Here is a 60,948-nt window from a genome sequence, read left to right as displayed (position 1 = left end):
ATTTGATCGCTGTAATCACTGAATTATACCTAAATCAGAGAAGCGAGATTGCGGTTTATCCCTCTTTTCTTGGGTTCTGAATGCAATGTGACAAAATATTTGAGGGAGCAAGGAGAGAAAGTAGAGGGGATAAGAGGGTAAATCCTTCCAAGGAGAAGGGTTCACAGTGGGACAAGAGATCACAGCTGTCAGGGATGAAGGAAGGGGTTTGGATGAATAAATCAGATAATATCATTTTGTATGTCATGTGGGTTAAAAGAGGGGAATATTCCAAGATGGCAGGCAAAAGAGTACGAAGGCAAAGAGCAGATAAAAAGTTGATATAGAATCTCTCACAACCAGACAAATCAAACTTGTAGTAGTCAAATTAAATGGAGAGGTGAGAGATCACATGACTTACAGAGCTGCTGCGATCAGATTATCCATGACCTCCATACGTGGTCTTGAAGGACCCCCACATGAGAAGAAAATGAAAGGGACACAGATTTTTGTATGAGGCACAGCACAAGGAAAGTGACGATCATTAATACCAAGAGTACTGCCTCTGTGTGCGTGTGTGGGTGTGGGTTTGTGTGTACGTGGGGATTCTGCAGAAATACAATCGATCCACTTGTCCTTTGGATCAATCTTACGTCCTACTATTCTGAAGTACTCTGGTTTAAAATAAAGCAAAAAAAAATATGTATACTATATCGTCTCTCTGTTCTTCCTATGACACCTCCCTAGCCTAATTTTTTGATTCCAAATTATTTAAGAAACGTTAAGATTTTTAATCAACCCATGGAATAAAAGATGGATTCTCTAGCTCATATGACAATCAGATCATGGGATAGAACAAAATAACAAGCTCTCTCCTTCTACAATGGCAGTTAAGAACATCACAACTCTATCAGGGTGACCTCGATCAACAAGAACCAGTTTAGAGAAACCAACACAATGTTGCACCTACATACATCACAGCTTCGACCAGAGACTCAAGGAAAAAAGAATTGAAGAGCACTGGAACACGCTCGACTACAAAGAAGGATTTACAAACACATACAGCCATGTTTTTTTTTTCTCTCTCTCTCTCTCTCCCTTTGTCCTGTGAGATACAATGCCTTCTCAAACCTTCATTAGTTGGATTCCATGTTCGATGATGCATTCTCATTCAGTATATTATACTTTGACATTGCCTCTGTTCAAACCATACTGCAATACAATATGCAAGAATGCCTCATTTAGAAAAAGTCAGTAATATTTGTCTGGCAGTTAAAGTTGAAGATCCACAAGAAACAAAATATGAAAATGTTAACAAGCGTATAAAATGATTGATACTAAACGAATGACCTTTTAAATAATGCTCAAATTTCTCATGCCCTCAATTTTGACATAAACACAGAGAAATTTCACTATGAGAAAATTTACACTATTGATAACATTTCATGGATCCAAATGATTTGAAGGGATTAGGAATTCTCAAATGCTTACTAGTAGATCAGAAGGTTAATGATTCTTGCAAAGACAATCAACTTGCATTTGTTATTACTTAATGCCCAGTGGCTTGTGCCACTGATCCTCTTCTCTTTTTTTCCCCTTAATTTATATCCTATTTCTTATTCAACAGACATTAGGAAGACAAAAAGAAAAAAATTTATAGCCAATGCAAAGTAGGTTTTTTGTCTGAAACAATTTAAGGAGCCAAAAAGCAAGGAAGTAAATAACAAAAGCAAATACAAACATATAAAACCAGGACCACAAGCAAATAAAAAATAAATGAACATGCACCCACCACCCACACAAATAATTATAATAATACAGGACTAAATTATATTGATCTCAAACAACCTCAAAATTAAGCAGAAAATTTTATATAGTGGAAATTGAAAGTGGAAGCAAATAAATTTTCAAGAAGCCTATAAATGATCAAGGTCCAATTGATCTTGCTTTTACAAGTAAAGGAGGATATGCATTTGGTGAGTGTGCAACTGCCAAATATCAGCAAATAAGTTGGACCACCTAATTATTTACTGCCTTATACTCAATCACAATAAATTAGAACCTAGCATATTTGTATGACTTATCTTCTTTACCATAAAGCCTACTTCAAGGATCCAATTTTGAAGAGATTGCTTCTTCAATGACCAGATTTTGTTTGAGTCAGGCAAGAATCTAGTAGAAATAAAGCAAAAGATAAAAAGCCCCTATAGTTACTTTTACGAGCTAGAACTTCATTTCTTTTCAAAGAGGGAACTAGATCTTCAATCCTTCAAAGGGGAATTACATGAATGCCTAATTTTCATCTGTCAAATTTCCAAAGAAAATAGTTTATTTCTCAGAAATTAAAATGATAAACAACATCCTAACTGGATAAATATCAGCAAGCAAATTCCCATGGTTTCAATGCTCAAGTTTTCACATTTATATCAAAATAAAATACCTTCTCTCTCATCCGTGAGCTCCAGGTCTCCAAATAAGCCCCTTTGCCATCACCTTTTGATGACCCAGAAGTTTGGCTTGCTTGTGGGTTTAGGAGTGGCTCCCGATTCCTCCCAGCAGCAGTATAATCATCCTCAATGTCATAATCTGTTTTCTGAGTAGAAACCATGGCTCGCAGGATCATTGCTAGTAGTAAAGATAATGCCTGAAACAATATTAACATCAATTTCTTCCTTCAAACTCCATCTTTGTGTACTATCATTAAACATTGAGAGGCCATGTCCACAGTTAGTAATGACTTCATATGTTTCTTTTAATAAAAAATGTAAAACTCTACTTATTTACAACCAAAACCCCACTTAAACAAAGCCTTAAAAACCCAAAATATTGCACCCTTGTAGATCAGCTCATCCTCCAGAGCATAGAAGAAGACAGTAGACCAGTTCATCCTCCAAAGCATAGAAGAAGACAGACTTTGGAAAGAGATATTTTTAAAAGATTTTGGAAACAGACTTTCTTCATCTCACTCCTTTCATTTTCCTGTTGATTCCTAATTTATGTTTAGGCTTTTACCTGAACAAGAATATTAATCATTGAACTGCAGCAATTCATACAAATACATGCACACACACACACACCTGCAGCACAAAACTTTACTTGGGCTCTTTATACCAAACATTTATATTTTCAGCCGATTTCAAAAGGAAATTTTTATACCTGGGAGCTATCAACAAAGAGTATCCAGTTCAAAATCAAGGTATAAAAGAAATTTTTATACCTGGGCTCTTTATACCAAACATTTAAGTTGATTGCCCAAAATCAAGGTCTATTATGAAACCTTTTTTTGTTTTTGTTTTTTTTTTTTTTTTGATAGATAAGAAGAAAAATATATTAAAAAAGGCCACTACAAAAGCAACCCATGGTATATAAAACATTTACATCCACCACCAAAGGCCAAAGCTACAAAACAAGAAAGGCTTAAGCAACACCACCCTCGACAAGATCCCAATCAATTGAAAAAATTGAAAAGAGTTGAAGGAACATCATCTATAAACAACTTCATTTCTGACCAAAGAAGACAAACAAAAGAACTTTTTAGACTTTGGATTGAAAGTTGATTCCCATCAAAGGCAATTTTATTCCTTGCCTTCCAAATTGTCCAAAATAAGCATAACGAACCAGCTCTCCAAACCTTCTTGTGCTTTTTGCCCACAAACGAACCATGCCAACCTATAAGTGTCAGTTTAAATGACGAGGGTAGCACCTAAGACACCCTGAAAAGGGGCAAATAGCAACTCCCACAAGACCCTTGTCTTTACACAATGGACAAGGAGATGGCTTGTGGATTCTTCCTCAATATGGCACAAAAAACATCTATTTGCCAAAGATCTTCCTCTTTTCTTAACTTGATCTAAAGTTAAAACTTTTCTCCACATTGCCTCCCAAGCAAAGAAACTGACTTTAGGTTGCATCCATGCCTTACATATGGTGCTCTATGGGAAAGAACTCGATATCCCCAACTCCAAAGCAGTATAGAGCAACTTCATTGTGAACTTGTCGTTCTTTGTCTCTATCCAAAACACCCTATCTTCCTCATCCCTATACACCCTCAACCCATGCAAGCGTGACAAAAACCTCTCCACACTTTCCATCTCCCAATCATTGAAAGATTTAGAGAAACAAGGGCTCCCCCCCCACACCTCTTTTTTTCTTGAATAGAAGAATCCCAAACATCCTCCACCCACACCTCCTTAGAAACTACTAAGGCAAATAAGGATGGGAAAGAGCTACCCAAAGAAGCAGTCTCAACACCACTTATCCTTCCAAAACTTGACCCTCCGCCCACTACCCACCAAGAAGGAGATCCTACTGCTGACAAGACCTTCCTTATGGCTTTCCAAAAACCAACACCAAACCCCTCCCTCACTTCCCTGGAATACCAGCCCTCCTCTTCTTCTCCATACTTCCCACTGATAACTTGATTCCACAGGGTCCCCTTTTCAATCACATAGTGCCAATTCCACTTGCTCAAAAGAGCCTTATTGAGTATGGAGAGAAGTTTCACACCCAAACCCCCTTTTCTTTTGTCTAGGCAAATAGTACCCCATCTCACTATATGTGGTTTATGCTCAAGAGCCCCACCAACCCAAAGGAAGTCTCTCTGGATCTACCAATTTACTTTATGTCTCTATTATGAAACTATTTCAAGAAAGATGAGGTTGAAAGCATTCATGACCATGTTTGAAGAACTAAAAGTTGGCACTGCCCATAGTTCAATGGAGTAGCACACATCACAGACTTCTTGCAAAAAATAGATTCCACTACGCAATATGCAGTATACATTTTTTTTTTTGATAAGTAAATGGTAATAGTATAAAAGCACCAAAAGGGATGCATCAAAGTACACATGGTGTATACAATGGTTGCCAAAGAGCGCCAAAAAGGATAAGGAAAACAAAAATACTCCATCCCTCAATCTGACCCCAACCAATCAATAGAATCGACTAAGGACATAGTTGTATTTTCTATAAACAGATTAGACCAAGATAACAAGTTGCACAAAAACAAGAATTTCAGCCTTTGAATAGAGAGTTCCACATTCTTAAAATATCTTCTACATCTTTCTTTCCATATTGTTCAAAAAGGACTTAAAAGCGCTACTTTCCAAACTTGTTTATGCTTTCTTCCAACAAAAGAATCATATCACCTTAAAAGGGTCTTAGTTAGAATGGATCATCCAATACACCCCAAACACGAAGAACAAGAGTGCCCACAACACTCTTGTCTTTCCACAATGCAAGAGGATATGATCAATTGACTCCTCATAAGCATCTTGGCTAAAGACTAACCCCTCCTTTGTAGTTGGTCTAAAGTCAAAATTTCCCTCATTTGATGCCTCCCAAGTAAATAAGCTTACCTTTGGAAGAACTCACACATTCCACACTACACTTGATGGGAAAGGCTTTACATTTCCCACCTCAAGGATAGAATAGAGGGACTTAACTGAAAAGGGTCCACTCTTTGCCACCACCTAATACTTCCTTGTCCTCCCTTTCCACATACACCACCTTATCTTGAAGCCTTGACAAAAAACACTCCACAGTCTCAATCTCCCAGTCATTGAGAGGTTTAGAGAAATTAGGAATCCAAACACTCCTCTCATTAGAGTGCATCAACAAGTCCGTCACCCAAGCCTCTTTAGAGATAGCAAGGGCAAATAAGAGGGGGAACGAGACACACACAAGCTCATCACCACACCATTTGTCTTTCCAAAACTTAATCCTTCTCCCATTGCCCACTATGAAGGAAATTCGACAAGAAACTAATTCCCACAAATTCCGTATAGCCTTCCATAACCCAGCACCATAGTTGCTCCTCACTTCCTTAGAGCACTAACCCCCTTCCATTTCCTCATATTTACCACAAATAATTTTTTTCCAGAAGACATCCCTTTCTATAGCAAAGCATCAATTCCACTTGCAAAGGAGGGCCTTATTTAGAGAGTGAAGGTGTCTAATTCCAAGACCTCCCTTTCTCTTGTCTGAACAAACAATAGCCCACTTCACTAAATGAGACTTACTCTCTAAAGACCCACCTCCCTAAACAAAATCCCTTTGAATTTTCTCCAACCTTAAACAAACTCTCCTCAACATCCGAAGCAAAGACATAAAGTAAATTGTCAAGCTAGCTAACATACTCCTGACCAACGTTAACTTCCCCCATTAAGAAATATATTGTCTTTTCCACATTGCCAATCTCTTTCGGAACTTTTCTTCAACCCCATCCCAAGCCACCACAGAATTATGAGCGACTCCTAGCGGGAGCCCAAAATAAGTGGTCGGGAGTACACCCACTTTGCAACCACCTTAAAAGCTAACTCCTCCACATTCAACACCCTTCCAACCAGAATGAGGTCACTCTTAGCTAAGTTAATTTTCAAACCTAAAATGGCCTTAAACCACATAATCAACCAATTCAAGTAAGTCATTTAGTTAGATGTGGCCTCATAAAACACCAAAGTATCATCGGCTAACAAAAGATGGGAAACCTCTAAACCCTCTCCATTTCTACCAAACACTTTGAAACCAAACAAATAACCACCCTCCCTTACCCTTCTAAGAAGGCAACTAAGCGCCTCCATGGCTACAAACAAATACGGTGAGAGGGGATCCCCTTGCCTTAATCCCCTAGAGCTCTAAAAAACCCCCAATGAAGTACCATTCACGAACATCGAGAACCTTGATGTTGAGATGAACCAACCAATCCAATTGATCCACCTTCACCAAAAGCCCATTTTTTCTAACACCTCAAGTAAAAAATTCCAATTGACATGGTCATAAGCCTTCTCAATATCAAGCTTGCACAAAAGCCCCGATCTATTGCTTCTCAGCATCATGTCAATTGCTTTATTTGCTATAAGCACCACATCAAGAATTTGTCTACCTTCCACAAACGCATTCTGTAATTTGGAGACCATTTTGCCCACCATTTTTTTTAACCTATTAGCCAACACTTAAGCCAACAACTTGTAAAGGCTGCCCACCAAACTTATTGGCTTGAAATCCTTCGAATCTTTAGCTCCTCCTTTCCTTGGCAACAATACCAAAAACGTAGCATTGAGGCTTTTCACAAAACAGCCCTGCTCATGAAATTCCTTAAAGAACCCAAAACCTCTTCCTTAACAAAATCCCAGCAACACTGCCAAAAAGTTATAAAGAATCCATTTGGCCCTGATGCTTTATTCCCATTAAACTATGACAAGGAATTGAACACCTCCTCTCAAAACGGTTCCTCTAGCTTTGTTCCTTTTTGTACAATTTACTTCTTCAATATCCAGTCAGTTGATTAACACATTATGATTTTTATGAGTCAAAATAATTCAATAATTATACAAAAGAATCAACCTGTACAAAAGCAGTCATGATTCCCTTTCAAAATTTACAAAAATATGACTCAAATCCACATACTTTTGAGCCCTAATTGGTGAAACCTCAAATTTGGATTAAGACTGATGAAATAGGATGATGTGTAAATGAGTAAAAGAGTAGGACTCCTAATGTCCTTTTGGAGGTACTACGGGGAGAAGGATAAATATAGTAACACATTTGGACTACAACGTACCTGAATTGAGACCACAGTTATGCCAACCCACTTACAAATATCAATATTGCCTTCAATGAAAGAACGAAAGTTTTCAAGTTCTCCAGTTGGGTCAAATGGAAGATCCTGAAGTCATGATAGGAACAAAGTTTATGAAAAACGATATGCACACAGGGTGAAAAGCGCCAAGCACTCATATGAAAGTAGATCTATTTATGATCTTCACAAATATAATCAGCTCACCTTTTCCCAATGATGATCGAAAGCAACAAATGCTATCAAACCCGCTTCCAGTAAAATGAGTAAAACTGTGAGCATAGTATACTAACGTTTTATAAGGTTAAGGAGAGATGCACAGAGAGATAGAATTGAATGCAGACAAAATTAATCGAAAAATAAAGTAATTAAACAAAATGTGCAAAATGGACAGAGTGGATGGATTACGAATTCAAGTGCCAATTATGATTCCTTTTTCTTTCTCTTCAATAGTTTTTTTTTTTTTTTCTGGTTTTTTGTTTTTGTTTTTTGTGGTTTGTTGGTTTCCAGTCTGTTACCAGTTGAGCAGCCCTTAAGGGCAGTTGGTTTAGGTTCTTTAGTTACAGGAGGTTAGTCACATAGACATTATATGACCAAAATTGAGGGACAGCAAAGTGGAGTAATAGGAAAGTAAGGGTTGAAGAGAACGACTAGTCTACTGAAAGGGTTCAAATGAAGAATTCTGAGGATAGGCTTCTGAAATGGAGTGCTGATTCTAGAAAATATCAATCATGTCAAATGATGATCTCTCAGGCCCATTTATAGGGTTTTTTGTTCTAGGCAAAAGTCAACCAGGGGAAAAAATTGTAGACCAGTGAGATGATTCCAGATAGCTTTTTAAAGGGACTCTAGAACAGGAATTATAGATCACCCAAGACTGCCATCAAATAATATCTAAGATAATTAGTTCAACATCCAGACATGGACTCCTAGCAATAACTCCACACAGTGATTCCAGTACAACTACAAGTAATGAATGCAGGCATCAGCTATAGGCAGTGATTGCAACTACATGTAGTGACAGTGGACAAAAATTGTAGGCAACAATTGCAGGCAGCAACTTCAAAGGATGTGATGATAATTCCCCCAAAGTGCCCACTTGTCCTATAAGGCTATAACATTATCATCAATGTTGGCAAGGTTGCGCCCTTTGATTATTAGCCAAACAACAGTTCGATGGCTGTCAACAATTTATAAGAGTTGTCAACAGAGGGGTTTGAACCAGAAATTTTAGCTCCCCTTAAAAAGATGATGGAGAAAAAGGAATCAAAGATCTGAACTAGTGAAAAGAGGAAGACGAAAAACTGTTCAAGATTTGAAAGAGAACCAAGGAGGTTGGAATGCTTTGTAAATTACAAGATACAAAAAGCTAAAGGGGGTGAGAATGGCAAGAAAGACTAAGAGCTGGCTACAGTTTGCTGATGAAGTTAAGAATAATTTCATGGAATGTGAGAGGAGAAACTGACAGTGAAAGAGGAAGGTCATAAAGTCCCTCATTTGATCACAAAGTATAGGCCTTATGTGTTTACAAGAAACAAAAATTCAGAATGTGTAGGTAGAGATATTGAGGAGCTTAAGATTGGGAAGATTTTTAGATTGGGAGGAGGGCTGGTCTTTTGGGACAAGAGGGTGTTGGAGCTTGATGGCATGAAGATGGGGGGATTTTCTATTTCATGCTGCTTCAAGTGTATTGAAGATGGCTTTGTTTGGATTTTCTCTAAGGTGTACGAGCCAACTTCAAAGAGGGAAAGGGAGGGTTTGTGGGCTAAGTTAGGGGCTATCAAGGGGTTATAGGAAGACTTGTATTGTGTCGGAAGTGATTTCAACAAAGTCAGGTTCTCATGGGAACGTAACGGCAAAATAGGTTGTCTAAATCCATGAGAAGATTTTTAAAGATTATTGAGGAGTTAGAGTTGCATGATCTTCCTTTGCAGGCGACCCTTTCACTTGGTGTGGAGGATTAAACAATTAGTCTATGTCAAGGTTGGGTCAATTTTTCGTATTAGAAGAACGGGAAGGTCATTTTAGTGGGTTGGCACAATGCCCTTTGTCAAGGCCAATATCAAATCACTCTCTACTTCTTCCAGATGATGGAGGGATTAGGGGAGGGAGTATACTATTCAGGATTGGAAATATAAGGTTGGCGGTTAAGGGATTCAAAGAATCACATAAGGGGTGGTGGGTGGGATATAATTTCAGAGGTTCAAATAGCTTGATTTTGGCCTCTAAGTTTAAAACATTAGAATCAGACTTGAAGGCTTGGAGTAAAGAGGATTTTTAGTAATGCATGCGTCAAGTCAAGAAGGAGATGACTCTTAATTAGGTAGACTTTTAGGATTCTTAGTAAAGGGAAGTAACTCTTTCTTTTGAGAAAGCCAAAGCTAGAAGAGTAACAAGGGAAGAGTATTGCAATTGGGCTTCTTTGGAAGAAAACTCTTGGAGATAGAAATTGAGAGAGATTAGTTAGAGGGAGACAAAAACACTAAATTTTTTTAGAAAATGGCTAATGAGAATAATAGAATGAATTGTTTGGCCAAAATCAAAATTAAATGGAGCTTTGCTACACAAGGAGCAAGAGATAGAGGAAGGGATGGTTCAGGCTTTCCACAATTTGTTGTCTAATGTGGGAAGTGGAAACCTAGTGTCATTGAAATGTCTTTTAAAACCTTAAAAATAGTCAAGTTGCTCAAGGATTAGAGGTGTCTATCAATGAGGAGGATGTGTTTAAGGCCTTGTCAGATTTGAATAGGGATAAGGCTCCAAGGTTGGATCACTTTCCTATGATGAACTGCCAATTCAAATGGAGCTTTGTGAAAGACAACATGATGGGGCTATTTAAGGAGTTCTATGACCGAGGTAAGTTTGAAAAAGGGTTGAATGTTATGTTTATGCTGTTACTTAAAAAAGAAAAAAAAAAGGATGTGAATGGCCTGAAAGACTTTAGACCTATTAGCCTAGTGGGTGGTTTATACAAGCTCCTTGCTAAAATGTTAGCTAATAGGTTGAAGGGGGTTGTGAGAAAGCTTGTTTCCGAGTTCCAAAATGTGTGTGTAGAGGGAAGGCAAATTCTTAATACAACACTTTATAGCTAATAAGGTAATTGATTATATGATGAAGAGTGACTCTAGTGGTATAATTTTTAAGTTTGACATTGAGAAAGCATATAACCATGTTAGTTGGGTTTTTTTTATTTATGGTTATCCATAAAAAGAAATAGGGTTTGGACCAAAATGGACTAAATGAATTAAGTGGTGCATCATGACAACAATGTTTTTTGTACTTGTTAGTGGCACTCCTTCAAGGTTTTTTCAAAACTATAGAGGATTGTGACTTTGAGACAAGGGAATCCTCTTTTTCCCGACTTTTTTTGTTTTGGCAATAGAGGTGTTCAATAGTCTTTCGGAGAAGGTTGGGGAGGGTGATTTTTTGTCAGGCTTTAGGGTGATCGTGAATCTATCCTATCTGTAGTCTATCAACAACATCCTAGTCTTTTGTGAGGCCACATAGAGTCAAATGATACATTTAAGCCAGGTACTAATGTGTTGCTGAAAATTAACCAAGAGAAAAGTAAATTGATACTAATAGTGATTGTGACTAATATGGAGGATTTGGCTCTAGAGTTGGTATGTAGAGTTAGGGAGCTTCCAACAACTTATTTAGGGCTTCCTTTAGGAGCTCCATTGTTCCCTTGGCACGTGCTTTTCCGAGCCTTTACTGCGTCTCCATTGGTGGTCATTGTTGCTCACATTTTCCCTATTTTCAAATCTCTTTTGAAGACATATCTTGAAGGGATTAGGTGGATCCTGATCATGATTTTAGTAGCCTTAAGTTTAGTTTAGAAGTAGTTTAGAAGTGGTTTTTTAAGTTTAGTTTAATTTAGGTTGAGTTTAGTTTAATTTAGTTTAGAAGTGTTTTTTGAATTTAGTTTGAGTTCAATTTAGTTTAAAAGTGGCTTAGAAGAGCTCTTTTAGTTCAGTTTAGTGTTTTTTGAGTTTAATTTAGTTTAGAAGTGGTTTAAAAGAACTTTTTGAGTTTAATTTAGTTTAGTTAGCAGTGTTTGAGTTTAGAAATAGTTTAGTTTAGTTTAGAAAGTGGTTTAGAAGAGTTCTTTGAGTTTAGTTTAGTTTAGTTTAGAAGTAGTTTAGATTAGTTCCTTGAGTTTGGTTTTAGTTTAGAAAGTAGGTTAGATTAGTTTAGTGAGTTTGGTTTAGCCTAGTGAGTCTTTGAATAAGTTAGGGAGCTTTGGTTAATGGCTTACATGAGTCTAGTGAGTTTGGTTTAGAATTAGATTAAGTATTAGTTTAATTAGAGAATTTTAGATAGAATTAGATTAAGTGTGAGTGAAGGTTAGGGAGAGTTGTGTGTAGGTTAGTGGGTTGAGTGAAGGTTAGGGAGAGTAGCGTGTAGGTTACTAGGATGAGTGTAGGATAGGGAGAGCTTAAAGAGCAAGTTAGGAATTCTCTAGAAGGTGAGTGTAGTGGTGTAGGATAGGGAAAGGTTGGAGAGCAAGTTAGGAATTCTCTAGAAGGTAGGTAAAGTGGTGTAGGTTAGTAGTGGCTTGGAGGACAAGAGAAAAAAAGGAAAAAGAGGAAAAAAAGTGGTCTCTAGAGAGGGAGAGCCTTGAGAGAAGACGTAAGAAGCTTAAGAGAGAATGTGAAGTCATTTTGGTGAGGGAGATCTTTGAGGGAAGAAAAGAGAGAATAGAGAGAAGAGAAGAGGGGGGAGTAGAGAAGCTTCATGGTTATGGTGGAGTCACCCATGAATGTATGAAGATCAAGAGAAGTGAAGCCCCATTTGTGATCGAAGTGAAGCTCCATTGGTGACTGAGGAGATGAATTTTCCAAGCACCAATTCGGTGCTGCATGTGCTGATCTTTAAGGTACTATTGCTGCATTCCAAGGCACCACCTCAATATTAAAGTTGCTGAAAATTGGCTCCACAATTGATGAATTTGAACCTACCTAGGTATGCAAAAATAACACCAAGACATAATCACACTTCAAAGATCACACCAAGGCATAATCACAATTCTAAAATGTCTATTTTGGCTCCACAAAGGAAAAATAACACCATGTCTTCAAAATGTCAATTTCAAAGGAAAAATAACACCAAGGCATAATCACACTTCTAACATATTTAAAATCAATTTAACATTCAGAATGACCAAAACAGAGCATGTGTACAAGGTACTTGAAGATAAAATTATATCTTATGCTAGGAAAATCCAAATTAAGTGATATAGCTGTCTAAAATTAAATTCAAAGGGTGTACTATCAGGGAAAAATTCAATCATGAATCAAACATGTCATCTTGTAATTTAAATTCACATATCAATCTCAAGAATACAAAACAAAGCATTGAAATAAGCTATTACTTCAAAAATAAGAATTTAAAACTTGAAAATGAATGTGTAGGGAATCGCCACTTCCTAATTTAATTTGAATGAAATTTTCCATGATTAAAGAACTCCTTAAGAAGCCATGTCCAAATTTCATTCCCATAAAAAATTACAATTCATTTTGAAAACAAATTTGAAATGCATACCAATTCAAAAAGGTAGCATCGATGTTTTTTGAAAACTCATTTTGAGCCTATGGGACTAAGAGGGCAAGAGGGCATTAGAAATGAGAATGGCCATTTTTGAAAACCTTAAAATCATTTTTGAAAGTCTTGAAAACAATTTTCACAAACACAACCAAACAAGGGAATCAAAATAAGTAAAGAATACGTATCCAAGCCAAATATGTGCATTAGTGTGTGTGAAATGTGAAGATCAACATGTAGCTGTATCTAGCTTTATTAGTAATCTAAACATGCATCAAAGATTAATTCAAAGACCCTAAACATGTTACTAAATCACCAAGAAATCAATGAAAAAAAAAATTCACAATTAAGCATAACACAAAATTAGTGTAGGCATGTGAAAGCGTTCTAAATAAAAAGGCACCAAGTGATATATCAAAGTGAAAATTAAAAAAAAAAAAAACAAAATCACAATTTCAAAATAGACTTTAAGTCAATTATCATTAACATATCAAATAACATTCTTAGGTAACATAAAAAATGATCTCAATCAATCAAAATTAAAAACATTTTTTTTTTTTTTTTAATTGGAAACGACAAAGGCATATATTGATAAAAAGGAAAGTACAAGAGAAGGATGAGGAATCCTCCCACCAAAGAAAAACAAGTCTACAATGAAACAAAAGCGAGAAAATACAAAGTAGATACAGGCAACTGCTATGAATTAGGCTACCCCAATGGAGTTGCACGCCGCTAACCAATCAAGGAGTATCACATTAAGGGGAATCCCCTTAAAAACCTTAGAACAAAAAGCCCATAAAGAAGCAAGGAAGTGAATCATGTCCCAAAGGTTCTCTGAATTCCTTGTTTTATCCTCAAAGATCCTTGCATTTCTTTCCCGCCACACCACCCATACTAAAGCGATGCACGCAGCTTGCCATAATACAATCCCTCTCTTAGAAGATCCAAACCCATTAAAATTGGTAGAAAGCATGTCTCGGATGCTCCTAGGAGGGACCCAATCTATCTTTGTTAACTGAAATAGTCTGTACCACAACCCCATCGTCAGAGGGCAATGAAGAAAAAGATGATCTACTGTTTCTCCCTGCTTCATGCACAACATACAAATGTCAGGACTAAGTGCTTTGTAGGGTCTTCTCAACTGTAGCATGTCATTAGTATTAACCTTCTTGTGAGCCACTAACCAGACAAAGGACTTAATTTTGAAGGGGACTTGAGAATTCCAGACTAATTTGGAAGGGAAATCTGAAGGCAAACCAGATCTTTGGGATAAGGCAAGAAAGAAAGATTTGATTGTGAAAAGTCCTGAAGAAGATAAAGACCAAGATCTCTTATCTGGAACCGAAGGAGATAAATGTAAAAGATCAAGAGACCGCATGAGACTCTCTAAATCTTCTATCTCGGAATCGGAAAGGTTACGGCGGAAGTTAAAGTTCCAAGAGAAGGGTCGAGTGGATCCGAGAATAGAAGAAATAGGAGTATTTTTATCCAATACTACTCTAAGTAGTCTTGGATAACGGACCCCCATAGGTTGATCCCCCCACCACAAGTCTTCCCAGAATCGAATTCTTTCCCCATCTCCTACCAGGAACCGAGTAAACTTGGAAAAATCTTGGAAAACTTGTGCAATAGCCTTCCAAGGACAACGATGTGACCATCTAACAACAGTGTTGGCGTCCCAACCATTAGAGTGTGATCCATAAATGCTTAAAATGACCTGATGCCACAGCGCTGAACCCTCCCTGGGATACCTCCACAACCATTTCCCTAAGAGAGCGGAATTCCGCAAGGAAATCCTTCCGAGACCCAAACCCCCTTTCGCCTTCGGATTACACACTACATCCCAACTGACTAGATGATCTCTTTTTCCTTCCCCAACCCCGGACCATAAAAAGTCTCTTTGCAACCTCTCAATTCTTACTGCCACGGAGGCGGGAATCTTAAACAATGAAAGGAAGTAACAAGGCATATGAGTGAGACAAGATTGAATGAGAGTTATCCTACCTCCAAACGATAAATATGCCTTTTGCCACCCATCTAATCTGCTCGAGATCCTCTCAATTACAGGATCCCAGAAACTACCCGACTTGGGATTCCCACCCAGAGGAAGACCTAGGTAGAGTATGGGCCACCCAGATGCCTTGCAATCAAGCAGCTCGGCCAACCTATGAAGATGATCCTGACCAAGGTTGATGCCATAAATATTACTTTTGTCAAGGTTAACCTTCAGCCCAGAAATATGCCCAAACACAAGCAAAACGCTCTTGAGAGTTAGCAAGTCCTCTTCTCGAGTACTAGAGAAGAAAATGGTGTCATCTGCAAATTGTAAATGGGACACCCTTGTTCTGTTCCTACCCACCCTGAAACCCTCTAGAGCATTTCTTTCCTCTGCTCTCAATAACATCCTGCTCAAAACATCTGCTACTATGGTGAACAAAAAAGGGGATAAAGGGTCTCCTTGTCTTAAACCTCTAGATGCCTTAACCCACCCTTTAGCGTTTCCATTCACTAGAATTGCAAAAGACACCGATGACAGACAACCTCTTATCCATTTCCTCCATCTAGGATTGAACCCTTTTTCCTCCATCACATGGTCCAAAAAATCCCAACTCACATGGTCATAAGCCTTTTCGAAGTCAATTTTAAAGACAACTCTTCCTCCCCTGATCGTTTTTTCTCATCCACTATCTCATTGGCTATGAGGACTGCGTCCAAAATTTGTCTCCCTTGAACAAAAGCTCCTTGAGTGGAATGGATGGTTTCATGAAGTATCCCTCTTAAACGCCCTGCTAACACTTTGGCTATAATCTTGTAAAGACTTGTGATCAAACTAATGGGTCTATAGTCTGATATCTTCTTTGCTATACTTTTTTTAGGTAGCAGAACTATGAAGGACGCATTAGTGCTCTGATTAATTACCCCGCTCCTGTGAAACTCATCAAACACTTTCACTAAGTCCTCCTTAATCACATCCCAACAATCTTGAAACACTGCAATAGTAAAACCATCAGGCCCCGGTGCTTTATCCCTATCCATCTGAAAAATGGCCTTATAGATCTCTTCTTCAGTAAAAGGGGATTCCAACCTGGACGCACTCTCTCTAGATATAGGAGACCAATCTAAGCCTTCAACTCTCCAAGATTCTCCAGAAGGACTAGCATAGAGCTTTTCAAAATACCTTAAGATCTCCTCTTTGATGCTCTCTGAATTATCCATCACCAAGCCTCTTTCATTCTCCAACACCTTGATAAATTTCCTATTTCTCCTACCATTAGCCACTTTATGGAAAAATTTTGAATTACAATCCCCTTCCTTGACCCATTTCACCCTAGCTTTTTGTCTCCAATGAATTTCTTCCCTCAAAATCAACTCCTCTAACTCCCCTTTCCTTACGGCTCTATGGATTAAAAGTTCAGGGGGAAGACCCCCTTCTTGCTCCATGTAGTCAAAGTTAGCTATATCTAACAAAATGCTTTTTTTCCTTTCAATTAGGTCACCAAAAGAATTCTTATTCCACTCTTTCAATTTGGCCTTAAGGAATTGGAGTTTCTTCATGAACTTGTGACCTTCCCACCCATCTCCTTGAAACTCCTTCCACCATCTTCCGAAACTCTCCTTAAAACTTGGATGATGTAACCACATATTCTCAAACCTGAATGGTGTTGGGCCCCACTTGAACGGGTTGGATTCCAAGACAATCGGCCAATGATCCGACGTCCATCTCGGAAGAACTTCTTGAAGATTTTGCGGGAATAATTGTTCCCACTCATTTGAGTAGAGAAAACAGTCTAATCTCTTGCAAACGGGATTCTCTTGCATGTTTGACCAAGTGAATGAAGCACTCCTTAAAGGAGGATCAATCAGCTCGTTTTCTCTTATAAAGTCATCCAAGTCCTTCATGCTTGGGGTCAATCTAGCGCCGCCCAATTTTTCTGAACATCTCCTTATGACATTGAAATCTCCACCCACACACCAACATGGGTACGAAAGTCCATAAATGTCTGAAAGCTCCACCCAAAAATCCTTCCTAAGAGCTGTGCTATTTGGGCCATAGACGGCTGATAACCAAAATTGTTCGCTTCCTTCCACAGCGAACTTGACTGAGACCGAAAAGGAACCTAATACCACCTCCTCGTTGTGCAACTTTTTAGAGTCCCACATAACCAAAATCCCCCCCGAAGCCCCACACGCCGGAAGGACTGCCCATTCCTTATTTCTGGATGTCCACACGCTACCCACAAACCTCCTGTCACACTCTGCCTTTTTTGTTTCCTGAATCATCACTATATCCGGTTTTTCTGATCTCAAAAAGTCTTTAACTACCCTTCTCTTTTTCCTTGAACCCAACCCCCTGGTATTCCAACTGATTATCTTCATGGATTAAACATACGGACCCTAATCCTCCAACCCAGCTCCAGCTCATCTCACAAACCTTTGGTACATCTGCTTTTCCTCCTGGAATATACTTTTATATCCAGAGTCTTTAAGACATCGCGCACTTTTGCCATTTTTCTAGGAGAAATTCCTTCTATTTGAAACTCACCTGATGGGGAACCCGCACAGACACCCGGACTGACCATAGCCTGATTGGGAGATGGATTTGTATTAGGCATCCCTGGGCTAACACTGTCGGTCACCTGGCAAGGATAATCAATCTGGTTCACCTCCAAACCGAGGTTAGGGAAACCAACACTAATTTGACCCACAGTACCATCGTCATCTTTTTTGAAAAGAAATTTTGAGTTCTCTCGGTTTTCCAAAGAATTCAGGGGCTGAATGTCTGAACTGGGAAGAGTGGGGGCAGCAGGACTCAAAAGGGGAAAAAAAGATCCAAAAGAAGGGGGGAAATGAGACGAGGGACACTGAAAAGTTGAAGACGGGGTTACCTCCAGATTTTCCGCAGCCATTAATCCACAATTCCCCAAAATTCTTAGCCCTTTACCTCTAATTTTTGGCGTAGAAGGCAACACCATGACTGTTGCGCCGCGAGGATCGGACCCCACTCGGCCCAAAAATCCTTCCTTTTGTTCGTCGGAGTGGAAATTGTGCATGACCGCTTCGTTTTCTGATGTCGAAGCCCCTTCCCCACAGCGGAGCTTCCAAATCTTTGAATAGCGGCGAGAGACGAGAGGACTCGCGCTAAATCCTCTTTCCGCCAAGTAATCGGCCCCTAAAGCCGCAACTTCTGGTTGCTCTTCGGTGCCGACCTTGTCCTTCTCACTCAAAATGGTCTCGCTGCGACATCGAAGACCTTGTCGGCGCTCAGAGCTTGGAGGGAGAAGGGTAGACCACAGCTTCTTTGAACCGATCGACGTTTTCTTCTTCGCGGGACTACTGGTCTGAGCCTCAAGACCATATCCAGAAACTTTTCTCCCCTTTCCCACTGCGGGTGAATCATCTCCATTTCCTGACGACGTCTCCACCTCCACTGTATCTTTTCCTCTTCGGCTCAGGCCCATCCCCGACGGGCCTTTATAACAGCAGTCCACTTTTTCAACTTTTGATCCAAACTTATATGGATTCTGGGCCTTCCTCTCATAGGCCCGGTTGTCCTCAACAGCAGAGGCCTCGTCCCCTCCGGCCCTTTCCTCGCCCCCTTCCATCTTCTCAATAGTCCCATCGTCCTTTTTGTTTGAATTCGAATTGGGCGACGACTGTGTCTGCTCTCCTTTACTATGTGTCCCCTCTGCAACAGCCACAGCCATACCCCTTTCTTCCCCCTTCCTCGTTCTATTGTCCTCCTCGACACGGCATCTATCTCCAGCCGTTGATCTGAATTTCTCCACCCACCTTCCTCCACCTGTCCCCGAGTTAGATGCATAGGCCTCCCGAGTCGACTCGCCCCTTGCGCTACCTCCTCGACAGTCTTCTTCTCTGACCACTACGACGACAACTGTAAACACCCAGTCGCCATCTGTCACCTCGAGTAGAGCTGGGAGGACTGACCTGTCTTTCATTGCTATTTTTACCCTCGCCTTGCTAAGATCGAACAATTTTAACGTGCGCCAATCAATTTCAGTCACTGTCCCCCATTGCTCCACTACTTTCTTCAGATGTATCTCAGTCCAGAGGTGAAATGGTAACCCCCGTAGTTCGATCCAGCCTCTTCTGAACTTCCCCTCAATTTCCGCATTTTCCTTTGGCGACCATCTTCTCATCTGTACTGAAATCCTTCCCTCAACCCGTAACTTCCTCAAGTCTTGGAGAAATATAGCTTCCTCTGTTGTTTCGACGAAGAAAACTCCTTTTCCGCTTGAGAATGGTACAATCGTGACTATGCCTTTCTTCCCTAATTTTCTCGCCACCACTCGGCCAACCTCAACCCAGTTGACCCTATCCTCATTGCACTCACACACCACTGCACGCGCCCATCTCCCGATAGAAATAAGGCCGCCTTCTCTTGTTCCTTCGCCACTGACCACTTTCGCAAAAGACCTTTGCAAGGGACCCACCTGATTTTGTGGGAAACCTTCTCCTCTGTGTTGCCTTCCTTTCTCAGCTGTTTTCGACGAGGGGACCACCAACATTGAAGACAGCGCACTTCTAATATTCTCCCACCCTCTGCCCTCCTTGCCCTCTGGAATAATCAAACAACAATATCTTCTCTTGGTAGCGAACTCCGATATCCTTATGAACCTTCCATGGTCGTTGAAGCCAACTTCCATCAAGTGGACACAACGTTTTCCTCTGATCTTTCTGTTAAAACCTAGATGACCCTCCCTTTCTATGGCATTCGTCAAATGTTTGATCATCCACCCCACTGCTTCCTTTTCAAAACCTAAGACGAAATCAGAGCCTCTACTGTGCTCTGTGATCGAACACCACGTTCCTTCTTGCTCGCCTTCATACTTAACCAAGAAGGTCTTCCTCTCCACGAAAACCTTCACCGACATCCTCCTTTTTCAAATAACAAAAGGAAGATATAGCCAATCACATAGAATGAGATAGCTTTTCAGGGACAAGGTTCTGGATCAAAATTAAAAACATAGAATCCACTAAACCATACAACAATTCAATATGATAACAATCAATCAATTTAACAAAAAAAAAAAATCAATAATCAATAGTGGTCTTTTCATCCCCCCAAATCTAAATCTAAACATGCCAAAAAAATTTCAAAACAAAAGAGAAATTGAAGAAATAGAAACATGTACATAAGAATCAAAACAAAGGAGATTAATGAGCATTCCTTGATGTCTTCAAATTCACCAATTGTAGAGCCAAATTTCAACAATTTTAATATCAAGATGGTGCCTTAGAATTCAACAATAATACCTTAAAGACCAGCACATGCAGCACCAAACTGGTGCTTGGAAAATTCAGCTCCTCCGTCACAAATGGGGCTTCACTTCTCTTGATCTTCATTCATCCATGGGTGAATCCACCATAACCATGAAACTTCTCTACTACCCTCTCTTCTCTTCCCTTCTTTCTCTCTTTTCTTCCCTCAAAGATCTCCCTCACCAAAATGACTTCACATTTTCTCTAAGCTTCTTACATCTTCTCTCAAGACTCTCCCTCTCTGGAGACCACTTTTTTCCTCTTTTTCCTTTTTTTCTCTTGCCCTCCAAGCCACTACTAACCTACACTTTACCCACCTTCTAGAAAATTCCTAACCTGTTCTCCAAGCTCTCCCTATCCTACACCACTTCACTCACCTTTTAGAGAATTTCTAACTTGCTCTGTAAGCTCTCCCTATCGTACACTACTTGACCCACCTTCTAGAGAATTCATAACTTGCTCTCCAAGTTCTTCCTATCCTACACTCATCCTACTAACCTACACACAACTCTTCCTAACCTTCACTCAACCCACTAACCTACACACAACTCTCCCTAACCTTCACTCACACTTAATCCAATTCTAACTAAAACTCTCTAATTAAACTAACACTTAATCTAATTCTAAACCAAACCCACTAGACTCATCTAAGCTCTCTAACTTATTCTAAGACTCACCAGGCTAAACCAAACTCACTAAACTAATTTAACCTACTTTCAAAACTAAAACCAAACTCAAAGAACTAATCTAAACTAAACTAAACTCAAAGAGCTCTTTTAAAACACTTTCAAACTAAACTAAACTAACACTTCTAAATGACTTCTAAACTAAACTAAAAGAATACTAAACCAAACTCAAAGAGCTCTTCTAAACCACTTCTAAACTAAACTCAAACTAAATTAAACTAAACTCAAAGAACTCTTCTAAACTACTTCTAAACTAAACTCAAAGAACACTTCGAAACTACCTAAACTAAACTAAACTCAAAGAACACTTCTAAACTAAACCTAAGGCCACTAAAATCATGATCGAGATCTACCTAATCCCTCCAAAATATATCTCTAAAAGAGATCCGAAAATAGTGAAAATGTGAGCAACAATGACCAACAATGAAGATGCAGTAAAGGCTTAGAAAAGCATGTGCCAATGGGACAAAATGGAGGGTCTACACCATTCAAAGCAAAGTCAATTTGGGATAGTGTGGTAGAAAGATTTTATAGAAGATTATCATCATGGAAAAGACAATATATTTTGAAAGAAGAAGACTTACCCTAATTCAAAGTACCTTGTCCAGTTTACCCATTTATTTCATGTCCATGTTTACATATCCAAAAAGGTCAAATTAAAGCTAAATAAAATTCAAAGAAACTTTCTTTGGGGAGGAGGGGCTTTCGAAAAACAAAAGATGCATTCGGTGAAATGGTCAATTGTTTGCAAGGAGAAGAGAAAGAGGGGCCTAGGAATTAGAAGCCTCTCTTTAGTTAATAGGGCTCTTATGGGAAAATGATGTTAGACTTATGCTTCAGAAGAACAAGCCTTATCAAAAAAATTCATTCCAGTAAAGTAAGGAGGGGAAGAGGGAGGTTGGTATTCATGCAAAGTACAGGAAGAGTATGAAGTTACGGTTTGTTAAAACAATAGGAAGAGATGGGACCTAGTTAGCTATTAAGTATCCTTTGAAGTGGGAAACAGGAGGAAGGTGAAGTTTTGGAAGGATAGATAATGGGACAAACTCTTATGTATGGCTTTTCCTTTCTTGTATGTCTTAACATTGTCGAAAAAGACTTAAGTAGTGGAGGTTTAAGATGATTTGGGGAAGGGTGGTCACTGGAATTCTTGCTTCACTAGACACTTGAATGACTAGGAGCTAGATAATATAGATGTTATTTCTCAAGACTTCAAGGAAAATCTATGAGGAGGGAAGAGAAGGATAGAGTGGTATGGATGAATTTTAGGAATGGGGTCTTTTCTAATAGATCTTTATATTCCATTCTAGAGCCAATGCATGTGATTCCTTCCTTGTGACCATTATTTGGAATTCACGAGTCCAATCAAAAGTGACATTTTTTTTTTCTACTTGGGTAGCGAGTTATGGAGTGTTGACCTAGGATCAACTTCAAAAGAGAGGGTGTTCAATGGCAAACAGATGTTTCCTTCACAAAAATGAAGTGGATTCAATAGATCACCCTCTCCTTCACTACGTGAAGGTAAGTGCACTATGATAGCTTTTTTTTTCTTTGTTTGACATTGTAGGGGTCCTTCCTTTTACGATCAAAGAGACTCTTTTAAGTTGACATGACTTCTTTGAGGGAAGGAAAAGTAAGAATGTATGGAGAGTCGCTCCACTATGCATTTTTTGAACAATTTGAAGGAAAGGAATCAAAGAGGAAAATAAGCAGCAATCGATTCAAGCGCTAAACTACTCTTTCCTTAGCAATCTTAGGTCATGGGTAGCTTATACATAGAAGAAGCCAATGTTGTCACAAGTAATAGATGATATCAAGGCGATAAGATTCCTTTTAACCTAAGACAAAAGTCGAAAAACAAAATGATAGCCTGATTATAGTAAGGCAATAAAACATATACATATATTTACCTACTCAATACTTAACCCATATAAGGCTCTTCTTCAAAAATCAATAGTATTAATTTTTTAATCCCTCATAATGTCTTATAAAATTAACAAAATAATAATAATCATTCAAAGGGTTAAATATTATACCCTACGTCATAAGAAACATCATATTGTTTACAGATATTCATCCTATTTAAATTCATATTCTGATTTTTCAGACATTTAAAACCAAAATAAAAAACAAAATAAGAGAATGAACATCCTACAGAAGCTTTGGGCATTATCATCATAGTTATTATTGAAATTAAAATTGTCATTACTTCCATCAAAACTAGATTGGTAGTCCTCCATCTCATTATCTCTATGATTGATAATATAATATTTCATCTTGTACTTTGTTTAATCCAATGTTGGATTGAATGAAATTATAATCTAAGTATGTTTAATCTTAACTCATGGTCAAAGGCAACCGCCTCTATGCCTTGCATCTATCTCAAGGCAATTACCGAGGTGTTGCCTCTTTGAAGCCACCTTGTTTGGCTCTTCAAGAAGGCAACTTTTATCTGCCCCACCTGGCTTGATGGCCTAGGAGGCCGCCTTTGATCTAGAAGGAGCCCCAATGCCTTTAATTGATTTTTTTAGCTTGAGTGGGATCTAGCGAAAGGAGGGAGTTTTTTTTGTGTTCTCTCTTTTTGGCGATGCCTTTTTGTACCTATTGTATAAGTCTCATGTACCTTGGCGTATAACTTCTTTTTTTATATTTATTACATTTTTTTGCTTATGAAAAAGAAATGTTTGTTTTCTATGGTTCCAACTAAACAAAAATCTAAGATTCAAAATAACTTTCCTTGTATCAACTATCAGCACCCTGACAAAGCATGAGTAAAAAAACACCATGGAATTACAACGTTAAGTTTCAAATATCAATAGAATAGTGTCATTCGTCCATTTTAAAAGTTATTTCACGAACAGCAGGATTCCTTGGCAAGTATAAGTTCTGCATGTGTGAATGTGCACACGAGTCTGTGTATGAGAGAGAGAGAGAGAGAGAGAGAGAGAGAGATGTAGGTAGGATACAAAACAGAGGCAGCAGCCATTAATTGCCTCAGCCGCAATGTGACCGATGCAAGTAATACAACATACCACAATTCCCACACCCATAAATGAGTAGATGAACCTGTCACCGAAAAAGAAGCCCCAAATTAACACTTATATGGGTCCTCAAAAGCTGCCTACAATTCTCACCAGAATTCCCATTCAAAATAAACAGAATCCCAATTGCATCGTGATAGCAAACAAGCGCAATCTTTATAGCATAATTCAAAATTTTAAAATTAATATATTCAATTACCAATTCAAACCCCAACTTCAATCAAAAGTAACACAGCTCCATTGAATTATGATATCACACAATCCTACAAGTGCAAATGGAACTTTAAATTTGAAGCATTTATAGCTAATTCATAAATACCTAATTCAGAACCCTAACTCCAACCAAATAAAATAAAATTACCAGCAAAACAACAATAAATTCCAATTTACAGGACAAAATTCAAAAAATTTAAAATACCATGGAGCGGGAAGCGTGATGAACTGGAGTACGAGCCCGTTGTCATCGGACCCAGAAACCATATCAGCGGCGAAAGCCAAGGGATTGGTCTTGTCTTCAGGAACCCTAGCCGTATCCGACATCAAGAAAGGAAATTGAGAAGAATCCGGCGACGGCGCCGGAGGTGAAGGAACCGGTATTTGGTGGTTCCACTGATTGAGCATCCATAAGGAGTAGAAAATGATGGAGATTCCAATGAAGGTCTGGAGGAAATTGAGGACTTTGAGGAGGAATGCGAGGGAAGAGTGGCACCGGTTACGCATTGGAACTGGGTGGTTTTCTCCTGTGATTGGAGCGTGTGAAATTGAAACCTTAACCCTAACCCTACACCTAATTCAGAGAAAGAATTGCATAGTTGTATCTCATCTCATTACAGAAATGATCACAAGAATTGAAACAAATCCAGAAAAGCTATACACTTTTTGCTTTTCCCTTTTGGTTTTTTGCTTTTTGTTTTGTTTTCTATTACTTTTTTTTTTCTTAATTTTTGAAATGAGATGGTGGGATGAAATTGAAAATATAATGTTGGATGTTTTTGCTAAATAATTCTCCCTCATTTTCATAACAAATTTTGACCAAGTATGAAGCAATCCTTTCCATTTTTTCTCCATCATGTGCAATACAAAACCTTCAAAGCTATTTCTCGTTCATTTTTAACACACTTTACAAAACAAAAACTAAAAAATAATTTAAATTTATTCATGAAAATCAATTTCTCTTTTATCAAATATGTTCTTAAAAATTAAAAATATGTTTGATAAAAGTTTTCGACAATAATTTTATTTTCTCTAAAATAAAAAATTAGGAAAACATATTTAATAACTAAAAACTGTTTTAACACGTTTGATAACTAAAAACTGTTTTTTATTTTTTGTCTTTATGGAAAAAAAAAATCATGTGTTTTTTTTTAAAAAAAATTAGTTGTTTTTCTGTCATTTTTTTAGAATCGTTTTAAAAAATAATTTTACAAATATATAAAATAATTAAAAAAAAATACTACACATAAAAATTATTTTTAAAATATATTTTAAAATATTAAAAATATGTCAAAAATATTTTAGATTTTTAAAATTTTATTTTACAAAATATAAAAAAAAATAAAAAATTATTGTCAAAAATTATTTTTTAGAATTGTTATAAAAAAGACCCTGGAACACTTCTTCTTATTCTAACTAACACAAACTATGTTGTTAAGCATTTCTTGAGCTAATCATTATTTTCTCTATTCTGTGTTTTTAATTTTTATTATTTTGATTTTGGGTTATCTCAAGACAGAAATATGATTTTGTGTCCAACGAAGATGAATATTTTGAAAGTTTCCTTTTTGTTCTTTAATGCTATGTTTAGTTTCCAAAAAATTTGAGGGAAAATACAAAAAGAAAATAAAGAGGAAAAGTTAAAAAAAGGAAAAAGATTTAAAATAAATAAACTATTTTACATGTTACCTTAAACTTATTTTACTTATTTTAACTTTTTCATATAAAGATTGAATAATTTGAAATTTTATAAGTTTCTAACTAATTTTAATTATATTTAATTTTTTTTATTTTATTTTTACATTCTGTACAACCAAACATGAGAAAAAAAATTTGTTAGCATTTTTTTCATAGTACTTTATGGAACCAAACATAATCCAAGAAAATTAATTGGCTAAGAGCCATTGATCATGTTATTTGTAATATTTTATATGAATTTAGGATTGATTGTTTGAATTTCTGGACAAGATTTTATAATTATATCATTTTTCAAATATCCAAAAGATAATTAGTTAAAATTGACATGTTTAAGAAAATTTATATTATTTGACTAGACAAAAAAAGTATAATCGAGTAACTAATGCATGATAAAAAGATAAAATTTTCATACAAAAATAAAATATGAACGATTTAAAAGATGGAATATGAAATTGTTAACAACATTTTGATAGATGCAAAAAATCCTCTATGAAAAACAAAATGTGTAATCAAAATAATAAATACCTCGAAAATTTGTCATTAAAACGATGATGAAATTTTAATCAAAACAATAAGTATCAATCATTTTTCTTGTGGCCTAACTATATTTGACATTTTCTTTGGTATTCACCTTAATTTCAATTGTGTATCATTCAATTAGGTTCTTAATAATAGAATAAACTCATTGTTTCATTGAGCACCCTAAAAAACTTTTGGATCCTATCCTACTATTTCTAGGCAATGAAACAAATTGGCAAACCCAATGAACAAATTTATCTTTTTTGTATTATAGAACTTTCATAGTAATAAGCTTGCTCTTCCAAAATTATGATCTTACCTTCAAATTAGATTTAAAATTAAATAAATAAAAATTTAAAAATTTAAAAAATTAAAAAATGAAGAAGAAGAAGAAGCATGTCAATTGTAGAGTTAATATTAAAAAATTATTTAAAAATTGATTGTATTAAAATATAAGACATATTAGTCAAAATATAATTGATAATTAAGAAATTAAAAAATAAATTTATGTTCATTCACTCTATCATGGATTTGGTGCAACTTTTTAATTGCTTGAAGTCATTTTTCAACTATTAAAAATGTCTCACAAATTAAAATGGTTTTAAAGGTAGAAGATGTTTGGGCTTTAGAAGCACTTTTTTGTAAATTTATAAAGGAAATGTTTTTATAAAGGATTTTATATATAGAAGCTTTCATGACAAATTTGGTCATTGCAATTGATAATTGGTTTATATATATAAAATGAATAATTAAAAATTGGAAATGGGCAAAAGATTTAGTTAAAAAGGTCATAATTGAAATTTAGTGAAGGTATCATTAAGAATTGTACCATTTGGGCATTCTAAGGTGAAACGAGTATAAGTCATGACTTTTTTGAAATGAAAAACAAAACCCACCAAAAAATTTCTCATAACTTTCATTCAAAGAAATAAAATAAAAACTTTCAAACACCTTCAAATTTCATTTATGAAAAATGAAGCAAAGATCATAGTGAAAGAAAAACCACATTATTATTATTATTATTTAAAAAAAAACATTCCTAAATCTTAGGCAAAAAAAAAAAAAAGACAAATTAAAACTATTAGAAAAAAAATCAAATTATTTTTTAAAAGAAGCACAATTCTAGCCAAAAGGAAAAACCTAAATCTCCGCAAAAGGCAAAAATGAAAGAGAGAAAAAATACTCCCAGATCATAGCAAAAGGCGAAGCTAAGACTAAAATAATGATAAAAGAAAACGTGGATTACCTTACCACTCCTCTCAAGGAAGAGTGACTCGTTTATCTTTCTTGATATGTAACTCAAGAAATAGCCAAAGAAAACTCATGAAAAATAAGAATTAAAGAACACATTAATTAAACCAAGCATATGATTGCAAACAACAAAATCATATTGAAAAAATTAAAAATAAAACAGGGGAAAAGACAAATCATGTCTTGATCTATGATTCAAGCACCATAAGAAAAAAAAATGAAAAAAAAAACATAAAATTAGGTTGAAGACCATACCTTTGGAGAAAAAAGTCATATCATCATCGAGAGGGGTAGGTTGAAGACCATACCCTTAAAGAAAGAAGCCATGAGAGAGATCAAGGAAAGAGAGCCACGAAAGACTGAAATCATGACTTTGAAGAGAAAAGCTATATGCTGAAGAGAGAAGTTGTGAGAGAGAAGAAAGGACTCATGAGAGACAAAAATCGATTATTATGATCTAACTAAATTGTAACATGTAAGTTGTATCATTGACACTTTAGTCTGATGATGAACTATTATTTCTCAAAATTTGTGTGAAAAGACATTTGTACCCATATCTTCACTTTTTATTTATCTTTTAACTTCTTGTAAATTATTATAATCTCTTAGTCTTAGAAGGGTAAATTATGAAACAACACCAAAATCCATGTCGAAATACTTTTATACCACATTCTTATCTTTATATCTAATTACATATGAAAGTTGTTTGATTATGGGAAATACCTAAAGGGGGTGAATAAGCGTTTGAACCTTTTTAACCCAAAAATTAATATTTTCAATTATTTAACTCTTTTATTAATTAAGGGAAGCCTAAAAACATTCAACATAAGAAAGACAAGATTTTTTTATGTGGAAAACCACCCACACAATGTGCGAAGGTAAAAAACCATGGGGTCAGAAACCTTAAATCACTAATCCACTATAAAAAAATGCAATATACAATTTTACCTTACGAAAGCTATTCCTAAGTCTTACTTTCCAACACCTACACTGCACTTTGCGTTGATGACTTGGCACCATGTGTGCTCCTAGTGGATCTATCCTTAACGTTTGAGGGGATGTAGATCTCCTTCAAGCCAGAGAATGCAAAGACAAACATTTTGACAGTTTTCAACTACAAGATGGCTAATTAGGTTTTTCCAATAGTCGCATCAAACTAAAAGCCTTCTTAAGCAAGGTATTTATAGGATACAAATACCTAGTGGACTAGGATTTTGAAACTAAATCCAATTACAATTATAGAATTAATCCAGTTATAATTGTAAATTAATCCAATTATACAAAATTGGAATTTTACCACAAACAATTGAGTAGCCTTACAAGTTTTTTTTTTTTTTTTTTTTTTTTTTTTTTTTTTTTTTTTTTTAACATTTTAAAAACATTTTGTCTCAATTTTAAAGAACCTCTAGTCCACTACAAAGCCTTATATAATTCCTATTAGTCCTTCGTAAACATTTCTATATTTACCTATATCTTTTTAGTTGATCAGACAACTATCTTAAGTCTTCAATGGAGAGTAAAATATTTAATATAAAAAAGTCCTTATGGACCCACATTTTTCACGTGTGTTCCAACTTGATGGCGAGACTCGTTTTTTTGGTGAAAAACTAATTTTTGTAAAAATTGGAATCACCACTTTTTTTTTAAAGAAAACAAAATAAGAAAGAAAACCTTAAAAATGACTCATCATTTTGGAAAGACAAGTATGAGAAAACCCAAATCTAAGTTTGAGAGTCAGGTTACCTATCGGGAAGGTATAGTGATAAGCTTTAGCAACCCTTTAAGCCGTAAGGTAGGTATCTAGCAATTAAGTCAATGTAATTATGACAATTGATTGATTAATCTATGGATACTAAGGATAAAGGAGTATATCAAAATGATAGTGAAAGCATAACCAAGAAATATTCAAACAAATCATACACATTCAATAATCAAAGAGAGTGAATAACGTACCTTATTAGCATATTAAGCGCTTCCATAAAACAAAAGAGTTAGTTCACAATCAACAATTTTATAATATACGCTTCACTAAATTAAGAGGCAAAGAAACAACATGATAGAAATAAAAATAAAAATAAAAATAAAAAGTAAGACAAATCAAATATGAGAATTAAACATATATCCTAATATAAACAAAAGAGATAAGGACAGGAAGTGTACCTTGATAGCGTATAATAGTGCTTTTATAGAGATGAGGTTAATTCATAAATAATGATAATAAACTAAAAAAAAAAAAAGAAAAAAAGAATCAAAGGCTAAACCCATATATGTATAACATGTCTCAAATTAAAGAAATGAAAGATGACAAGGAATAAATTCAAGTGCAAGGTGCACTAGTCATGTCTTCAAATTCAAAATTTACTAACACATATTTATTGATAAAAATCAATCCACATAAAATATCAAATGAATTATTTTAATCTAGAGAAAAGTTTAACTAATATGCATAATTAATTTATAATCTGAATCAATAATAAAAAAAGGCTCACAAGCATGTTCAAAAGTGATCAAATTATCAAAAACATATGAATTATTATTAATAGGGAAAAATAGTGATTTTCACAAAATAAATTCCAAATAAATACCAAGAAAGGTTATTTTATCAAAATAAAAATTAGGTAACATCTTTAACAAGTCTAGATTAATATCCAAAAGGCCAAATTAAATAATTATATTCCAATTAATATCAAATTTATTCACAATTAGGTTACTTTATAGAAAAATCGGCAAGTGATCAAAACAAAAGACTCTACAAAATAAATCTAAGAAAAAAATATCTAGAGGTTGAATTTTATCATGAAAAAATTTGGACGGCCTTTCCTATATGTTTAGATTACAACCTAAAAAGCCAACTTAACTAGTTATGCTTCAATTAGTACTAGATTTCATAAAAAAAAAAACAATTAGTCCAGAACAGAACAATTTTCCATAGCATGCAAAAATTAATTAATTTAATTAACTTAGAGACGCCCTTAAGTCCTACAAAAATTCACATAACTCATTTACTATGTCTATTTTTTTTAATGAAAAAGAATCACAGGACAAGATCACATACATAACATATTTAAAATTAAATTAACATATCTCAATTCTAGAGGAATACTTGTGCAGTGGGTGTAAAAAGAAAAAAAAAACATATATTTCATTTTAGGAATCATTTCTTAATATTTTATGTATAAAAAATTGAGGAAGTCTAGATTAAGGAAAACATATCAAAAGAAATTAAAGAGGTCGTTTAATAATTTAATTTTTCAAAACAAGATTGATTGTAAAAAACAAAGTGAAAAATGAACCTTCTGAAATATTGATTTATATATTCAAATTGGTTATTTTTTATTCAAACAAAATTCTAAAGTCAAATTCAAGAAATCTATAATACTATGGAATAATTAGAAAAATTTTAAAGAGTTTCTAATGGTCGGATTCCAATTTATAAGTTCAAAGGTATAATAATCAACAACGGCAATAGAAAAACAATTTTTTTTTTGAAAATTTCATATGTAGGGATTCTTCAAATTGATCATAAAGATAATTTCAATCATGTATCAAATAATATATAACACCAATCATTCACACGCTAATCATCAATAATTTTCAATCAAACTAATAATATATGATCATCAATGATTCTTTAAAACTAAAAAAAAAAAAAATGCATATATCAAAAGATCAATAAGCTAATAGTCATCAACATGCAATCTCCAAAAATTCCTTAAACTCCATCAACATGTAAACATCAATGAATTTGAAGCATTCAACCTCAAATTACTTTCACTAAATTCTCAAGATACAATATCAAATAATTACCAAAAAAATTCATGAACATTCACAATATATAAACATCAATGATTCTCAAACATTCAACATCAAGTGATCATAAAAAATCCAACACTCCGTGTGGCCTATACATCCACATCAAACCTAGTCTAATACATCCAAAATCATGAAAATGAGAAGTAAGAGAAGAAGAAGATATTAAAAATAAAATCAAGTTAGGAAATTAAATAATCTTATCTCAAGGTGTTTCCAAATCCGATTTTTGTCTTGATGTTCTTCAAGTTGGTGATGGTCTCTTAAGTTCTCTGTCTTTCTCAAGTTTTCCATAGCCATCCTTATTTCTTTCCAAGTTCTCTCAAAGTTCTCCTCAAATTCTCTTTCTCTAGAGAACCACTTATTTTCTTCATTTTCCCCCTTTCCTATCTTATCTCTCTCTTCTCTTCCAAGTCACTACTAACCTACACCACTTCACCCACCTTCTAGAGAAATCCTAACTTACTCTCTAAGCTCCCCCTATCTTACACTACTTCACCTTATTTCTAAAGAATTCCTAACTTGCTCTCCAAGCTCTCCTTATCCTACACTACTTCACCACCTTTCTAAAGAATTCTTAACTTACTCTCCAAACTCTCCCTATCCTACACTCAACCCACTAACCTACACACAACTCTCTCTAACCTTCACTCAACCCACTAACCTACACACAAATCTCCTTGACCTACACTCACACTCAATCTAATTCTAACTAAAACTCTCTCTAATCTTCACTCAACCCACTAACCTACACACAACTCTCCTTAACCCATTCTAAGACTCACTAGGCTAAACCAAACTCACTAAACTAATCTAACTTACTTTCTAATTAACTAAACCAAACTTGAGGAACTAATCTAAACTACTTCCAAACTAAACTAAACTCAAACTAAACTAAAAGAACTCTTCTAAACTACTTTTAAACTAAACCTAAACTTAAAGAGCTCTTCTAAACTCTTCTAAACTAAACTAAACTCAAAATAAACAACAAGATTTATTCTGAACTACTTCTAAACTTAACTAAACTAAACTCACATAACTTTTCTAAACTACTTTTAAATTAAACCAAAACCACTAAACTAAACTAAACTAAATTCAAAGAGCTCTTCTAAACTACTTTTAAAATAAACCAAACTCAAACTAAACTACAAGAGTTCTTCCAAGCTACTTCTAAACTAAACTAAACTAAACTACAAGAGCACTTCTAAGCTATTTTTAAACTAAACTAAGGGCCGCTAAAATCATGATCTGGATCCACCTAATCCCTTTAGAATATATTTCAAAGAAAGTAAAAAAATAGTGATTGAAATAGTCGCAATGGACCACTAATGTGAGCTCAAAAATAGCTCAAAAAGGATTGTAAGTGTACAATAGGGCAACAAAGGATGTAGGAAGGTAATCCTGGATGGAATGTGTCAAGATGACAAAATAGAGGGTCTGCAATAAGGCTAAATGTCAGGTTATAATCAATGCTCTTAAAGCTAAATGTTCTAGTGATGGGTACTTTGATAGTGGCTACTTTAGACACATGACAAGTGATAAAACTTATTTCACTTCCCTTGAAAACTATAATGGTGACATTGTTACCTTTGGAGATGGAAACCTAGCTCGCTTGGAAGGCAATAGTAGTATAACAATCCTTGGTTGTCCTAAACTAGATGAAGTTCTCTATGTTGAAGGACTCAAGGCAAACCTCCTAAGCATAGTCAAATGTGTGACAAAGACCATAAGGTGAATTTTTGCTAAGAATTATGTGAAATAGTCAATAAAGAGGGAAATATAGTCATCATAGGACATAGGACAATGAATAACTGTTATGTGTAAATCGTAACTCTAGCATAGAAGGCTAGGTCACATTAACTATAGGGACCTTGCGCACTTAGTGAATACTGAAAAAGTTAGAAGTATCCCTAAACTAAGTGGTGAACCTAAACCCATTTGTGGTGAGTGCATGAAAGGTAAACAAACTAAAAGGTCACACAAATAGGTTAAGGAGATAAGAACCACTAGACCTTTAGACCCTTTTCATATGGATCTTATGGTTTGATGTAGACTGAAAGTAAAAGCGGCAAGAGAGATGTCCTTGTAGCTGTGGATGATTTTTCAAGATACTCATTTGTGAGTTTTCTTAGGGAGAATCAAACGCCATAGAGCACTTGAAGTCTTTATTCAATAGAATACAAGTGGTGATAGGTCATCCAATTGTAAGGATTAGGAGTGATAAGGAACAAGAGTTTGATAATATGGATATTAACCTCTTTTGTGAATCTAAAGGAATTAAACATGAGTTTTCAGCCCTTAGAACTCCTTAATAGAATATAGTCGCTGAAAGAAATAATAGACTATTACAAGAAATGGCTAGGGTGATGATTCATATGCATAACACCCCTATGCAATTTTAGATAGAAGCCATAATGCAACCTATTATAATGTAAATAGTATTTTTCTTAAGACTGGAACAAAGAAGACATTTTATGAATTGTAGATTGGGAAAAACCTAATTTTAAATATTTTAAGACATTTGGCAGTGAGTGCTACATACTCAAGGATGGAGAGAACCTTGGAAAATTTGATGCTAAATTTGATGTAGATGTCTTCCTAGACCATTCTACTACTAGTAAAGCCTATAAGGTTTATAATCAAAATTCATTGATTATCTAGAAGTCTTCTAATGTGGTTATAAATGATACTAAGTATGATCAAAGATATAATTGAAAGTCAAATTTTAACAGAAGAGTCAATTGGAGATAACCTTAAAGATTTGGAGATCACAAAAGATAACCCTTAGGATATCCTAGAAAGAGACATTGAAGTTGTACTTCTAGATGACTCTCCCAAAGAAACAAGGAGTAAGCATAAATCTAGAGTACCTAAGAACCACTTAATCTCAAATGTTATAGGTAATGTGAATGAACATGTGGTTACTAAGAGACAATCAAGATTAAATGATATGGGTCTTGTATGTTATACCTCCCAGTTAGAGCCAAAAAATGTGGAGGAAGCTTTAAGCAATGAATCTTGGACTACTGCTGATTACTACTCAAAAACCACATATTTTAGATACTAACTTTCATGTGTTTTACACCTTTTTGAGTAGTAATTATGCCTAATTTGCCCAAGTAATACATTACTACCCCTACAAGTGATACTAATGGTTTTTGTTGAGTTTTGGAGATATTTTAAGGTGATTTTTGAAGCATGGAGTGACAAATAGAAAATGAATGGAGGAGGGTACATAATGTGGTCATGAGGAAGAGGAAATGCACTTGAACCAAGCTTTGAAGCTTAATTGAAGTGGTGGAGTGGATTAAACATGAAGAAATGAGAGAAGTTGTAAGAGGAGCCGGAATAGCATAATGTCGTTTCGCATGACCATGCGAAATTTTCGCACAGTCATGCGAAATGAGACAGAAGGGAGGTGGCTGCAGCATAAGAGGAAATTTTGAGGAAGTAATTTCGCATGACCATGCGAAATTTTCGCACAGTCATGCGAACGCTCCAGAAGAACGAAAAGGAAGCTGTTGCATTCTCCACTTCGCACCATCATGCGAGATTGCTAGGGCTCGTGCGAAAATTCATTTCTCCAGTTCCTTGATGAAGAAGCATCGGAAGACCTCTAGAATGTTGCCAAGTGTCATTTTTACCTTGCCTATAAATAGAAACGGGATTAACTCATTTAATGACTTTTGATACATTTTCTAATTGTAGAACTTTTAATTCTTTCTCTATATAATTCTCCATTTCCTTCAGTTTCTCTTATTTTCTCGGTAGCCAAACATGTCTTGTGAGATCAAATCTCCAAGCATGAGTGGCTAAATCTCGTTTTTCTCGGAGGAAGGAGATCTAAGGCAAGATCTATGGTGAATTAGAGAATTGAGCTTGATTGCAAAGGTAATTGATCCAATTGATTGATTAATTGAAATTTGGGGATTTTTCTCTTCAAATTGTCTTGGATGATTACTACAATGCAAGCTAGGTAGATTCATCAAATTCTTAATGCTAGATTTGATGAAATTGAATAGTTGCATTGTGTGAATCATTGAAGATAGTTTAAGATGAATTGAATTTATGATTCAAATTGATCTCTTGGATTAGATTACCTAATTTTAAGAGAAATTAGATCTAGATCTAAAGCTAAATCAAAAATCGGTTTAGATGAAAATTTAGGTTTTCAATCTAACTTGATGAAAATTAGATCTCAACACCTATTCACCATGGAAATTGCTCTCTAGAAAATCCTAACTCCGAGAATCTCACATCTTATTAATTTTCTTCTCTTTTACACTTCATTTTGATTCAATTTGAATACATTGCTATCTTGAGATTTCATCATGCAATTTCAAGTAAATTTCACTTGATCACCATCATTTCTTATCATCTCGTTCAAGCCTTAATTACCAAGAATAATCCATCCTTGTGGACGATACCTAAAAACCACTATACTACAGTAGTTTGTACTAAAACCACTTTTTGATCGGGTACAAATTGCTATAGAAGAGTGAATTAGGTTATAAATTTTGTTTTGATCCAATAAACGACAAAATCCGAGCGATCAAAAATGGCGCGTTGCCGGGGATGGTGCCAAGGTGATTGAGCATTTTCTTTGGTGAGGATTAACCCTTGTGATCCACATCACAAGATTGGTGAAGTTCTCTTTACCGATTCTCCGCTTTCATTTTATTTTTCTTCCAGATTTCATTTTTCTTTTTATTATTTTTTTTTTTCTTTTGTTCTTTTTGTTTTGTTTTGGTTTTTCTTAGCTTGTTTTGTAGGCTCTCCATTGCATGCTACATTGAGAATAAAACTCAAGGGAGAGATTGAAAAGGACTTACATTGCTAATCATATTTGGTTTGTGATCCAATTGTTGAGGAAATGGAAAATCAAGGGAAAATCAACAAACTCAACAAGGACCAAACAATGGCAATTCTCACATGTCTAGATCAATGAGAGAATATATGCATCCTCAAAGGATAGGCATGGGATCATGTATAGTTCTTCCTAATGAGCCTATTGTGATAAAAACTCACTTGGTACCCTTCTACCTCAATTTCATGGAATGGAGAATGAGAATCCTTATACTCACATCAAGGATTTTGAAGAAGTTTGTCATACTTTTCAAGAAGGGACTGCATCCATAGAGCTTATGAGATTGAAGCTTTTTCCATTCACATTGAAGGATAAGGCTAAGTTGTGGTTAAACTCATTGAGGCCCAAAGCATAAGGTCATGGTTGGAACTACAAACAACCTTCTTGAAGAAATTTTTCCCCATACATCGCACAAGTGGCTTGAAGAGGCAAATTACCAACTTTGTGGCATTGGACAATGAAAAATTTTATGCTTGTTGGGAAAGATATATGGAAGTATCAATGCTTGTCCTCATCATGGTTTTGACACATGGATGTTGGTGAGTTACTTCTATGAGGGCATGTCGCCAACTATGAAGCAATTGCTAGAAACCATGTGTGGAGGTGACTTTATGAGCAAAAGTCCCGATGAAGCTTTTGAATTTTTGAATTATGTGGCTGAAATATCAAGGTCATGGGATGAACCACATGAAAGGGATTTCCACAAGTCTAAGTCTCAAAGCAATTCAAAAGGGGGAATGTATATGTTGAATGAAGATGTTGATCTACAAGCTAAAATGATAGCTTTAACAAAAAGGCTAGAGGAACTTGAAGCTAAGGGATTTCATGAGGTGAATGCAATATATGATAATCCAATTTACATGGAGCAATGTTCTAGTTATCAATCTATAGAACATGAAGTGAGTGATTGTCCTACAATACCAGCCATGGGGGAAAGACTTGTTGAGAATCATCCGAACATGTCATGGAATTGTGAACAAGAGCAATTTTCTTCAAGGCAACACTCACAAAGCCAACAATTCATGGAAGACTCTCCACAACAAGTTTCTTTGGTTGAGCAAGCTATTGTAAACTTGAGTAAAATTTTGGAGATTTTATTGGTGATCAAAAGAATATCAATACTCAAGTAAATCAAAGGATAGACATATGGAGACATCTTTCAATCATAAATTTGATAGCTTGCAAACCAATCTCACACAAAAGATTGATAATATGCAGCTTGTTATTTCTAAACTCACAAGCATGCATACGGTGCAAGAAAAAGGAAAATTCTCTTCACAACCCCAACAAAGTCCAAGTGGAGTCCATGAAATTGGAGAGACAAGTGAAAGTTCTATTGAGAAGGATGAAGTCAAAGCAGTCATTACCTTAAGAGGTGGTAAGCAAGTTGATCAACCTATGCCAAAACCAAAAGAGAATGAAGGAGGAAAACAAAAGGAAAATGTGAAAGAACAAGAAAAAGGGAAAGAGGTGAATAAGGATGATAGATCAAAGGAATATGAGATTGTTAAAGAAGAGGTTAAGAAGAAAGATATGCTCTTAGCTCCACCTTTTCCCAAAGCTCTTCAATCTAAGAAAGTGGTAAATAATGCTCCAGAAATTTTTGAAGTTCTCAAGCAAGTCAAAGTCAATATACCACTCCTTGACATGATTAGACAAGTTCCAGCCTATGCCAAGTTTCTTAAGGATTTGTGTACCATAAAGAGAGGGATGCATTTGAAAAAGAAAGCTTTCTTGACTGAACAAGTTAGTGCAATCATCCAATGCAAGACTCCAATCAAGTATAAGGATCCGGGATGTCCAACTATCTCGGTGAATATTGGCAACACTTTTGTGAAAAGAGCACTTTTAGACTTGGGGGCAAGTGTGAATCTTCTTCCTTACTCAGTATATAAGCAATTGGGGCTTGGAGAACTAAAGTCTACTTCCATCACACTTTCATTGGCGGATAGATCGGTTAAGTTTCCAAGAGGAATTATTGAAGATGTGTTGATCCAAATCGATAACTTCTATTATCCGGTTGATTTTGTGGTGCTTGATACGGAACAAGGAACTAGTGGACTCAACCATGTTCCTATTATACTTGGTCGACCTTTCCTCGCCACAGCAAATGCATTGATTAATTGTCGAAGTGGGGTGATGCAACTTACCTTTGGTAACATGACAATTGAGCTGAACATTTTTCATTCATGTAAGAAGCATGGTACCAAAGAGGATGAGGAACTTAAGGAGGCTTATTTGATTGAATTTCCTATGGAAGAGCTAGTAAAAGAAAAGGTTGAAGATAATTTTTCAAAACTTGGTGAAGCAATTTCTAATGAACGGATTGAAGTTTGGAGGATCAATGAAGAAATTCAACCTTTGAAGTTAATGAAATGGTCTTTCAGCTTCAAGAAAGTGAAAACAATGAAGCATGGTGTGAAAAATAATCCAAAGACCATGAAAAAGAAGCTCAAGGAATGGCATGACCAACTTATTCAAAAGAACAAGTTCAAAGAAGGCTATTTCAGGCCACATATTTTTCCGGGAAAGCTTAAGTACCAAGGAGTTGGTCCATTCATTGTTTGCAAGCCATATCCAAATTGAGTATTGATGTAAAGGTTAATGGGCTTAGTCATGTCAATGGCTAGCTAGCCCAATGGTTTCTCATTTCTCTACTTTCCTTTGAATTTTGATTTTTTTTTTCTTTTAGTTTCCATTAAATAAATCCATCTCAATTCTTTGATTTGTGTTTTGGAGGACTTTCCGGATGGATGGAATGCATGAAGCAAAGGAAAAAGGAGTTTTAATGACCCATCACCATTTTGCACAGTCATGCCAAAATAGGGAGGTCATGCCAAAATAGCACAATCATGCCAAAACAGGGGAGTCATGCCAAAACAGGGGAGTTTTCATACCTTTGGAAATGTGCAAAACGAGTCTCTGTCCCAGTTGGCATGATCATGCGAAATTCTCGCATGATTGTGCGAAACTGATAAGGGTAGTGCAAAAAATTTTAACCATCTGGACCATTTCGCATGACCATGCGAACATTTCGCATGACTATGCGAAATCCATCTTAAAGACTGCAGTAAAATGAGCCATCTGGACCACTTCGCACACTCATGCGAAATTTTTGCATGACTGTGCGAAACTAATGTGGATGACCGCAGAAATTTCATGCATCTGGACCATTTCGCATCAGCATGCGAATTTTCGCATGACTATGTGAAAATTATGCTGAAGGCTATAATAAGATAAAACTCTCTTGACCAATTCGCATGTACATGCAAATTTCCGCATGATTGTGCCAAATTATTTCAAAAGAAGAAAGTGGTTGCAACACACTTCACCTTCTTGTCTAGTTTGCACATTTGTGTGAAATTTTCAAAAACTCCATGAGAATCATTGACTTATCATTGAAATCATGTTTTCTTTGGACATTGTCATCATCTATACCTTGATTTTACTCCATACATTGTGTCTCTAACATAGTTTTTTTTTTTAATAGATTTGTTTTCATATTTTCTTCTCTTATGTCATTCATATCCAACAATTCTCATGTGTGGTTTTATTTTTGTTTTAGCTATTGAAGCTGAAATTCATGAGAGATTGAGGTATCTTCCCTTCCTTTCTTTGTATATTTTCATTACACATTGAGGACAATGTACAAGTTAGGTTGGGGGGAGGGTTAAAAAGGAAGAGAAGGAAATATGTTATTAGTTTTATTAGTTTTTCTATAATTTTTTTTTTTCATAAATCACATTTGTGACTTATTTGGTGAGATTTTTTTGAGATGACTATAGCATTTGTGATTGATGAATGAGCAAACCTAACTTGAAAAAAGTTGATTTAGAGTACTAGCTTATTTGCTTGATCTTAGAAGATTTGTTATGTGAATTAAAGTTGATTTGACTTTGAAATCTTCATTTTCCAAAGGGTCATTTCTATTTGAGTCTTGACACATACTGTGCACTTTAGACCCCGGATATAAGATGAAAAACTAGTCTGACCTTAAGACTTGGACTTAATTGTTTGTAACATTGATTACTCTTGAATTGAGTTGAGACACCTTAAAAAGAGGCCAATGTGCCCAATTGAAAAAAAAAAAAAAAAAAAAAAAGTTGATGATTTGATGAATAAAAAGGTTGAGTTATGCTTGCCTTGAAACCTGAGCAAGGTCCGAGGGGTATATGGCCCAAAGGTCTTTAAAGCCTGGTGCCCTAAGCCATTTTGGTTGGGAGCCACCGACCTCAATGCTTGTTACATGGGTGGATAGGCGGGGTATGAACTCAATTGTAGGTGCTAAGGTATTGGATCCTGATTTGAGGAGTCCGGGGTGAAGTCCGAGGAGTTAGTGGCTAGTTAAATAGTCCTATAAACTTGGTGCCCTATGCCTTATGGTTGGGAGTCATCGATGAATCCCCGCTACATGGACCATATACTTGGAGATACCTTTAGCATTGCACTCCTACAATAAGTCCTTTGAAAAAAAATAATAATAAAATAAAGATAGGTGCGTTCTTGACCTATGAGAGAGTGATTTTTGTTGTTTGAGATAATTTGAGCTAGGTTGGGGGAGGATTAGTTTTGAGTACTATATTTGGGGGATAGCTTAATTACACTCAAGACTTGTTTGGAAAAATTGTTTGGGAAATGAAGATGGATATGTTTTTGATACCTTGACTTACATGATATTCTTTCTATTAGAGATAGTAAATAAGTTGGGATTTTGTTGATACCTATGGATAGTATGGTGTGCTTGTTTATCAACCATTTATGCTATGGAAATTTCAAATATATTTTTTCAAATGATTTGCTTATGTGACTTATGATTTCTTTTGTTTGGTATCGTTTTTCTTCCCTTTTGTTATACCATTGCTAAGGGACTAGCAATGTGTTGGTTGGGGGGAATGATTACTACTCAAAAACCACATATTTTAGATACTAACTTTCATGTGTTTTACACCTTTTGAGTAGTAATTATGCCTAATTTGCCCAAGTAATACATTACTACCCTTACAAGTGATACTAATGGTTCTTTGTGAGTTTTGGAGATATTTTAAGGTGATTTTTGAAGCATGGAGTGACAAATGGAAAATGAATGGAGGAGGGTACATAATGTGGTCATGAGGAAGAGGAAATGCACTTGAACCAAGCTTTGAAGCTTAATTGAAGGTGGTGGAGATGGATTAAACATGAAGAAATGAGAGAAGTTGTAAAGAGGAGCCGGAATAGCATAATTGTCGGTTTCGCATGACCATGCGAAATTTTCGCACAGTCATGCGAAATGAGACAGAAGGGAGGTGGCTGCAGCATAAGAGGAAATTTTGAGGAAGTAATTTCGCATGACCATGCGAAATTTTCGCACAGTCATGCGAAACGCTCCAGAAGAACGAAAAGGAAGCTGTTGCATTCTCCACTTCGCACCATCATGCGAGATTGCTAGGGCTCGTGCGAAAATTCATTTTCTCCAGCTTCCTTGATGAAGAAGCATCCGGAAGACCTCTAGAATGTTGCCAAGTGTCATTTTTACCTTGGCCTATAAATAGAAACGGGATTAACTCATTTAATGACTTTGATACATTTTCTAATTGTAGAACTTTTCATCTTCTTCTCTTATATAATTCTCCATTTTCCTTCAGTTTCTCTATTTTCTCGGTAGCCAAACATGTCTTGTGAGATCAAATCTCCAAGCATGAGTGGCTAAATCTCGTTTTTCTCGGAGGAGGGAGATCTAGAGGCAAGATCTATGGTGAATTAGAGAATTGAGCTTGAATTGCAAAGGTAATTTGATCCAATTGATTGATTAATTGAAATTTGGGGATTTTTCTCTTCAAATTGTCTTGGATGATTACTACAATGCAAGCTAGGTAGATTCATCAAATTCTTAATGCTAGATTTGATGAAATTGAATAGTTGCATTGTGTGAATCATTGGAAGATAGTTTAAGATGAATTGAATTATGATTCAAATTGATCTCTTGGATTAGATTACCTAATTTTAAGAGAAATTAGATCTAGATCTAAAGCTAAATCAAAAATCGGTTTAGATGAAAATTTAGGTTTTCAATCTAACTTGATGAAAATTAGATCTCAACACCTATTCACCATGGAAATTGCTCTCTAGAAAATCCTAACTCCGAGAATCTCACATCTTATTAATTTTCTTCTCTTTTACACTTCATTTTGATTTCAATTTGAATACATTGCTATCTTGAGATTTCATCATGCAATTTCAAGTAAATTTCACTTGATCACCATCATTTCTTATCATCTCGTTCAAGCCTTAATTACCAAGAATAATCCATCCTTGTGGACGATACCTAAAAACCACTATACTACAGTAGTTTGTACTAAAACCACTTTTTGATCGGGTACAAATTGCTATAGAAGAGTGAATTAGGTTATAAATTTTGTTTTGATCCAATAAACGACAAAATCCGAGCGATCAACTGCACTCCAAGAAGAATTAAATTAATTCACTAGGAATGATGTGGGGTACTTAGTCCTTAGGCCTAAAGATAAATGTGTCATAGGTATAAAATGAATTTTCAAGAAAGAACAAAATGAAAATAAGGTCATTGTGAGAAACAAAGCAAGACTAGTTGTCTAAGGATACTAATTGATAAAGGGGATTGATTATGAAAATACATTTCCACATGTAGCCATATTGGAATCAATTAGGATACTTTTGGCAATAGCATGCTCCTTGAGGATTAAACTTTATCAAATGGATGTCAATAGTGTTTTTCTAAATGAGATTTTGAGTGAAGAAGTTTATGTTAAGCAACCTAAGGGATTCAAGAATCTAAAATTCCCCAATCATGTCTATAGGTTAAAAAAAACTCTCTATCGATTAAAGCAAACCCCCAGAGCTTAGTATGAGAGGCTCACGACCTATCTTTTGGGGAAAAAGATTGAGAAAGGGGGAGTTAGTAGAACTTTGTTTATTAATAGATCCAATGATGAATTGTTAGTGACTCAAATTTATGTTGACTATATAGTTTTTAGAGCTGCCTCTAGTCTCTTAGTTTTGTTGAGGAAATGAAGATTGAATTCAAAATAAGTATGGTAGATGAACTAAACTTCTTTCTAGGATTGCAGATTAGACAATTAAAAAAAACGAATATTTCTTTCTCAATCCAAGTATGCTAGGGAATTAGTTAAGAAATTCGGTCTAGAATCCACCAAACACTCTAGGACACCTATGGGCACTACCACTAAGCTTAATAAGGCTGCATCTGGAAAAGATGTTGAGTAAGGCTTTATAAAAGTATGATAGGAAGCTTACCATACTTCACAGTGAGTCACCCTGACATATCCCTCAGTGTTGGAGCTTGTGTTAGATACTAAGCAAACCCCAAAGAGTCACACTTAACAATTGTTAAAAGAATTATTCGTTATATAAATGAGACTCTTGATTATGGCTTGTGGTATCCCTATGATTCTTCTCTTATGATTGTTGGATATTTTGATACTGATTGGGTCGAAAATCTCGAGGATAGAAAAAACACATCTGATGTTTTTTTATTTTATTTTATTAATGATTGTCTTATGGCTTGGCTTAGTAAGAAACAAAATTTTATATCTTTATTTACTGTCGAAGTTGAGTATATTGTTGTTGGAAGTTGTTGTACACAACTCCTATGGATGAAGAAATGCTAAAAGACTTGAAATTGAGCAAGTGACCATGAATATACACCGTGACAACTCTAATGCTAAAAATATCTTAAAGAATCCTATTCTTCATTCTCGTGCTAAACACATTGAAATTCGTCATCATTTTATTAGGGATTTTGTTGAAGAAAAGGTCATTTCTTTAAAGTTTATCCTCATTGAACATCAATTGACAAATATTCTTAGTAAACCCTTGGATTTTCTTAGGTTTGAATTCCTTAGAAATCCTTAGGCATATGCCTAATCGACTGATCTTCATGAGTTATAGGCCTTAAAGGTTTTGAGCATATTATCTATTTTCTATTTGTTACATATTTTTTTTAACATTAGCTTAAACATATGATTCTTGTTTATTTACTTGATATATTAGCATGATTTGTAATATTTCAAGTTTGTGAACAAGAGAAATATACTATATACACAAGACTTGTTGTAGATTGAATCATAGATATTTGTTAATCACTACTGACATATTTGATTCTTGATAACTAGATGTCTTTGTATATTGGAATTTTAACTTTAGTTACATCTTGTGCTTGATCAAGAAGGAAGCTTCTTAAGTTTAAATCATAACATAGACTTTGATTTCTTTGGAAGGATTTGGTGTCATGTTCAAATCGTATTATTCACATACCTTGTTTGACTATGATCATTATAATTGTTTCCTAAAGTGAGTCGGTGAAATAACTCTCATACTCTTTCTAGGATTCATGATCTCAAGTATAAACTGTTCACTTGCAACATTTGGAAACACCCCCAAAGTGGATACAAAGGTAACCATGAATGAAAACAAAATGAAAAACCAATATTGATCATGGTGTAGAATGTCTCCACTTTCAAAAGAAAAAGAAAAATGATATCAAAGTAAAGATGAGTCAAGTTGTGTTGTATGTATATCAACAAAGTCATGTTAAACAGAAATATGATGATCTTAGATCAAATTGATTGGATGTGTATTTTTATTTGACCAAAGACATGACCGAATCTCTTCTAAGTAATCAATTTTGAAATATAAAACTAGACAATAAGTCGTATTCCCTTGAAAATCAATAGTTATGTTTCTATATTGGCTCTCTAATACATTGATGGTATACATTGGGTTTCAAAACTAAGATTATGACTAACTTTGATATTTGAACTTGAAACCTCATTTTTGAAGGATTGATGTATAATATCTAAAGTAACTTAATTTATTACCAATTAAACTAATCTTGAAAGTTCTTGAACATGATGATCTACCTAATTTGTTTGTTGTTGTTGTGCTTCTTATGCCATCTTTCACATGTTTCAAATTAATTATACTTAGATTCCCAGTTCCCTTGGCTTGCTTGCTGCTTCTTCTTGAACTGGCTTAAAGGTTCAAGCTCTTAAGTGCTGTTCTCAGCGCTCAAGCGTTGTAAGTTGTATCCAATACTGCTTCAAGTGTTCATGATGCTCGAGGGTTAATTTGCATTTAATGGTCTTACATGTTATTTAAGCCATCCAATGCACTTTTTCATTTCAAACATTATCATTTCTCTCCGAGCACTCTGAATTGTCATTTCCTTGCCTTTTGAGGCCAATTCGCTTCATATTTTCCATTTTTGTTTGCATAGTATTATTTTATGTGTCGTGTTTAGTATTCCTAGTGGTTTAGTTTTCTTCCATAGTTTTTCTCATTTCTAGTGTCCTTTCATATTCTACCTTACTTATTGTAAGTCGTAGGCACCCACGAGAGGTGACCCTTCGTAGGTCACTTGAGCCCATTCAGGGCATTACACTTCAGGGTTCTTTCAACCTTACTTCTCTACTAGTATAGTGTTTCCACTATCAAGATTCTTGAGATCGTACTATGCATCTTTCCACTATCGGCACATCGAGGTCAAACAAGTCATCGATCCTTTAGCCTTCCAGGATACTCCTCTCCTTACCATTCTTTAAGAGAAAGGTTAGGAGTCTTTGTTTTCCTTTCAGGAGACCTACTACCCTCACCTTGTTCGCATGTTCTATGCAAACATTCATTTAGTTGCGGTTGGAGTCACCTTTTAAGTGACGATGTATGGTTAGTCATTCCTCGTCTCTTTTCATTTTATTAGGCGTGTACTCAACATGCCTAGATTGGATGTTTGTGTGTTTTAATTCTCTTTGGAGGTTCAGGCCCTCACTCAAGGAGAGCTTGCAACCATCTTAACTACCAAATTCGGTGCCCATCGAGTTATTCCTTCATTCATATCTATTGTTGACTTCTCCAAGCTAGTATGAATTGTCGCCACATGTTTCACTTATTTTTTCTACCTTTCTACCCATGTTATCGAGATCCGATGATCAACTGCTCATTGCATTTGTGTCATGATCACTAGCCAACAATTTGATATTGGTTAGGTCATTCTTGATACTACGACTCTGTACCGTGATCCTTCCACATCTTTAAGGATGTTGGTTATGAGATCGATGATGTCGAGAAGGTCCAGGCTTTTCATGCTCTATTAGATGAAAGTTCCTAGGCCAAACACTATAGCCATGTGTATAGTCCCATGGCTCCTTCTACTCCCTATGGCCCACGAGACGTAACATTAGCATAACAAGCAACTAAGGAGGCTATTATTGGGAGGAAGAGATTTGAGTGATGGAACAAGATGTTCCCGCTCCCGAGAATGACATCCCCAAGCTCGATCCAATGACTCACTCAAGTCATGGTCATGCCAAATATTCTAGAGCTTCTCACGGCACATCGATTTCTACCGACTCGAATCTTAGAAAGCTTATAGACTCCGTGGAGCACATTCACCAGAGGTTGGACTTATAGGATATTCAACTTCGTGAGATCCAAGGTAAGTTGACCTATATTATCTCTTGGATCCATTCATAGAGTGCCTTGAGTTTCTTCCCTCTTCCTCCTTCTCCTAATGCTTAAATTTTATGTGTTATATTTGTTTTGTATATTTGATCTAGATTTGTTTATTTTCTACATGTCTTATGTATCTAAAATCATTTTTTTATACACACACACACACCACACACACACACACACACACACACACATATATAATGCTCATATTTCTCTTTATCTCTTATATACTTTTCCATGTTTATGATTCATTTACTTTCCCATTTTTGTGACAAAAAAATGGGAGATCATTGAATATTTTAATTTCACTTGAATAGGGGGAGAAAAGAGGAGCATAGACATAGGCATAGAGATATTTGAGGAAAAATTAAAGAAACTCCTTGACATTTAGGGGAAGTTAAGATTTTTGAATCCTTTTATTCATTTAATTATTAAGGGAAATTAATTGAAGTATTGAATGAAATGAAACCTGAGACACTGGAGAAAACTAAATCAACTTTTGAAACTATAACGTAGAAGGTTTAGAGAGATACCTAACACATATGTTTCTTGCAAGATTTTTCTATTTGAATTGTCTATCTCTCTATAACTATTCTGAGTCACATAAGCTTCTTCATATGGTTTTCACTGCCTATTTTCTGATTGGGGATAGGCCTTTAGGCATCATAGTTGATCTATTGTGTCTTATCAAGTTTTGTTATGTATGGTTTATTTGCATACATTAATTTATATTCTTATCGAGCTTTGCCTCATACCTTGGTGTTGCTACAAGGATCTGTTCATTTTACATGTTTTTCACAATGCATCAAGCAAAATATCCAATTATCCTGTTTTTCTTTCTTGATCATATCTTATCCTATATATTGTTTACCTTTGATATAGTTTTTTGTATGTGTGCAGGTTACAGGATTGGAAGATAAGTACTACAAGATGATAAAAAACATTTCTTAGTTTAATTTTAATTGAGCATTAATGTGTGTTATGTAAACTCCATTATGAGAGTTTGGGTGGGTTTATGTAATGATGTTTTGTCACGAAATTGCCAAAGAGGGAGATTGTTAGGATATTAAGTTTTGTTTATATGTTGGTAATTTTGTTCCTTGTAATGTTTTGTCGTAGAAGTCTTTTTAAATAGTGACTTACTCTTACTGAAGATCAATGGTTGTTGTTCGTCCAACCAGGAAGTCATAGTATGCCTAAAAAGGTTTGGCTTGTGTCATATTAAGTTTTTATAAGGTATAAAGAGATTCAGTACCTTTTTCTCAAGTTAAAATAATTTTTTATTGATTTTTTAAAAGAGAAAAGGACCATTCAAGCGGGTAGCACCATTCAAATCATCAAATTGCTCAAGCAACTTGGACTGCTCAAGCAATGTAAGTCTACTAGAGCAATCATGCTTGTTTAGTTGAGAAGTTTCATGCAAATCAAATTTAGAACTCTTCCAAAACCGAATCTCTTAGGCTTAGTTGCCTATAAATACCTCATTATAACCCATTGAAGGGTAAAAGATCGAAAGTGATTGATAGGAGATCACTTGTTATCTAGGAAGGGTTTCCTAAAGAGAAAACCTAAAAGTTCACACCATTCCCAATCTTTCATTCAAGGATTAGATATTTGAATATTAGTTTAAAGACCTTCATCCCTTTGACGAGGCTAAAGTGATCCAGTGGAACAATTGAGGGTTGCTGCATTGTGGACGTGAATCAAGTTGTAAGTACTAGAAAGTAAGTTTTTAGGGTAAAACAGTCAAGTAAATCTGTGTAACTTGATTTTGTATAGTAGATTTAGATCAGTAAGTCTTAGACGTCATGATTTTTTTTTTCTCCATAGTTAATGTGGGGGTTTTCCATATAAAAAAAGATTGTGTCTCACTATTCATATATTTTAATATTTGATATTCTATTTGAATTGTCTATGATTGATAGAATTAACTATCCCTAACATCTCACAGGATATCCCAAAATATAAAAATCATATTTTTATATACCTAAAGATTTTATGTATAACTCATTTAATTATTTAAGGTATCTCTGATATCTAAAAAAAATTGGGTATAACATATAAATCTTTATTGAAAATTTTTAATTCACTCATTCACCCCATCTAGGTGTTCCCTATTGGACTTTAGATTTTTTCAGTTTTTGATATATTTTTTAGATTTTTGTAAGAAAGTTTCTATAATAAATTTTCTTATATTTTCTTTCATTTTCTCACAAACATGAGTGGCTAGATTTCATTTTTCTCATAGGAAGAAGGATGTAAAGTTAATATTTATGGTGGATTAATCACTTAAAGCTAAATTTGAAAGGTAATTTTGATTGAATTAATTAATTGATAAATTTAAGAAAATTTTCCCTTTTTATTGCCTTAAATGAGAAATATAATAAAGTCTTGAATGATTCACCATATACTTATACTAGACTTGGTGAGATCATGTAGTTTCATTATAGGATTTGTTGGAAGGACATTAAAAATGAATAAGCTTAATTCTAAATAATTAATCAATACAATTAGGATTTCTAATTTGAAATTTAAATTGATCTAGGTTTAAAGATAAATCAAATATTAATTTAAGTGAGTGATTACTACTCAAAAAGAGCATATTTTAGATAATAATTCTCATGAGTTTCACATCTTTTGAGTAGTAATTATGCCTAAAACACTCAATTAACATGTTTTTGCCCTTGCAAGAGTTATTAACAAGTTTTATGAAGTTTTGGAGTCATTTCAAGGTATGATTTTGATAAATTGGTGACAAATGAGATGAATCAAATTGAAGAAAACAAATAAAGTTGATGATGATCCAAATGCGTAATGAAAGAAGCAATGCAATCGGTTTGGATTGGGATTTGGAGCTTAATTGAAGGTGGTGGAGATGGATTAAAAATGAAGAAATGAGAGAAATTGCAAGGAAGAGTCGGAAAAGCATGTTTTTCAATTTCGCATGACCATGCGAAATGAAACAGAATAGGCTTGGCTGCAGCACATAAGGGAAATGTGAAAAGTGATTTCGCATGACCATGCGAAATTTTCGCACAGTCATGCGAAACGCTCCAACAAAACAAAAATGCAGCTAATGGACTTTCCACTTTGCACCATCATGCAAAATTGCTAGGGGCTCGTGCGAAAATGCATTTTCTCCAGATTCCTTGATGAAGAAGCCTCCGGAATACCTCTTAGATGATGCCAAGTGTCCACTTGACCTTGGCTTATAAATAGAAATGTGATTGACTCATTTAAAGACTTTTGATACATTTTCTAATTGTAGAACTTTTCATACTTCTTCTCTCTATATAATTCTCTACTTTCCTTCATTTTCTCTCATTTTTTTGGTAGCCAAACATATCTTGTGAGATCAAATCTCCAAGCATGAGTGGCTAAATCTCGTTTTTCTCTAAGGAGGGAGAATCTAGAGGCAAGATCTATGATGAATGAGAGAATTGAGCTTGAATTGGAAAGGTAATTTGATCCAATTGATTGATTAATTGAAATTTGGGGATTTTTCTTTTCAAATTATCTTGGATGATTACTACAATGCAAGCTAGGTAGATTCATCAAATTCTTAATGCTAATTTGATGAGATTGAATAGTTGCATTGTGTGAATCATCGGAAGATAATTTAAGATGAATTGAATATATGATTCAAATTGATCTCTTGGATTAGATTACCTAATTTGAAGAGAAATTATATCTAGACCTAAAGCTAAATCAAAAATCGGTTTAGATGAAAATTTAGGTTTTCAATCTAACTTGATGAAAATTAAATCTCAACACCTATTCACCATGGAAATTGCTTTCTAGAAAATCCTAACTCCGAGAATCTCACTTCTTATTAATTTTCTTCTCTTTTACACTTCATTTTCCTCTCAATTTGAATACATTGTTATTTTGGAATTTTATCATGCAATTTCAAGTCAATTTCACTTGATCACAATCATTTCTTATCATCTCATTCAAGCCTTAATTACCAAGAATAATCCATCCTTATGGACGATACCTAAAAACCACTATACTGCAGTAGTTTGTACTAAAACCACTTTTTGATCGAGTACAAATTGCTATAGAAGAGTGAATTAGGTTATAGATTTTGTTTTGATCCAATAAACGACAAAAATCTTAGCGATCAGTGAGATTTTAGGGTATTGAACCTAACTTAATGAATGATAGATCATGTTGACCTTTTCATCATAGAAATTGATTTCTAATTAATTCAGAATCCAAAACTTTTCATTAATAGACTTTACTCTAATTTCAATCAACTTTATTTTTTCACTTACAATCGAATTTTCTCAAGTTTCACCTATAATTTTTATTATCTCATTATTTTCATCATCATCTCAATTCTCACGGTTTCCTTTTTGATTGTCAAACACATTCACATTCTACTACGTAACACCTACAATCACTATTTATCGTAACTTTTGTTGAAAACTACTTTTAATCAAGCAAAAGTTACTTGAGCATAACTGAATTATGGTATAAATTTGATTTTGATATGACAGAAAAAATCAATGATCATTTAGGTTGCATCTTACACCTAGAATCTAGAATGACCATGTGCCTTAAGTGCCTCATGCCTTTTCAAAACCTATGACTATCCATTATTATGAATAGGTTAAATAGTTGATTTTTTTTTTGAAAAATCATATTTATTTCATTTGTTTTTGTTGACTGTCGTTTACATATTAGGCCTATGGGGCTAACATGTGAAATGACCTCGCTCTGGTTCAAGATATTTGACAAAACTAGGAGAAATGGACTAAAGTTTCTCCCTACATTAATGCACACTAGGACTTTGGGATGATGGTTGGTCACATGGGGTAACAGTTTCAAGAAGTCACTTTCTAGTGAAAATTTAAAATTTTGAGTCAAATTAGTCTTTTAATTAAACAAAATACAAGTTATAGATATGTTTTAAAATTATCGTTGAAAATAATTATTTTCTTTTTATTTTCTTTACATTATTTAGAAACCATATTTTAAAAATGTAGTTTCTAAAGAAATTAAAAACCGCAGTTTCAAATTACGATTCTAAAAGTGACTAAAAGGGTAGTTTATTGCAATTTCAAAATATGATTTCAAACAATTTTTTGGGAAAAAAAAAATTAAAAAGTGGAAGAAAGGGACCATTTTAGACAGTCATTTCAAACTAGGCCCCAAATATAATTTAATGGCCAAAAATGGCCACTTAAAAAGTCAGAAAATTTGTGGCAAATTTTCATCACTTTTGAGTGTCAACATAAAAGGCCCTACATCACTTTCAGCTAATACTCATTTTGATGATCAATTGCTAGAGAACTCACTTGAAAACGCTATTAGACTAATCCCAACCACAACATTTTCATTGATGATAAAAGGGAAGGAAACAAATATGTCATCAGCTGTCAGAAGCATTTCACAGATGAAACGAAAGGAAGACTCTTTCATGCATTCTTTTTCAGTACTGAACTGGTACTTTCAAGTTGTTATGTGGACGTAGAGCTAGAGCTCCACCACCATCTAAGACATGATCATCATTTAATCTACTAATGCTGTTAAGCGTGGTACCCCATTTAAAACGTAGGGCTGCCACCTCATGGAGAGATAGGGAGAGAGAGAGAGAGAGAGAGAGAGAGCGAGTGTTTGTTGCATGAGTGATGAAGCAATCTCAATTGGCACTTAGTGTTTGCTTAGGAAAGAGAGAGAGAGAGCTCTGGGTTTCAGCTACCCTGGTGGCCATTTATGTTAGTCACATGGCATCTCAACTGGGAGTTTCTCAACCAACCCCATAAATAAGCCCCCAAATAAATGAGGAAACCAAAATAATGAGATTGTAGGTAGGGAAGGATGGTTGGTTATCACAATTCATTAGCAAAACCTCAATGATTAGTCTTGCCATTTATTGGAAATTCAAGTGATTATATCTTAAATGAGGCTTATCAACCAATCATAGATGGAAACCCTTGTGGAGCACAAATCAAAACCAATGTTTTAGTATCACTTTATCATAAATAAGCAAGAAGTAGACCATATATACCATGCATTAAAAGGTGGAACTTGGATAAAGCTACTATTAAATGAACAAAATTAAGGGAGAAATTTATTTTATAATTCTATAATTCTGTCACCAGTAATCAACTGATGGAAGAATTGGAGTTCCACGCAGACCAAAGTCTAGACACAAATGGACTAGATTTTTTTGGAGACATACCAAAAGGGGACAGTGGAAGAAGTCAATGATTCATTTGCAACTATACAGCTATTATATTCACGCTTTCTGAATATTGGTTCAATAGCAGTAGGTGTATCATGAATCATCTGCAATTAAAGTGGGACAGCAATGTTTGTTAAAGGCCCTGAAACCTACCTATCTGCTTAAGGGAAGTATTATGAATGAATAATGACTTGGTTGAATCTTTGTCTTCTATGTACACACCCAATCAGTATATTTCAACACAAACCTTGAACCCCATGTGACCCTCAAAAATGGAAAAAGAAAATGTAAGGAAGATGAGGAAAAAGAAAAAAGAAAAGAAAATACATGCACACATTTGATTCTATTATAATTTTCCTTCACTTTTTGTTTCCTAACTTGTATCAATTTCTGATAGCAAGATGTTTCTTAATGCATAAACTTTCTCCAAGATCTAAATTTGTTCTATAGTTGATGTAATGTATGTATGTATTATTTGCACCTAATTCTGAACGATTTTAGTTGGTAGCAAAGGACCAAATGTTTTTGGGTTGGCAAAAATTTGCCCAAAAAAGGAATAAATGCATAGATTTTCGCTATCATTTTTCGTATTGTTAACCAGTTTCCAACTAATATGTTGAAGTACTCTAGTGTGGTTGACTGCCTTCATCGCAACTCAAATAAAAAGTCAGGTCAAGTTTTACAGGCTCTGCAAATCGTCGGCAGTCACAAACCCTCCTTAACCCAGCTCATTGCCAGCTAAAATATAAGGCTTATAGCTAAGAATATGCCTTAAGACGCAGAGAAATAAGGACATGAGAAGGAAAAGGACTAACTGCCAACCGTAACAATAAATTCTGAAAAGAACGTGGATGAAATCTGTGAGGCTTATCACATCTACTTAGTGTAAGGGTCCACTTGGCTGTCTCCATTGTAGTTTGCTTGGTTTTCTGAGATGACCATACATAATGTTAAAGTGGTGGTCATTTTGCTTCCCTTGCTTGCTAGAATGGAATGCAATATACATATAAGAGATACGCATGACATTTATCAAGGCATAAAAAATAAATCATGAATGCCAGATATCAAATAGAAAGAAAGGAATACATGCTTCGGTCTCAATTCTTAACAATAGATAGCTTCATGCTGTTTGAATATCTCATACTGACCAACTTTCTTCGTCACGTAAAAAGAGTCATGTCTATTCCACAAGCGCGCAGTTCAATCTAACACTCTCCATTTCACTTGCAACTTTTGATAATTCTAACTCTAAAGAAGGTTTGTCCTTCACCGGTTTTAGTACTCTCCCCCCATTTCTACCTTCATAATTTTTCTTTGAAAAGCAGTGAACAACAGATGAGACCTGGACTGCATTTATGGTTGCATGAACTTGTAGGTTTCAACAACTTTGTAGATCCAACGAGTCCTCAAATAAATATATATAGCTCAGCCATTTGGTAATGAGTTAGGTCAATAGTACAGTATCACACCAGTGTTAATTATCAATAGATGCATGTAATGTCATAAAAGAGAAAAACCTAGTTTGCACCTAAAATTTCAGGTTTTTCATTTTTACAATAACTCTAGCAATGATGTGATGACAATGGCCATGGAGTCACTGTCAAACATTGATACAAGGAGGCAGCAAGGTAGATGTTTGGATAAGAGCCAAATAAAAGATATTTGCATGCCCAAACATGGCTCAACTCATACACACATCTGTGAAAAACTTGGAAAGAAAAAGGATAATGGTGAGCACCAAAAGTCCTCGTGCCACCTTTTCAAACCTCACAATCTGGACACGTCTTCTGTCCATAGATAACTAACAAAAAAAATAGGGTATTTCACCGCTCTTAGAGCTCTTGACTGCCCTTAATGTGGGACTGTTGACCCTAATCAAGCTGGCATGGCTAAACCATGGTGCAGACTACTCAAACCTCAGCTGCTCCCAACAGCTGCCTTTCGATAATTTCAGCTTGGCTTGAGCTTGTTTTTGTGTTCAGGTGGGAAGCAATTATCTATTAAAGCATAGAACTTGGAGTATGGTCATACTCCAGGGGGTGTCTCAAATTCTGATAATTGAAGTATTTTCCCTAACTATGTTTGATAATGTGCATGCGGAAATGAAGCTTGGATCATATTTACCGAAGTGGTTCCCTGGAAAACCACATAAAGGATGCTTTTCTTCTTCGATTTTGGTATTAATTGGCCTACAATGATTGTTATCTCCCACATTTTATTACCCTCTAAATTTTTCCCTGAAAAAGAGGTGAACGATGGATGAGACCTGGCGGTGCACTAATGCCTGTATGAACATGTAGGTTGTAACAACATAACTAGAAACCAACGAGAGCCTTTAACTAGTACAATTTAAAGGTGTCTCTGAATGAGTTTCTTATGTGTCCAGAAGCAGTTAGAAAAACATATATAACATGGGGGCAAACCTCACATGGTATGGGGTCTTTGATCAACAGTACATTGCATCGATGTTGATTATATGCGGATGCAAGTAACATCATAAAAGAGACAACCTAGTCCCCACCTCAATTGAAGATTTTTCATTTCCTACTGTGGGCGATAACTCTTGCAGGTAGAGATATATGATAATGATAATAAGCATGGAGTTCCTGTCAAAAAATGGGTACAAGGAACCCGGCGATTCCAGGGGCATAACACAGCTCCTGCAGCTGAACATGTGGCTAGGAGTTTGCGTAGAAAGCAAATAAAAGGTTGCTGGATGTTCAAACATGGATAAACGCATGCACCAATCTGTGAACCACTTGGAAAAAAGGTAATGGTTGGCACCAAAAGTCCAAGGGTCACTTCTTGGGCAACCCTTCCTTTTGTGGAAAGGAAAAGTTTAAATTCAGAAGGCAGACACGATCTCCCTGGCCTATTCAAAGACAATACCATCCTAGCCGAAACCAATTTTTTCATATACTTTCAAAGAACAAATTGGGTATTTTAGTCCTCAAAACAGGTTTTTACAGCTTGTAATGTGGGACTGTGGTCCCTAATCAATTCAACATGGCTAAGCCATTGCCAAGACTACTCGAAGCTCAGCTCAGCTGTTCCCTATCTCTCTCAACTTGCTTTTGTGAGCTTGCTCTTGTATGATCAGCTCAAGCCAATATAGACTACCATTTATTAGGACTCCAAGTTTCATGTTGAGATCGCAGTTTAAATCCTATATAAAACCATCCAAACTCTGTCATTCACATTAGAGGTTGGGAGTGTGTGTTTAATTTCTAAGGAGTGCCTCCAGTAACCTCATGTCTAATACTTCAGTTTCCATTGCTACCCTCACAGTTGCCCTAGTAGTGGCAGTATTGGGCACAGTTGCACCTCATGCTGAGGCTGCTCGTGCTTTCTTCATCTTTGGTGACTCACTTGTCGAACAAGGCAACAACAACTACTTAGCAACTACTGCACGTGCAGACTCCCCTCCGTATGGCATCGATTATCCAACTCACCAAGCCACTGGCCGCTTCAGCAATGGACTAAACATCCCTGATATTATCAGTAGGTTCTTCACTTTGTCACTTTTCCTCCTTTAATACCCTAATATTAACACCATAATTTCCATTTTTCAGGTGAACAGCTTGGAGCTGAGTCCACATTGCCATACTTGAGTCCCCAGCTCACAGGACAAAAACTACTAGTTGGTGCCAACTTTGCTTCTGCAGGAATTGGGATCCTCAATGACACTGGAATTCAGTTTGTAAGTTCAAACCAACTTTAACTGCAAATTACACTAAGCATTTGTATTGGATATGTGACTTTCAACTAAATATTTCTCTTTCATACTCAAAGTGGTCTTTCTTTTTTCTTTTTCTTTTTCTATTCATTCTCTAAAATTTTCATCAAATATTCTAGTGGAATATCAACTCTTAGTAATTTGCATTCAACCTTAGCTTCTATCAGTCAATCAATCAAAGTTGTGTAATTTTTTGCAGCTCAACATTATAAGAATCTCCAGGCAACTTGAGTTTTTCCAACAGTACCAGCAAAGGGTGAGTGCACTCATAGGAGAAGAGCAAACACAAAGGCTCGTAAACCAAGCACTTGTTCTCATCACTCTTGGCGGCAATGACTTTGTTAACAACTACTTCTTGCCACTTTCCCTTCGGTCACGCCAAATGTCCCTGCCAGATTACTCACGCTATGTCATATCAGAGTACAAAAAGATTCTAATGGTAAGCACCATTCTTGGTTATATTATGTATGAAGTAAGAATATGTTTTTCAAAGAACTTTGTCAATTTATTTCTTCAAACAGACAAGCGTATAACTGCTCTTAAAGCTATAGAACATTACATGAGTTGCCATTGAATCTGATGGAGAAAGAACCAGAGAATGCATTTGAGAAACAAAATCGTTTCTCATTGCACAAACAAAAGGGGAAGTTGCATTTGTCATGTTTGAGATGAGAGTTTTGGATGAGTATTATCTACAAACTACAAAAAGTCATTGCTTGGTGGGTGAGGTGGCTAGCTACAATTGCATTGTTTTGGCATGCACATTGAAGGCTCATAAATAAGCATGGGCATTTTCACATCTGCCCACCCACCAGGAGATTTGGTCACTTTTTGGCCATCACATGATCTTGTGGCTTATGGAGCAGCAAACATTGATTGCAACCATAGTAGGTATGGTGTATCTAACTCTTTTGGCATTTCTGCTAAAACTGAATAGGGCAATGAACACCATGCTCAACCTGTATCAAGAAACTTCAAAAACCCTAAATACCCTTATCGCCTAATTTTTTAGGTCCCTATCCATGGTAGAAAAAAAAAATTATGTTTTAGTTTGGGGACAAATTTTCATGAAATAGCATTTACAAGATTTAGTTGATTTCTTAAATAAGCTTTAAGACAATTATATGAGCACAAAAGTTGAGATATAGATGACCTGTAACAATTGAGCAAATATAGAATTTTATCACAAAATCAGAAATTAATCATACAGATCAATCAAAGTTTGATATTTCTCCCCATGGAGTCATTCTATTGAATTTATACCTGAAACCATACAAAATGAACCAGCTCACTATAAAAATGGAGAGAGAGGAGAAAGCTCATATTCCCTATATTGAACACTAACAGACTTACTCCTATCAAGCGACAATTTGATGAATGTGTTGAACAATGTCCTCGAAATAACCAAGCCTTCCAATTTAGAGTATCTTAATCCAAGTGTCCTTCAGTTTGTTTTCTAATTTGATTAATTCTGATCGCTGGGCTTTGTGAATATGTGATAATTGCAGAAGCTATATGAGTTGGGAGCCCGGAGAGTCCTGGTTACTGGAACTGGACCACTGGGCTGTGTTCCAGCTGAGTTAGCCATGAGTAGCTCAAATGGACAATGTGCTGAGGAGCCCCAACGAGCTGCAGCAATATTCAACCCACAGCTCATTAAAATGGCTCAAGGTCTCAACAGTGAGCTAGGATCCAATATTTTCATTACTGCTAATGCATTTGAGATGCACATGGACTTCATCACCGATCCCCAACTTTACGGTTTGTAAACACACATAAGCGGTCCTGAATTCCATCAAAGTCCTAAAAAACTGTTATCCTAACTTGACTCTTTGGTGGCTCAAACAGGTTTTGTGACGTCCAAGGTCGCATGTTGCGGTCAAGGACCCTACAACGGGCTTGGGTTCTGCACCTTGGCATCTAACCTATGCCCAAACAGAAACATCTACGCATTTTGGGATCCATACCATCCAACGGAACGGGCAAACAGGCTCATCGTTCAACAGATTATGTCTGGGTCTAGCAAGTACATGAATCCCATGAACCTAAGCACCATCATGGAAATGGATTCCAGGACCTAATCTATATAACCCTCCAAAAGTATGGATACTTCCCATCATTGTTCCTTCTATATACTACTTTTTTCAGTTTCTGCTGTCGGTTCAGATTCATCTTCATGTGTTAAGGTTAATAAATTTAAGCATATAAATCTAGCTAGGGTCATATGTATTAAATAGTATATTATGTGATGGTCTTGTCCTATAGTATGTCTGCCAATTGTTTCAGATCGAGCACTTTTGTGGTAATGATATCTCTGTAATGATCATAGAACATTCCTGGTTCAAATGTAAAAGCACGCCAGTATGAAAGCTTCTTTTGGGAGTGCGGACCACTGCAGCTGTATGCCTTCTTCTTATAGCTTACTTCAAACATTTCTTTGTAAACTTCATAGGGGAAACTTATAAGCTTCAATTAGAATCTCAAAATTTAAGAGGAAAGGATACAAAAAGGAAATAAAGAGAAAAATATTTGTGGTCAATTTTTTTTATCATCTCTTTCAATAAGAATGAATGAGGTTACAGTCCGATTTTTTTTTTCGTCTTCTGTTTCTTCCCCTACTAGTTTCTGAGATCTGAACCTATTATAAGTTACACAAGAAACAAAAATTTTCACTACTCATAACTCACAAGCTAACCAAATGAAACCTTGAGGATTGAGGATTGGATCCAATGTCAAAGCAAAGTGTTCTAGAGTAACTTCAAAATAAGATAACTACAATAGATCTGTAACAGGTTCCTGACACCAGAGATTCAAGAACTGTGAGGATGGTGTTTTGTGGGTGTTTACTAGTGTGTATGACCCAAATTGCAGAAGGGAAAAAGAGAACTTTTGGGATGAGCTAGGGGCAATAAGAGGTTTATGGAGTGGGTGTGTAGGTGGGGATTTCAACATGATAAGATTTCGTGGGGAGCGCAGTAGGGGAGGAGGGCTAACTTCAGCAATGAGGATACTTTTAGAGGTGTTAGAGGAGTTGGAGCTAAGGGACATTCCTCTGCAGGGGGGTCCCTTCACTTGGGGGGGGGGGGGGGGGGGGGGGGGGTTGGGATGAATAACCAATCCCATTTTAGACTTGACCGGTTTTTAGTGACAGATAATTGGGACAATTTGTTTAATGGGATTGTGCAATTTGTTTTGCTCATACCAATTTCTGATCATTTTCCCATTTTGCTTTATGGGGGAGGCCTCAAGAGGGGACCCTCTTCTTTCAGATTTGAAAACATATGGTTGAAGGAGGAGGGGTTCAAAGATCCAGTTAAGAATTGGTGGGTGAGCTTTAATTTTAACGGGGCTTTGTTTTAGATGCAAAATTGAGAGCCTTAAAGCAATCTTGAATACTTGGAATAAAGAAGTGTTTGGTTTTATTGAGGCTAGAAAGGGAAAAGCTCTTAGTTAAGTTGTGTATTGGGATGAGAAGGAGAAGGGTTAAGCCTTAAATCTGGAAGAGTCTGAAGCCAGAAAGAAGGCAAGGGAGACTTATAAGAAGTGGATGCTGAGGGAGGAAATCTCTTAGAGACAAAAATCAAGGGAAGTGTGGTTAAAGAAGGGGGATTACAACACCAGATTCTTCTACATGATGATGAATGCACACAGTAGAAGAAACTAGTTAACCAAGATGAAAGTGAATGGTTGTTGGCATACCGAGGAGAATGAATTAAAAGCTAGTGTGGTTAGGGCGTCTTACAACCTCTTTTCAAAAGAAGAGGGCAGTATTAACGGGGTGTCTTTTGAGGGGTTAGATAGCAGTGAGGTTGAGAAGTTGAAGCTTACTTTTTTGGAAGAAGAGATGTTCGTCGCTCTCTTTAATTTGGAAAATGACAAACCTCCAGGTTTAGATGGTTACACTATGGCATTTTGGTTTTTTTGTTGGGATGTTGTGAAGGTAGAGGTGTTAGGTTTTTTAAGGGATTTCCATGAGGGGGAGGGGGGGCGTAGATAGCTCTTGTTCCAAGGAATTGAGGTGTAGAAGACTTGAAAGATTTTAGACCAATTAGCCTTGTGGGTAACCTCTA

General features: G+C 35.6%; 2 protein-coding genes across 2 annotated transcripts; one reads left to right on the top strand and one right to left on the bottom strand.

Moving 5' to 3' along the window:
• Positions 1 to 809: 809 nt before the first annotated feature.
• LOC117917924 (tetraspanin-18-like) lies at positions 810 to 25,038 on the bottom strand. Its single transcript, XM_034834394.1, has 6 exons — positions 24,525 to 25,038; positions 24,032 to 24,131; positions 7,762 to 7,842; positions 7,540 to 7,644; positions 2,420 to 2,623; positions 810 to 1,191 (listed from the first exon to the last, which is right to left on the bottom strand). Exons 1-6 carry the CDS (start codon positions 24,824 to 24,826, stop codon positions 1,159 to 1,161), a joined length of 825 nt encoding a protein of 274 aa, XP_034690285.1. The 5' UTR covers positions 24,827 to 25,038; the 3' UTR covers positions 810 to 1,158.
• A 30,883-nt stretch (positions 25,039 to 55,921) lies between these two features.
• Positions 55,922 to 59,417, top strand: LOC117917584 (GDSL esterase/lipase At4g28780). The gene is made up of 5 exons (XM_034833904.1): positions 55,922 to 56,643; positions 56,715 to 56,842; positions 57,078 to 57,317; positions 58,387 to 58,639; positions 58,727 to 59,417. Exons 1-5 carry the CDS (start codon positions 56,394 to 56,396, stop codon positions 58,957 to 58,959), a joined length of 1,104 nt encoding a protein of 367 aa, XP_034689795.1. The 5' UTR covers positions 55,922 to 56,393; the 3' UTR covers positions 58,960 to 59,417.
• Positions 59,418 to 60,948: the final 1,531 nt, after the last annotated feature.

Source organism: Vitis riparia, chromosome 7 (genome assembly GCF_004353265.1).
Source record: "Vitis riparia cultivar Riparia Gloire de Montpellier isolate 1030 chromosome 7, EGFV_Vit.rip_1.0, whole genome shotgun sequence".
Lineage (NCBI taxonomy): Eukaryota > Viridiplantae > Streptophyta > Magnoliopsida > Vitales > Vitaceae > Vitis > Vitis riparia.
This window is presented reverse-complemented; position numbering and strand designations above follow the sequence as displayed.

Bases quoted from the DNA above. Each gene is read 5' to 3' on its own strand.
- LOC117917584 (XM_034833904.1), top strand. From the start codon at position 56,394: ATGTCTAATACTTCAGTTTCCATTGCTACCCTCACAGTTGCCCTAGTA. The intron at 56,644-56,714 runs GTAGGTTCTTCA...TCCATTTTTCAG, and splicing joins AAACATCCCTGATATTATCA to GTGAACAGCTTGGAGCTGAG. The intron at 56,843-57,077 runs GTAAGTTCAAAC...AATTTTTTGCAG, and splicing joins ATGACACTGGAATTCAGTTT to CTCAACATTATAAGAATCTC.
- LOC117917924 (XM_034834394.1), bottom strand. From the start codon at position 24,826: ATGCGTAACCGGTGCCACTCTTCCCTCGCATTCCTCCTCAAAGTCCTC. The intron at 24,132-24,524 runs GTATTTTAAATT...TTTCGGTGACAG, and splicing joins ATCACGCTTCCCGCTCCATG to GTTCATCTACTCATTTATGG. The intron at 2,624-7,539 runs GTACGTTGTAGT...ATATTGTTTCAG, and splicing joins TAACTGTGGTCTCAATTCAG to GCATTATCTTTACTACTAGC.